This window comes from Manihot esculenta, chromosome 4 (genome assembly GCF_001659605.2).
Source record: "Manihot esculenta cultivar AM560-2 chromosome 4, M.esculenta_v8, whole genome shotgun sequence".
NCBI classification, from domain to species: Eukaryota; Viridiplantae; Streptophyta; class Magnoliopsida; order Malpighiales; family Euphorbiaceae; genus Manihot; species Manihot esculenta.
Genome location: NC_035164.2, coordinates 11,820,161 through 11,892,249, shown reverse-complemented (window position 1 = coordinate 11,892,249; position 72,089 = coordinate 11,820,161). Strand labels below are relative to the sequence as shown.

The following is a 72,089-nucleotide window of genomic DNA, read 5'->3' as shown; positions in this document are numbered from 1 at the left end:
ATGCTCAGAATGTGTGTGCTGGATTTTGGCGGTTCTTGGAGGCAGCATCTACCTTTAGTGGAGTTTGCCTACAATAACAGCCATCATGCCAGCATAGGGATGGCCCCATATGAAGCTTTGTATGGAAGGAAGTGCAGGTCGCCTGTCTGTTGGGAAGAAGTTGGAGAAAGGGCCTTGGCAGGGCCTGAACTAGTAGAGATCACCAGCAGAGTGGTGCCCATAATCAGAGAAAGAATCAAGACTACTACAAGCAGGCAAAAGAGTTATGCAGATGTCCGCAGAAGGCAAGTAGAGTTTCGGGAGGGGGATTTGGTATTGCTCAAGGTGTCTCCAATGAAAGGGGTGATTCGGTTCGGAAAGAAAGGTAAGCTGGCTCCACGGTACATTGGGCCCTTTGAGATCTTGCAAAAGATTGGGAATGTATCGTATAAGCTAGATTTACCTGCTTCCATGGAGAGAATCCATCCGGTTTTCCATGTTTCTATGCTACGAAAGTTTGTGTCAGATCCGGGTAAGGTTCTTAGTGAGCCTGATATGGAGATCCAAGAGGATCTCACCTATGTTGAACAGCCAGTACGAATCCTAGACACCCAGATCAGAAAGCTAAGGAACAAGGAAATCTCGATGGTGAAAGTCCTTTGGAATCACCACAACATCGAAGAGTGCACCTGGGAGACACGGGAGTCCATGCTCCGGCAATATCCTCATCTCTTCTAAGGTGAGTTTTTATGTGCTTTGTATGAATGTTTATGTTCTATCCTATGCCATGTGTTTGTTTGGTGAACATTCGGGGATGAATGTTCTTAAGGGGGGAAGAATGTAATACCCGACTAGACTCCGGTATCGGAATTCCTACTGCCTGGTGGAATTTCGATGTCGGAAACCTCTAGAAGGGTAAAATCATATTTTTATAAAATGTTTTAAAGCATCTTAAGGTTTTAAGCAAAAAGGAAATTGAGTTTTAAAAGAAAAAGACCAAGGAGACATTTCCAGGTTCGGCCGCCGAACCTCAAGTTCGGCCGCCAAACGTGGGATAGTTTAGGGGGGCAAGTTAGGCTTCTGAAAGTTTCAAAGGTTCGGCCGCCGAACCTCATGTTCGGCCGCCGAACTTGCATGAGTTTTGGAGGCACTTTAGGCTGCCGAAAGGTGGTCTACCAGCCCCTATATAAGAGCTCCATGGCCGAAACGGGTGAGTTTTCTCCCCATTTTCAGCCACGGTGAGTTCTTGCTCTCCTATGGTTCATTTTAGATATTTTTCCTTCGATCTCTCGTGTTTTAACAAGCTTTATGTTGATTTGAAGATATTTGAACAAAAGAACGAGTTTTGGAAGCTTGGAGACCAAAGAGTTGAGATCTCTCCCATCTCCAAGTTAGATCGTCTCTCCTCTCGTTCTTCAAGAGGTAAGAGTAGATCCATAGTTCCTTTAATGTTTTAAATAAGTTTTATGAAGTTTCTTGGGGTAGAAATGCATGTGTAGGTTTATGTTGAGTTTATGGTTAAATGTGTGTTTATGAGCAATGTATGTTTGATATGCATGTTTGATGTGTTGTAGATGGGGTTTAGGATAGTTTGAAGCCCCTAGGAGCTTGTATGCTTGAGTATGCATGTTGTAGAATAGGAAAATGCATGATTGAGTGAGTTGCGAGGCGTTTATGCATGGAGAGGCTGAGTTTCTGCCCTTTGGGAAGAACTCAGGTTCGGCAGTCGAAGATTCTTTCGGCCGCCGAACCTGCCTTTGTTAGCATGTATCGGCTGCCGAACCCTGCCCCCGAAAGTGGACTTTCGGCTCTGGAAGGGAGTTTCGGCCGCCGAAGATGCCGCCGAACATGCATGAGTTTCGTCTCTGGAGGGAACCTTCGGCCGCCGAAAGTGCCGCCGAAGGTGCATGACTTTCGGCTCTGGAGGGCCTTTCGACCGCCGAACCTGCCGTCGAAAGTGCCCTGTTCAGCCCTCCTTTGCATGATTTATGTGATTATTGTAAGGTGTATTAGGGGGTTTTTGGGTAGTATTTTAGAGTCATGTTTATGTATGTTAGGTTCCTTATTTGAGTCCACCTGTGTAGGTTCGGATCCGAGGAACCGAAGACCCCAGCAGTGAGTCAGCTGTTTCAGTGTCTGTCAGAGCTAGCCAAGGTGAGTGGAACTAAACTTAATGTTTTAAATTGAGAAATTAAATGAAAGTTTTAGCATGATTCACGCATCATGAATGCCATGAGATATATTAGGGTGTTTGCACTAGAATTCACGAATATGTTGCATTGCATAATATGTTGTTGATGTGGATGAATGTTGAATGATCCATTAGCCCTCATATGTTATGACATGATGATATGATATGGAAGTCCAGGCGTGCCTGCACTACGCCCCTGGCACTATGTAAGAGAATGACCGGGTGTGGCCTGCACTACGCCCCCGGCACAATTGGTTATGTATGATATGTTACGTATAAGAGAAAGACCAGGTGTGGCCTGCACTATGCCCCTGGCATGATTGGAATATGTAAAGGGCTAAATGGTGACAAGTTCATCCTTGATGTGATTTGTTTGTGTTGTGACGCATTCCATGTTATCATATGTTTTAAATACTATGTTTTATTATTCTGCTCACTGGGCTCTAGAAGCTCACCCCTCTCCCTTAACCCCCAGGTTTGCAGGTACAGGGTAGACCAGGAGGTCAGCAGGAGTAGAGTCTTGTGTTATGTAATAGCTAGATGTGGACATGGATATGATGTAATGTAAAAGTATGATATTGAAATGTTATGTAATGATGCTTATGAAGGTTTAGAGTTGTGCTTGACCATAGTATTATGTTAATCTCTTTCTAGTACATGATCTTAATGTTTAATGATGATTATGGTAAATCAAACTTAATTTATGTTATGTCACCCCATTGGAGCATTGATGAGGACTCCAAAGTGGGGTTAATGTTTATGTTTATGAATAGTGCATGCACAAGTTGAGTTTGGTGATTGAATGGAAAGAAAAGTTCAAAATTTTTATGTATGTTGTTGATCATGTATGGGATTAAACAGGTTCACAGGATAAATGTTTAGCTTGCTACGGGTCCCGGCGGCCTTAAGCCGATATGGATCCTAGCGTCGGTAGCGGTTCGATTTTCGGATCGTTACATTAACACCAAGGATATATGCAGCCTCAGCTAAGTCCTTCATTGAAAAAGAATTCCCTAACCAAGTCTTAACTTTTTGCAAGGTAGAGATATCATTTCCAATGAGCAATATGTTATCCACATATAGGACTAGAAACACAACTGCACTCCCACTAACCATCTTGTAAACACAAGGTTCATTTTCATTTTTGATGAATCCAAAGTCCCTGACTGTCTCATCAAAATGAAGATTTCAGCTCCGAGAAGCTTGCTTCAACCCATAAATGGATCTTTGAAGCTTGCAAATCTTTCCAGAATTCTCAGGGATTACAAAACCCTCAGGTTGTGTCATGTACACATCCTCGAGCAAGTTTTCATTAAGGAAAGCTGTTTTGACATCCATTTGCCACATCATAATCATAGTACGCAGCAATGGCAATGAGAATTCTAACCGACTTAAGCATTGCAACTGGCGAAAAGGTCTTATCATAGTCTATACCATGAGTTTGTTTGAAACCTTTCGCGACAAGCCTTGCTTTGTAGGTATGCACATTTCCATCCATGTCAGTTTTCTTCTTAAAAACCCATTTGCAACCAATGGTCTTAACACCCTCAAGGAGATCAATTAATGACCAAAATCGATTGTCATACATGGATTGCATTTTAGATTTCATGGCACAAAGCCATTTCTCCGAATCTGGACCTGACACAGCCTCTTGATAGGTAGTAGGCTCATCTTGATCAATGAGCAAAAGTTCACGACTATCAGTCATGAGAAATCCATATCTCTCAGGCTGATGACGTGTCCTATCAGATTTGCATGGGACTTGTGTCACTCTTTTAGTTTCCACAACTGTTTGTGGTTCTGGAAGCGGTTCTACTGGCGGTTCAATGCTCTCTTGTGGTGCTTGAGTTTCCTCAAGTCGTACTGTACTCCTACTGAATCTCTGAGAGATAAATTCCTTTTCTAAAAAGGTACCATTTCGAGCAACAAACACTTTGTTCTCTGAGGGAATATAGAAATAGTATCCTTTGGTTTCCTTAGGGTACCCACAAAATTGCACTTGATAGACTTTAGAGCTAGCTTATCTGAAATTGGGCGTTTCACATAAGCCTCACAACCCCAAATCTTAAGGAAAGACATACTGGGCATTTTACCAGTCCATAACTCATATGGTGTCTTTTCAACCACTTTTGATGGTACTCGGTTTAAAATGAATGCAGCTGTTTCTAAGGCATAACCCCAAAATGATAAAGGGAGATTTGTTTGACTCATCATAGATCGAACCATATCTAATAAAGTTCGATTTCTCCTTTCAGAAATACCATTCCATTGTGGAGTTCCTTGAGGAGTTAATTGTGAAACAATTCCACAATTTCTAAGATGTTCATCAAACTCTTGGCTCAAATATTCACCACCTCGATCAGATCGAAGCACTTTAATAGTTCTACCAAGTTGATTTTGTACTTCATTTTGAAAAGTTCTAAACATTTCAAAAGATTCATGCTTATGTTTCATTAGGTAGACATAGCCATACCTACTGAAATCATCAGTTAATGTAATGAAGTACTGATAACCTCCCCTGGCACTAATGTTTAGTGGGCCACATACATCTGTATGTATTAAGCCTAATAAGTCTGAAACCCTTTGACCTTGTCCAGTAAAAGGGTCCTTTGTCATCTTACCAAGCAAACAAGATTCACAATTTTCAAATGATTCAAAATCAAATGAATCTAATAAACCATCTTTATGGAGCTTAGATATGCGATTCTCATTTATATAGCTAAGACGACAATGCCATAAATATGTTGGGTTTAACTCATTTGGCTTAATTTTCTTAGAAGTTATGTTATAGATATTATTGTCTCTAGAATCATCTAGATTAAGGACATAAAGGCCATCATATGAATTTGCAATACAATAAAGAAAACCATCTTTTTTAATGGAGCATTTCTTAATCTTAATAAGAAATGAAAAACCTTCATCATCCAAAACAGAAACTAAAATAATATTCCAACTCAAAGTAGGAACATAAAAGCAATTATTCAAAACTAACAAAAGCCCATTGGGCAACACAAGTTCATATGTCCCTACAGCTAAGGCAACAACTCTTACTCCATTGCCTACACGTAGGTCCACATCTGTAACGACCCGAAAATCCGGACCACTACCGGCGCTAGGATCCAGATCGGCATAAGGCCGCCGGGACCCGTAGCAAGCCTAACATTCATCCTGTAAACCTGTTTAATCTCATACATGATCAACACATACATAATAATTTTTGAACTTTTGCTTACATTCAGTCATTCTTTCATTCATTCACCAACACAACCTGTGCATGCACTATACATAAACATAGTCATAAACATTAACTCCTCTTTGGAGTCTCATCATTGCCCCACTGGGGTGACATAACATGTATTGAGTTTGGTTTACAATAATCATCATTAAACATTAAGATCATGTACTAGAAGGAATTAACATAATACTATGGTCAAGCACAACTCTAAACTTTCATAAGCATTATTACATAACATTTCTATATCATACTTTTACATGACTGTACTCAACATAACATAACAATATTTATTATGTCCACACTAGCTATTACATGACCATGACTTCATTACTCTTGCTGACCTCCTGGTCTACCCTGTACCTGCAAACCTGGGAGTTAAGGGAGAGGGGTGAGCTACTAGAGCCCAGTGAGCAGAATAATAAAACATAGCATTTAAAACATATGATATCATGGAATGCATCACAACACAAACATTTCACATCAAGGATGAACTTGTCACCACTTAGCCCTCCATACAGTCTAATCATGCCAGGGGCGTAGTGCAGGCACACCTGGACTTCCATAGCATAACATACATATCCATTCATGCTGGGGGCGTAGTGCAGGCTCACCCGAACTTCCATAGTCTATCATGTCTTACCATATAAGGGCTAATGGATCATTCAACATTCATCCACATCAACAACATAAAGTGCAATGCGACATATTCGTGAATTCTAATGCAAGCACCCTAATATATCTCATGGCATTCATGATGCGTGAATCATGCTAAAACGTTCATTATTTACTTTGAAAACATGGAGAGTTATTCCACTCACCTCTGGCTAGCTCTGACAAGACTCGAAAGCAGCTATCTCACTGCTGGAGTCCTCGGTTCCTCGGGTTCGAACCTACACAGGTGGACTCAAATGAGGGACCTAACATACATAAACATGACTCTAAAATACTCCCCAAAAAACCCCTAAAATACTTTAAAACATCCATAGAAAACATGCAAAGGAAAGCTGAACAGGGCACTTTCGGCGACAGGTTCGGCGGCCGAAAGTGCCCTCCAGAGGCGAAAGTCTATTTTCGGGGGCAGGCTTCGGCAGCCGAAAGGCTTGACTCACAGACAGGTTCGGCAGCCGAAAATCCTTTCGTCTGCCAAACCTGGTTTCTCCTAAAGGGCAGAAACTCAGCTCTTCTCTGCACACTTTCCTCCCAAACCTTCCAATCAAGCATCCAACTCTCTCAAAACATGCATACACACATACATCAACACCTAGGGGTCTCAAACTATCCTAAACCCCAACTACAGCACATCAAACATGCATAACTAACACACATTGTCCATATAATCACATAAAACCTAACAAAGCTCAACTAACCTAAACATGCATTTCTACCCCATAGATCAACTTAAAGCTTGCTTAAAACATAAAATGAGTTCAAGATCGGCTCTTACCTCTTAAAGATCGAGAGAGAGACGACCTAAACTTGGAGAACCAAGAAAAAGAGCTCGTGAGTCTTCCAAGCCTCAAAACTTGCTTTAATGCTCAAAATCTTCAAAACAAAGTGAAAACTCATGAAAATCATGAAAGATTTGAAGAAAAGGACTCAAAATCGGTGAGGGACGGAGGAGAACTCACCTTGGCCGAAAATGGGGAGAAAAGCTCGCCCATTCGGACAAGGGGACCCTTTTATAGGTGGCTGGCCAGGCCACTTTCGGGGGCCTAACGTGCCTCCGCATACATGCCATGTTCGGCGGCCGAACCTGGACTTCCCTCACTTATGCCTTCGAGGGCCTAAAGTACTCCCAAAGTGCATGCATGTTCGGCGGCCGAACTTGAGGTTCGGTGGCCGAACCTGAGTCTTCCTCTCAAGACCATTTTCATTCAAAACTTAATTTCTTTCTTGCTTAAAACCATAAAATACATTAAAACATTTTATGAAAACATGGTTTTGCCCTTCTAGAGGTTTCCGACATCCGAGATTCCACCGGACGGTAGGAATTCCGATACCGGAGTCTAGCCGGGTATTACAACATCGCCCTTTTTTAGTTTTCTACTCCTTTTGAGACCCTGCACATTTGTACAAATGTGAGAACCTCATCCGGTATCTAATACGCATGAAGTAGAAATAGATAAATTAATATCTATAACATAAATACCCGAAGTCGTAGTTTCACTATTCTTCTTCTTCTTGCACTCATCCAAATAGAGTTTGCAATTTCTCTTCCAATGCCCTGTTTCCTTGCAACGGAAGCAGATTCCTTCCTTAGGAACTTTTGCCTTGGATTGCCATTTAGGCTTACCTCGTCCCTTAGGCCCATTACCACCTTTAGACTTGGGCTTCCCCTTATTTTTCATGGACTTACCCTTATTGACATTCAAAATTTGGGTAGGCCTTTTTTTGACATTTACCTCAGCTGTCTTTAGCATCCCATGCGGACTTACCCTTATTGACATTCAAAATTTGGGTAGGCCTTTTTTTGACATTTACCTCAGCTGTCTTTAGCATCCCATGCAGCTCAGGAATGGATTTCTCCATATTGTTCATGTTATAGTTCATGACAAACTGAGAAAAACTGCCAGGTAAAGAATGTAGGATCAGATCCGTAGAGAGTTCTAAACTCAGAGGATAGCCAAGCCTAGCAAGGTGATCAATGTAGCCTTTCATCTTCAAAACATGAGCACTAACTGATTCACCTTCAGCCATTTTGCAATCATGCAATCAATGGTGGTTTCATACCTATCCTGCCTAGCTTGCTGTTGGAAAGCTTGTTTGAGATGGACACTCATCTCATAAGCCTCAAGGTGCTCCAGATCCTTTTGAAGTTCTGGGCACATAGTTGCCAACATAAGACATCCAATGTCATTAGAATCATCCATATGCTTCTTATGCTTGTTCTTAACAGCATTAGTAGCATCAGCAGGAGGTGGTTCTGGGATAGCTTCATCAAGCACATAGGACTTTTTCTCTTACTTGAGAACAATTCTCAAGTTTCTAAACCAGTCAACAAAATTAGTCCCATTTTCTTTCAGTTTATCCTTCTCAAGGATGGATCACAGTGATAAGGTGGAATTGTTATTAGCAGCCATAATTATCTACAAAATATGCAAATATAATCAATTTAGTAAATTAATATTGAGGTGATAATAATCTCCCACTAAAATATAACCCTCAAAAATAATAATATTTTAGTGGGCTAAGATCCATATTTCACCTAAATCTAAGTCAGCTTTGGCATGACGATTAGAACTAAGTTATTTAGGTAAGTAACTCCTTACCAATTACATCTAATGTAACTCTTAGATTATGAGGCATTGACATCATATGTCAAATGCATGTTATACCCCATCTAATGCCTTAGGCCCAAAACCGTTTTGATAGCTTAATTAAGCTCAACCAGAATTAAATAAATAACTATTACTCATCCTATCTTACTAGGATAACCTAAGCACTTTGTTTTGGTAAAACCTGCATATTGGTGATCTTAGTCTTGATAGGTATTTAATATATGGGTGGTATTAAAACTTAAAATTTAGAGTGATGGTTCAACTTTTAATTTTAATTATTTTGTCTTGCATATATATATTATAGCATCGTATATGCATACATATATATATATATAGACAATAATGCATAGTATCTCATACTAATATAAAATAATAAAATATAGTCATTTAAATTTGATTTAAAGACTAAAAGAAAATAATTTAAAATTTATTTTCTTATTAATTTTTTTTATTTTTTATTTTTTTATTTCCAGGGGTAGAAATTGTAATTTAAGGCTTCTTCTTCCTCATGAAGAAGCCCTAGCTCCTGCCCAACATTCAACCAGCAGCCCGTCGATCATCCCGCTCCACCGTCATCCCATCGCTCAGAAGATCGCGCAACCATTGCACGTTTTCCGAGCGATCAAACAGCACTAGCGAGCTTGCAATTTCTATAAATCGCGAGGAGCCAAGATCTATCTTCGCCTTGAAGCCCCTGTCCATCACACGCAAAACGTCCGGCGATGACCATCAGGCCGACTCCCGAGAGGGTGATGCCGATGATGGGACGTGACTGTGGGCTACCACCCTACATTGCCGGCTGTCGCACGCCTCTCTCCGGGCATGAGAGATGCTGGATTCACGATCAACACAGTGATTGTGAACCCAACTAGCAAATCACCAAATTTCAAATTTTGGGTTCACGATGACTGTTCATCGTGAATTCTTTTTTTTTTTTTTAATTTTATCAATTTAATTTTTCTAACAAAAATTAAAATTATCAAAATGATCCAATCATTCATCCATAATTATCATGCCATTCTAATAAACATATATCACATATATCATATTAATCATGGCGTAATTAATTTAAACGAAAAAGCACAGGTTGGTTCTGTTACCGCTGTTGGAAAATTTCGAGATTATTGCAACCCAAAGGCGCAACGAAAAAATAAAAATCTCTGATTTCCTTTCCCAGAATCCGAGTGCTTCATTTAATTCATAAGAAGGATATGAGACTAACCTGTTAATCTCGTCGAGAAGATACAATGTTGGACTGATGGTGCTGCTTTTTCAAACGAACACCCTCTATGGTATCCACACGAACGTCTTCTATCCTTCTAGAGTGCTAGCTCTCTCAAAGATAGATAGATTATATGCTCCACAATCTGCAGCTTTTAGACTGAGTTTTCTAAAAAATTATTCTTTCCACAATTTGTAGAAGGGATATTTATATGTTTCAGTCTTTTGTTTTTCCCACAACTCTTTTTCCTACAAGGAGTTGTGTTTTTCCTACAACTCCTTTTCCTAAAAGGAGTTGTGTTCATAACCCACTATCACAATCTCACAGATACTCAAATATCTTATGTGATAGAGTCCTTTATCTGTAACAGTTACAGATAGACTGCAGATGTAATACCCGGCTAGATTCCGACATCGGAATCCCTACCTTCCGGCGGAATCTCCGTTGGAATCTGGAATTCTGATGATGCCAGAGTCTTCTAGAGGGGTATAATGTGTTTCTAAAATGTTTTCACATGATTTTATGGTTTTAACTGGAAAAGAAATTGAGTTTTGAAAAGAAAAGGCCAAAGAGGAGGAACCCAGGTTCGGCCGCCGAACCTAAAGTTCGGCCGCCGAACATAGGGCTGTTTCGGGAGTGCTTTAGGCCTCCGAAAGCTTTGAGAGCAGAAACCAGGTTCGGCCGCAGAAACCAGGTTCGGCCGCCGAACCTCAAGTTCGGCCGCCGAACATGGGATAGTTTAGGAGGCACGTTAGGCTGCCGAAGGTGGTGAAGCTGCGGAGGCAGCTTAGGCCGCCGAAGGTGGTTGACCGGCCACCTATAAAAAGGCCCTCAGATCGAAAATGGGTGAGTTTTCTCCCCATTCTCGAGCTTAGGTGTGTTCATGCCCTCCTTTAGTTGATTTCATGTCTTTTCTTCGATCTCCCAAGGTTTTTATAAGTTTTATGGTTGTCTTGAAGAGTTTTAAAGCTTAGATCGAAGTTTTGGAGCTTGGAGATCTTTGGAGCTTGGGTTCTCCATATCTTCAAGTTAGGATCGTACCAACCCTCGATCTTCAAGAGGTAAGTGTAGATCCTTGCTTTCCTTTATGTTTCATGGAGTTTTAAAGTAAGTTTAAAGAAGTTTTAATACTTGAGTATGGGTAGATATGCATGTTAGGGTTTATGTGGGTTTTATACCCAATGTATGTTTATGTGATGTTATGTTGGGGTTTTAAGTTAGTTTATGCCCCTATATGCATGTGGGAGTGTGTTTGCATGTTTGGGAGAGAGCATGTGAGGTTTTGGGTGGGCTGAAGGTTGGTTTTGCTTGTGACAGATTCGGACCTGCTATTCAGAGGGGAACAGGTTCGGCCGCCGAAGGTATGTTCGGCCGCCGAACTTGCATGGAAGGCAGCTTAGGCCGCCTAACGTGCCCCTGAAGGCCAGGACTTTTGGATCTGTGAGAGGCTTCGGCCGTCGAACCTGCCGCCGAAGGTACCAGACTTTCGGCTCTGGAAAGACTTTTGGCCGCCGAAAGTACCCCCGAACCTGCATGGCTTTCGGCTTTGGAAGAGACTTTCGGCCGCCGAAGGTGCCGCCGAAAGTGCTCTGTCCAGCCCTTTCATGGTTGTTTTCTATGTATCTTTTGAGGATGTTTTAGGGGGTTTTTGGGGAGTTGTTTATGAGTTCTTTAGAGTGTGTTTGGCACCTCATTCGAGTCCACCTGTGTAGGATCGGACCCGAGGGACCGAGGAGGCCAGCAGTGTTAGCTGTTGCAGAGTCAGTCCAGCGTCTGCCAGAGGTGAGTAGAACTAACTCAAATGTTTTTAGCATGTTTCACGCATCATGAATACCATATATATGTAGTAGGTTGCTTGCATTAGAGATCACGAATATGCTGCATTGCATAATTTATTGTTGATGTGGATGGACCAAGGCGACCCCAATAGCCCTAGCTATGATATGTTACAGAAGTCCTGAGGAGCCCCTTTGAGGGCCGGGCATAATGAAGTCCTGAAGAGTCCGAAGGACCGGGCATAATGAAGTCCTGAGGAGCCCGAAGGGCCGGGCATAATGAAGTCCTGAGGAGCCCGAAGGGCCGGGCACCATGTTATGTTACAGACAGAGGGAGTTTTGGTGGTCATGTCCATCCGTGATGTGAAATGTTTGTGCTGTGACGCATTCCATGAAGGCATTATTTATTATTGTTTTTCCTGTTTTGCTCACTGGGCTTTTTAGCTCACCCCTTTCCCCTAACCCCCAGGTTTGCAGGTCAGAGGTAGTTCAGGAAGACGTCAAGTGTAATGTCATGCTTATGTAATAGTAATAGATTAGCGTTTTAGTGTGGACATGTAATGTAAATTGATATAATGTATTGTAAGATAATGTGATGTAATGTAATGTAAAGTAGAGTAATGGATTAGTATTGTGCTTGGCCCTAAGGCTTGGTTAGTCCCTTTTTAGTACATGATGTATGTAATGTTTTAAATGTTGAGTTGAGTTTGAATCAAACTTGTGGCATGTGATGTTAACCACGCTAGAGTATTTGATGAGGACTCTCGTGGAGGTTTTATGTTTATGGTTTCGATGCATGCACATGTTAGGTTTTGGTCCATTAGATGTGATCCAAGCTTGATGTATGTAATGTTGACCCAGCTAGAGCATTTGATGAGGGCTCTAGTATGGGGTTCTTTTATGTTTACAGTGATGTAGCATACAGGTCAAGCTCGGTATACACATCAGATGTTTAAGTTTTATGTTAATGTTTTGATCATGTATGGGATTATACCAGCTGTTCAGGATGCTTAGTAGGCTTGATACGGGTCCCGGCGGCCTTAAACCGATCTGGATCCTAGCGCCGGTGGCGGTCCGGTTTTCAGGTCGTTACAGCAGATCTTTTAAATATTATTATCTCATAATAATAAATGATTAATAATAATAACACTTTATTATTATTAATTATATTAATAATTAATATTAATAATAATAACACTTTATTATTATTAATTATATTAATGATTAATAATAATAACACTTTATTATTATTAATTATATTAATGGGCTTTGGGCGTTTAGCCCATTAATATGACATAGCATATCAACAACGTTCTTTTGTATGTGACCCAATAGGCTCACATTAATTGGCAATAGGCCCAGTCCCACAAGGCTCATAAGTCATAAGTGGCCTCTAGTAAGACATTATGACTGCCCAACTAATATTAGGATCAATAGTCCGATAAAGTCTAATAAATAGAACATGAATTAATCCCTTTGTCATACGATATTTAGTTTGAACATAAGTCATGGTCAATGTTAAACTTATAATGTTTAAACTTATGATTTCTGGATCTCTAAGTAGACTGATAAAAATCAAATGATATTGATCACACTATCAATTCATTTGAGCACGGCCATGCATTTTTCAGTCTCACTTATCGAGGAGCCCAGAAGATATCTCTCTCTCGGAGAGAGGGACAAATACTATATTGATTGTTCATTATCTTCTACATAATTTCTATTATGCTCAATCATAACCTTTATGATTATCCGATTAAAGACAATATTTGGTTATGTCAAAACATAATAGTCCTCATGTTGGAAACTATGACAATCTCAAGTCAAAGGATTAAGACATAACTACTTTGAGATTCACTTATGACAATAACCCATGTAGTGATCTCAGTGCGGGTCCATCCAATACTTTGTTATCTAACAAGTATTTATGATTATTGAATTATATCAACATATACATAATCATCTCATGATTATCAATCAATAATCATACTAGGTATATTTTATTATTATCAACATAATAATAAGTAACCAGGGATGATAATCATTATTATATAACATGCAAACAAATAATAATGATAAAAACCTCTTTTATTAATAACCAAAACGACATACAAAAAGATCCAAGATAATGGCCTAGGGCATATACACTAACACTTAGGCATCAAAACAACTGTTAATTGTATAAAGAGATAGAGAGATCCAATCCTAGCTACTCAAATGCATGAGATGTTGCTAGATCATACAATTTCCTTAGTTTTTACACCAAGTGTTCTTATGTTTGAATAATCCAAGCAATTACGGACTTAAAATTATCTAAACTAACAATATATTACCTTGCAATCAAGAATCAAGTGGCCAATTTGATCAAAACAACAAAGTAATAATAGAATCAAGCATGAAACTATATGAATATTGAACAAACCAAAGACAAACAGTTTATGTTCACATCTCACAATCCATAAAACAACTTAAGTTTCAATCAATCTTCTACTAGATTACAAGGTTTCAGCCACTCATGGCTGAAATAAAACCAAAAATAAAGAAAGAGATGAAGAAGAGATGTGGTCACTTGCAATCCCGTAGGTGTGTCTAAGGGGGTGTAGAAAAAGCATGGGGGGCTCCTTATGTGTCTTTTTATAGTTGAAAGTGTTGCCCTAGGTCTCCTTATTGCCCAAGTTGCTGCCCAAGTTGTGTCTAAAAAGGAAAGAATCGCATTGCAAGGTCTTCAGAAGGAAGGAGGCGCGCGGATGGCTCTTCAGAAGGAAGGCGGCGCGCGGATGGGTTGTGCAAAGGGAAAGATACGTTGTCCAATCTTTCCTTTTTAGGTGGAGCCTTCGTTTGAATTTCAAATCTTGAATGCTGAATGCAAGAGAGGCAAGTGCGTCTTCTTGAAATCTTATTGCCTAAATAGGAAGATCTAACTGCTGAGGTGTCTGCACGTCTTTAAGTAAGAAAAGAAAGATCTGCAATTTGAATTTCAAATAATCTTCTGACTGCGCTTTCCTTATCTATTTTTGCTTCTGCACTTTCCTTATTTGGCACTTTCCATATTTGGCACTTTTTGGCAGTTTTAAGAGCATTTTCGCTAGATTGTCTCTTTACACTTAATATCTGCAAAACAAGATTAAAACCACAAAATTAGGCAGAAATGGTGTAAATAAACATCAATAACATTAGGATAAAATGGTCTAAATTATGCTCTATCAATAAACATGCAAAGCTACACGAGATTCTAAAGAATTATATGAATATTGGAAGAGATTCAAGCAACTATGCACAAGCTGCCCTCAACATGATATTTCAGACAAATCACTCATAGAATACTTCTATGGAAGTTTGTTACTTTCGGAAAGAAAATTTATTAATGCAGCATGTGGAGGATCAATTGAGGACAAAACACCTCAAGCCATAAGAGACCTAATTTCCACAATGACAGCAGCCTCAAAGCAATATTGAGATCAAAGACAACTGCCAAGGAGAGTAAACGAGGTAAGTACTTCTTCCTTAGCTTCCTAAATTTCTGATCTAACCTCTGCTGTAACGATCCGAAAACCGGACCGCTACCGGCGCTAGGATCCAGATCGACTTAAGGTCGCCGGGACCCGTAGCAAGCCTACTATACATCCTGTACATCTGATAAAATCCCATACATGATCAACATTTCATAAAAAATTTAAACTTTTTATACACCAAGCTTAACCTGTGCATGCACCATAATTGTAAACATAAAACCCCACACTAGAGCCTTCATCAAATGCTCTAGCGGGGTAACATATCATATGTCTAGCCTGGTTCAACATAACTCATCATTAAAACATTTCATATAGATCATGTACAAAAAGGGATTAACTATACATTAGGGCCAAGCACAACACTAATCCTCATTACAACTCTGTACAATACCTTACATTACATTACATTATTTTATATATCATGTCCACTACTAATCTATTACAAAGACATAGCTTTTACCCTTGACGACCTCCCGGTCTATCCTGAACCTGCAAACCTGGGGGTTAGGGGAAAAGGATGAGCTACTAGAGTCCAGTGAGCATAACAATAAAATAGTTTATAAATATATGCTATCATGAAATGCATCACATCACAAACAATTCACATCACGGATGGACTTGTCACCAATAACCCTCTACATAGTCCAACTGTGCCAGGGGCGTAGACTGGGCCTCGCTGGTCTTTCTCTTAACATCACATAACATAACATATCCAATGTGCCAGGGGCGTAGAATGGGCCTCACTGGTCTTTCTCTCACATCGTGCCAGGGGCGTAGAATGGGCCTCACTGGACTTCCATACCGTATCATAACATGTCATATCGAGGGCTAGTGGGTCATCCAATATCCATCTATATCAACATCATATTATGCAATGTATCATATTCGTGAATTTCTAATGCAAACAACCTAGTACATATCATGGCATTCATGATGCATGAACATGCTAAAAATTCCATTTACTTTAAAACATAGTTCAGTTCTACTCACCTCTGGCTGACTCTGAAACAGCTAGTACTGCTGGCCTCCTCGGTTCCTCGGGTCCGAACCTACACAGGTGGACTCAAATGAGGGCCCAACAAACTCTAACAAGACTCTAAACATCTCCCCAAAAACCCCCTAAAACATCATAAAACATTCATAGAAAACATGCAAAGGAAGGCTGAACAAGAGACTTTCGGCGGCAGGTTCGGCGGTTTAAGGTCCCTCCAGAGCTGAAAGTCAAGCACTTTCAGGGGCAGGGTTCGGTGGCCGAAAGTCCTTCCAGAGCCGAAAGTCACAACCTTCGGGGGCGAGTTTAGGCGGCCAAACTTCCTCCACAGGCAGGTTCGGCGGCTGAAACTGGCTTCGGCAGCTGAACTTGGGCTCTCCCAAAGGCCAGAACCCGATTCTGCCTTGCATATCCAGCCACCCACAACAACCCAACATGCATCAAACTTTACCAAAATATGCATAAACACATATTCAAGCATATAGAGGCATAAAACTAACCTATACCCCAACAAACATCACATTTAGCATACATTTAACATTTAACTAACATAAACCCTAACATTTTACCCCTAGCCTAAACATGCATCAAAACCCTTAACCCCTTCTTAAAACTTACTTAAAACATCATAAAAGGCGTGGATCGATACTTACCTCTCGAAGATCGAGAGGAGATGCGATCCCAAACTCAGAGATATGGAGGAACAAGCTCCGGGGGTCTCCAAGCTTCAAAACTCTGCTCTTTAGCTCAAAAACTTCAAAACAAGATGAAAGCTTGTCAAAAACTTGAAAGATATGAAGGAAAACATAAAATCAACCCAAGGAAAGCGAAATATCACCTATGCCCGAAAATTGAGAGAGAAAACTCGCCCATTTTCGGACAAGGGGCCTTTTATAGGTGGCTGGCCAGACCACCTTCGGGGGCCAAAGGTGCTTCCGTAAGAGGACCATGTTCGGCGGCCGAACCTGGACTTTTCCTCCTTGGTCTTTTCTTTCAAAAACTCATTTTCTTCCTTCATTAAAACTTTAAAAACATTTTATAAAAACATATTTTACCCTTTTAGAGGGTTCCGACATCCGAGATTCCGCCGGAAAGTAGGAATTCCTTTGCCGGGGTCTGTATTACATTCTTCCCCCCTTAAGAACATTCGTCCCTGAATGTTCAACACACAAGCATAGCAACAAGGAAGCACACAAAAACATAAAACACTAACCTTAGAAGAGATAAGGGTATTGCTGGAGCATGGACTCCTATGTCTCCCAGGTACATTCTTTTACATTATGGTGATTCCAAAGGACTTTCACCATTGGGATTTCCTTGTTCCTCAGCTTTCTGATCTGTGTGTCTATGATCCGCACCGGCTGCTCAACATAGGTGAGATCTCCTAGGATCTCCACATCTGGCTCACTAAGAACCTTGCCCGGATCTCACATGAACTTCCGTAACATGGAAACATGGAAAACCGGATGGATTCTCTCCATTGAAGTAGGCAAATCCAGCTTGTACGATACATTCCTAATCTTCTGCAAGATTTCAAAGGGTCTGATATACCGTGGAGCTAGTTTACCTTTCTTCCCAAAACGAATCACCCCTTTCATAGGAGACACCTTGAGCAACACCATATCTCCCTTCTGAAACTCTATAAGCTTCCTGCGGACATCTGCATAGCTTTTCTGCCGACTCATAGCAATTTTGATCCTTTCTCTGATAATGGGCACTACTCTGCTGGTGATCTCTACTAGCTTAGGCCCTGCCAAGGCCCTTTCTCCAACTTCTTCCCAGCAGACAGGTGACCTGCACTTCCTTCCATACAAAACTTCATATGGAGCCATCTCTATGCTAGCATGATGTTGTAGGCAAACTCCACCACGGGTAGATGCTGCCTCCAAGAACCGCCAAAATCTAGCACACACATTCTGAGCATATCTTCAATTGTCTGGATGGTCCTCTCTGACTGTCCATCAGTCTGTGGATGGAAAGCAATGCTAAAATCTAGCCTAGTACCCATAGCGTTCTACAGACTCCGCCAAAACCTGGAGGTAAACTGGGGTCCTCTATCTGACACTATTGAAACGGGAGCCCCATGCAACCTGACCACTTCTTCAACATACACCTACGCCAACTTGTCCACAGAATAGCCACTCCTGACAGGGATGAAGTGAGCAGATTTGGTCAATCTGTCCACAATTACCTATATGGAGTCCAATCTGTTGGACGTTACCGGGAACCCCACCACAAAATCCATAGCTATATTCTCCCATTTCCACTCTGAAATCGGTAGTGGGTTGAGCATTCTAGCCAACTTCTGATGTTCCAGCTTCACCCTCTGACATACCTCGCAGGCGGACACAAACTATGCCACTTCTCTTTTCATAGCTGGCCACCAATAGACTCTTTTCATATCCTGGTACATTTTGGTGGCTCCAGGTTGAACGTTGTATCTGGCATTATGAGCTTCTCTCATAATGTCCTCCTTCAGATTCACGTCATCTGGTACACATAACCTGCTCCCATAGCGGAGGATCCCCTTGTTGTCAAATCTGAACTCTTCATTCTTGCCTGACTGAACAGTCCTGGCAATTTTCACTTACTCTGGGTCCTCATGCTGTTTCTGAGCCACCTGCTCCAGAAACTCGGGTGTCACTCTCATCTGAGCTATCAAAGTACCTGTACCAGACAACTCCAACTGCAGCCCTTCATTAATGAGCTTATAGAATTCCCTCACCACCGGTCTCCTCTCTGCTGTAATATGGGATAGACTGCCAAGTGATTTCTGGCTTAGGGCATCAGCCATAAAATTTGCCTTACCTGGATGGTACTGAATTTTGCAATCATAATCACTAAGCAGTTCTACCCATCTCCTCTGCCTCAGATTCAACTCCCTCTGACTCAAGATGTATTGCAAGCTCTTATGATCTGTGAAGATCTCACATTTAACCCCATAAAGGTAATGCCTCCACATCTTGAGTGCGAAGATCACAGCTGCCATCTCTAGATCGTGTGTAGGATAATTCAACTCATGCTTCTTTAGCTGCCTAGAAGCATAAGCAATTACCCTCTCATTTTGCATCAACACACAACCTAGTCCCAAACAGGATGCATCACAAAACACTGTGAAGTCTTCATTATTGGTAGGCAGAGCTAACACCGGTGCTGACTTCAACCTTTTCTTCAGCTCTTCAAAGCTTTCCTCACACTGCTCAGACCACGCAAACCTCTGGTTCTTCTTGGTCAATCTGGTCATAGGAGCGGCAATTTTGGAGAAATCCTGAATGAACCTCCTGTAGTAACCTGCCAAACCCAGAAAGCTCTTAATCTCTGTAACTGTAGTGGGTCTAGGGCAGTTAGCTACAACTTTCACCTTCTTAGGGTCTACTTCAATTCCCTGTTCTGACACAACATGCCCCAAGAATGAGATGCTCCTTAACTAGAACTCACACTTGGAGAACTTGGCATACAAGCCATGCTCCCTCAGGGTCTGCAAAACTATCCTCAGATGATGGGTATGCTCCTCTGCATTTCTGGGATACACTAAGATATCATCAATGAAGACAATAACAAAGTGATCCAGATACTGGCTAAAAATTCTGTTCATGAGGTCCATGAATGCTGCAGGGGCATTGGTTAGCCCAAACGGCATCACTAGGAACTCATAATGCCTATATCTGGTCCTGAATGCCGTCTTCGGCACATCTTCTTCTTTGATTCTCAACTGGTGGTACCCGGATCTTAGATCTATCTTGGAAAAGCAACCTGCTCCTGCTAGCTGGTCAAATAGATCGTCGATTCTAGGTAACGGATACTTATTCTTGGTAGTGACTTTATTCAACTGCCTGTAGTCGATACAAAGTCTCAAGGATCCATCCTTCTTCTTTACAAACAGCACTGGAGCACCCCAATGTAAGGTACTCGGTCAGATGAAACCCTTATCTACCAATTCTTGCAACTGCTCGTTCGGCTCCTTCAACTCTGTTGGTGCCATCCTGTAGGGAGGGATAGAGATTGGTCTGGTTCCAGGCATCAATTCTATTTCAAACTCTATCTCCCTAGCAGGTGGTAGTCCTGGAAGCTCGTCTGGGAAGACGTCTGGAAACTCTTTGACTACGGGCATTGAGACGAGCTCCCTAACCTGACTATCCACCTCTCTCACATGAGCTAGAAACCCCTGACAACCCCTCCTGAGCAACCTATGAGCTTGCAGGGCTGATATCAGACCTCTAAGCATACCCCTCCTATCTCTTCTGAAGATAACCTCTGACCCATCCTGATCTCTGAACCTGACTACCTTATCTCTGCAGTCCAAGATAGCACCATGAGCAGATAGCCAATCCATCCCTAGAATGACATCAAAATCCGTCAAATCTAGAACCACAAGGTCGGCTGGAAGGCATCTACCCTCAACAAATGCTGGACTGAACCGGCATACTGACTCTGCCACTGATGGGTCACACTTGGGTCCACTGACCCAGAGGGGACACTCTAACATAGAGACTATCAAATCCAACCTCTCTACGGCTCTCGGAGCAATAAAAGAATGAGATGCACCAGGGTCCATTAAAGCATACACATCTGAACAACCAATGATGAGATTACCTGACACCACTGTGTTGGACGTGTTTGCCTCCTGCTGTGTTATAGTGAAGATCCGAGCTGGAGCTGATGGACCTTCACCCCGGGAACCTGCTGAAGAATAGGCTGCCCCTCTCCCTCTGCCTCTGCCACTGCCCTGTGTCATGGCTAGAGCCACTGGCTGAGCCACACTACCCGAAGCCGTCTGCTGGGACGGTGCCATAAAAGCTGCCTTAGGACACTCCTGAGCCATGTGACCCTCCTACCCACACCTGAAGCAGGCTGTCGTCCCAAACCGACATACTCTGTTGTGTGGCTTACCACACCTCAAGCATTCTGAACCATCTGAGCCTGAGCTCGAGCCACCACCTAAACCCAGACCGGACTTCAAAAGGTTCCAGAACTTATTATTCTTTGGCTTTTTAGTGGTACTGCTCCACTTTTTACTGCATGAAGTTTCTGTACTCAGAGAAGAGGGACCTAACTTTCCCCTGCCTGGGGTCATGGAACCCGAGGGCTGTGCCACTTGCTGCTTAACTGTCCCTTGAATAATGGCACTAGCCTCCATCTTCCATGCTGCATCCACTATGGTGTGGAAGTCCTCTCTCTCCGCTGCTAGGATCAGGGAGGAATACCTAGGGTGGAGCCTCATGGTATACCTCCTGGCCTTCTTCTGATCTGTGTCATATGCCTGGCCCACAGATTGCAGCAACTCCAGAAACTTATCGGTATGCTCATCTATACTCATCTCTTCTGTCTGCCTTAGCTGCTTAAACTCAACAACTTTCAACTCCCTGAAACTATCTGGAAATGCCCATGCAGCAAACTCATTTGCAAACTGCTCCCAGGATAAGCTCTCCAACCTCGGGTCCACATAATTTTTAAACCATTCTCTTGCTTTCTTGCATTTCAGCGTGAACCCTGCCATCTGAATGGCTCTACTATCATTTGCTCCCAACTCATCTGTAATCATCTTTACCATTTTGAGATACTCAAACATATCATCACCAGTTTTAAACTTGGGAGCATTCAACTTTAGGTAATCTGTCATCTTTACCTTGCTCCCCACAGATGAGCTAGGTTTAGGTGTTTGGATTTCAGGGGCTACTGGTTCTGCTAGTGGAGGAGGAGGTGCAGCATTCCCTGGGTTAGGGTTTGCTGGATTTGGATAGAAGGGTGAGGGTGGATACATAGGGTACTGGGGATATGGTGGATAAAAGGGAGGGTAAGGCATGTAGAAGGGATATGGGTTAAAACTGGAGTAATCCGATGTACCCCCCATCGGATACCCTGGGCCCTGTGGAAAGGGTTGGTATTGGGGTGGGTAACCAAACCCCGAGGCCTGAGCGCCTCCTTGAGATTCTCCCATGCCCAAGCTACCATCTCTTCTCTGTTTATCCTCCTCTGATCCCCTTACATCAGTTGACATACCACCCTGAACTGTTCCCCTTCTGCTTACATCAAAAGACCTTCTAGAGTCCCTTGACGTTCCCTCTCTACTTGATCTGCATGATATTGCCCTTGGCAAAGTAGGGGAATAGGCATCCATGCCCTCATTCTCTCGTGGGACTCCAGTCAATTGTGCAAATCGACGAGTGCCTCGCATCTTACTTCTGAAAAACAACATACAACACATAACATTAGCATCATATGGTTCATGTGGAAACACATGAACCCGCACCACATACATCACACATCATTAATGCACATGTATATTATCATGGCATTTCACATCATCATTAAGACAGGACTCTACATCCTATCCTAGTGGACATGATTTTTCCTATTGTGCTTGCCCTTTCTATAACATCTATGAGCCCAACACTCTCTAGGTCCGACCATATGAACCTAGGGCTCTGATACCACTCTGTAACGACCCAGAAACTGGACCGCTACCGGCGCTAGGATCCAGATCGACTTAAGGTCGCCGGGACCCGTAGCAAGCCTACTATACATCCTGTACATCTGATAAAATCCCATACATAATCAATATTTCATAAAAACTTTAAACTTTTTATACACCAAGCTTGACCTGTGCATGCACCATAACTGTAAACATAAAACCCCACACTAGAGCCCTCATCAAATGCTCTAGCGGGGTAACATATCATATGTCTAGCCTGGTTCAACATAACACATCATTAAAACATTTCATATAGATCATGTACAAAAAGGGATTAACCATACATTAGGGCCAAGCACAACACTAATCCTCATTACAACTCTGTACAATACCTTACATTACATTACATTATTTTACATATCATGTCCACTACTAATCTATTATAAAGACATAGCTTTTACCCTTAACGACCTCCCGGTCTATCCTGAACCTGCAAATATGGGGGTTAGGGGAAAAGGGTGAGCTACTAGAGCCCAGTGAGCAGAACAATAAAACAGTTTATAAATATATGCTATCATGAAATGCATCACATCACAAACAATTCACATCATGGATGGACTTGTCACCAATAACCCTCTACATAGTCCAACTGTGCCAGGGGAGTAGAATGGGCCTCACTGGACTTCCATACCGTATCATAAAATGTCATATCGAGGGCTAGTGGATCATCCAATATCCATCCACATCAACATCATATTATGCAATGCACCATATTTATGAATTTCTAATGCAAACAACCTAGTACATATCATGGCATTCATGATGCATGAACATGCTAAAAATTCCATTTACTTTAAAACATAGTTCAGTTCTACTCACCTCTGGCTGACTCTGAAACAGCTAGTACTGCTGGCCTCCTCGGTTCCTCGGGTCCGAACCTACACAGGTGGACTCAAATGAGGGACCAACAAACTCTAACAAGACTCTAAACATCTCCCCAAAAACCCCCTAAAACATCATAAAATATTCATAGAAAACATGCAAAGGAAGGCTGAATAGTGGACTTTCGGCGGCAGGTTCGGCGGTCGAAGGTCCCTCCAGAGCCGAAAGTCAAGCACTTTCGAGGGCAGGGTTCAGCGGCCGAAAGTCCTTCCAGAGCCGAAAGTCACAACCTTTGGGGGCGAGTTTAAGCAGCCAAACTGCCTCCACAGGCAGGTTCGGCGGCCAAAACTAGCTTCGGCGGCCGAACCTGGGCTCTCCCAAAGGGCAGAACCTGATTCTGCCTTGCATATCCAGCCACCCACAACAATCCAACATGCATCAAACTATACCAAAACATGCATAAACACATATTCAAGCATATAGGGGCTTAAAACTGACCTATACCCCAACAAACATCACATTTAGCATACATTTAACATTTAACTAACATAAACCCTAACATTTTACCCCTAGCCTAAACATGCATCAAAACCCTTAACCCCTTCTTAAAACTTACTTAAAACATCATAAAAGGCGTGGATCGACACTTACCTCTTGAAGATCGAGAGGAGATACGATCCCAAACTCAGAGATATGGAGGAACAAGCTCCGGGGGTCTCCAAGCTTCAAAACTTTGCTCTTTAGCTCAAAAACTTCAAAACAAGATGAAAGCTTGTCAAAAACTTGAAAGATTTGAAGGAAAACATAAAATCAACCCAAGGAGAGTGAAATCTCACCTATGCCCGAAAATTGAGAGATAAAACTCGCCCATTTTTGGACAAGGAGCCTTTTATAGGTGGCTGGCCAGACCACCTTCGGGGGCCAAAGGTACTTCCGCAAGAGCACCATGTTCGGCGGCCGCCTTTTATAGGTGGCTGGCCATATCCTATATTTGCATTTGGGCCAAAGGTGCAAATATAGGATATGAAACCCACCTATGTCCTTCCCTTCAAGAAGAGGACTATCAAGTTAATGCGGTTTGAGGATTTAATGTCCAAAGAAGATATGATCTCTACTCTAACACCTACAACCCAGGTTGGAGGGAGCACCCGAACTTCAGTTATGCTAGAGCAAATCAATATCAAAATTATCAACAAAGAAATCCAGCCTAAGCAGCATCTTAGAAATTGAATGTGCCCCTTGAAGAGATAGTAAAGTCTTTGGCAAACACGGTGCAAAACCTTGAACAACAAATGAGTCAAATGGCCATCTTTGTGAGTAAGTTAGAATCACAAAGGAAATTATCTTCCCAAACAGAGATTAACTCAAAGCAAAATGCTAGTGTCATCATATTGAGAAGTGGAAAAGAGCTTCAAAGTGACAGATATGAGCATCAATTTGCCCAAATGCAAGAACAAGCTGCTGAGGAGAAACTGCCGAGTGATGACCCAGGGTGTAACGACCTGAAAACCGGACTGCTACCGACGCTAGGATCCAGATCGACTTAAGGTCGCCAGGACCCGTAGCAAGCCTAAAATACATCCTGTACACCTGATAAAATCCCATACATGATCATACATTTTCATAAAAACTTAAACTTTTCATATACCAAGCTTGACCTGCAGATGCACCATAACTCTATATATACAAACCCCATACTAGAGCCCTCATCAAATGCTCTAGTTGGGTCAACATTACATACATCAAGCTTGGTTCAACATATCTCATTATTAAAAATATTTCATAAAGATCAAGTACCAAAGGGATTAACCATACATTAGGGCCAAGCACAATACTAATCCTCATTACATCACTGTACAATACCTTACATTACATTACATTATTTTACATTACATGTCCACAACTAATCTATTACATATACATAGCCTTTATCCTTACTGACTTCCTGAGCTATCTCTGGCCCTGCAACCTAGGGGTTAGGGGAAAAGGGTGAGCTACTAAAGCCCAGTGAGCAGAACAGTAAAAACGGTTCATTAAACATATGCAATCATGAAATGCATCACATCACAAATAATTCACATCACGGATGGACTTATCACCAATAACCCTCTACAAATCCAACCATGTTAGGGGCGTAGCATGGGCCTCGACCTGGACTTTCTCTTGACATAACATAACATAACTAATCATGCCAGGGGCGTAGCATGGGCCTCGACCTGGACTTACATATCATATCATATCACATCATATCGAGGGCTAGTGGGTCATTCAATGTCCACCCACATCAACAGCAAATTATGCAATGCGTCATATTTTTGAATTCTAATGCAAGCAACCTATTACATATCATGATGCAAGAACATGCTTAAAAGTTTGATTGCTTTGAAAATAAAAGAAGTTATGTTCTACTCACCTCTGGCTAACTCTGAAACATCTAACACTGCTGGCCTTCTCGGTTCTTCGGGTCCGATTTTACACAGGTGGACTCAAGTGAGGGACCAAACAAACTCTAACATGACTCTAAACAACTCCCCAAAAACCCCCTAAAACATCATCAAAACGTGCATAGAAAACTAACAAAGGAAGGCTGGACAGGGGACTTTCGGCGGCAGGTTCGGCGGCTGAAGGTCCCTCCAGATCCGAAAGTCAGGCACTTTCGGGGGCAGATTCGGCTGCCGAAACTCCCCTCCAGAGCCGAAAGTCTAAACCTTTGGGGGCGAGCTTAGGCGGCCAAAACTGCCTCCACAGGCAGGTTCGGCGGCCGAAACTGGCTTCGGCGGTCGAAACTGGGCTCTCCCAAAGGGCATAGCTCGATTTCGCCTCGCACATCCAGCCACCCACAACTTTCCAAACACACATCCATCTATTCTAAAACATACATACACACTTATTCAAGCATATAGGGGTATAAAACTAGCCTAAACCCCAACAAACATCAACATAGCATCACTTTAAGCATAAAGGGTACATAAACCCTAACATTTTACATCTACTCTATACATGCATTAAACATCCTTAAAACCCCTTAAAACTTACTTAAAACATAAAAGAAGGTGAGGATCTATGCTTACCTCTTGAAGATCGAGAGGAGAGGTGATCCAAACTTGGAGATTGGGAGAAATCGAGCTCCGGGAGTCTCCAAGCTTCAAAACTTTAATCTCAGCTCAAAAATCTTCAAAACAAAGTAAAACTCATCAAAAACTTGAAGGGATTTGAAGGAAAACATAAAATCAACCAAAGGAGGGTGAAACCTCACCTATGCCCTAAAATAGAGAGAGAAAACTCGCCCATTTTCGAACAAGGGGCCTTTTATAGGTGGCTGGCCAGACCACCTTCGGGGGCCAAAAGAGCTTCCGTAAGCTCCTCATGTTCGGCGGCCGAACCTGGGTTTTTCCTCCATGGCTTTTTCTTTCAAAACTCAATTTTCTTTCTTCATTAAAACTATAAAAACATGTAAAAACATTTTGTAAAAGCATATTATACCCTTCTAGAGGGTTTCGACATCCGAGAAATTCCGGATTCCAACGGAGATTCCACCGAAAGGTAAGATTTTTGAAGTCGGGGTCTAGCGAGTATTACATTCTTCCCCCCTTAAGAACATTCATCCCCGAATGTTCAACACACAAGCATAGCATGGCATAACACACATACCAACAAGGATGTTAGTGTATATGCCCTAGACCATTATCTTGGACCTTTTTATATGTTGTTTTGGTTATTAATAAAAGAGGTTTTTATCATTATTATTTGTTTGCATGTTACATAATAATGAGTATCATCCCTGATTACTTATTATTATGTTGATAATAATAAAATATAACTGGTATGATTATTGATTGATAATCATGAGATGATTATGTATATGTTGATATAATTCAATAATCATAAATACTTGTTAGAGAACAAAGTATTGGATGGACCCGCATTGAGATCACTACATGGGTCATTGTCATAAGTGAATCTCAAAGTAGTTATGTCTTAATCCTTTGACTTGAGATTGTCATAGTTTCCAACATAAGGACTATTATGTTTTGACATAACCAAACGTTGTCTTTAATCGGACAATCATAAAGGTTATGATTGAGCATAATAGAAATTATGTAGAGGATAATGAACAATCAAGATAGGATTTGTCCCTCTCTATAAGAGAGATATCTTCTGGGCCCCTCGATAAGTGAGACTGAGAAATGCATGGCCATGCTCAAATGAATTGATAGTGTGATCAATATCATTTGAATTTATCAGTCTACTTAGAGATCGAGAAATCATAAGTTTGAACATTATAAGTTTGACATTGACCATGACTTATGTTCAAACTAGATATTGTGTGACAAAGGGATTAATTCATGTTCTATTAGGCTTTATCGGGCTATTGATCCTCATAATTAGTTGGGTAGTCATAATGTCTTGCTAGAGGCCACTTATGACTTATGGGCCTTGTGGGACTTGGCCTATTGCCAATTAATGTGAGCCTATTGGGTCACACACAAAAGAACGTTGTTGATGTGCTATGTTATATTAATGGGCTAAAAGCCCAAAGCCCAAAGCCCAAAGCCCATTAATATAATTAATAATAATAAGTGTTATTATTATTAATCGTTAATATATTTAATAATAATAAAGTGTTATTATTATTATTATTTAATAATAATAAAGTGTTATTATTATTATTAATTATTAATAGAATTAATAATAATAAGTGTTATTATTATGAATATTAATTATTAATATAATTAATAATAATAAAGTGTTATTATTATTAATCATTTATTATTATGAGATAATAATATTTAAAAGATCTGCAGTCTATCTGTAACTGTTATAGATAAAGGATTCTATCACATAAGATATTTGAGTATCTGCAAGATTGTGATAGTGGGTTATGAACACAACTCCTTTTAGGAAAAGGAGTTGTGGGATAAACACAACTCTTTTTAGGAAAAGGAGTTGTGGGAAAAATACAACTCCTTTTAGGAAAAGGATTTATGTGAAAACAAAAGACTGAAACATATAAATACCCGTTCTACGAATTGTGGAAGATATGTGTTTTTGAGAAAACTCACTCTAAAAGATTGCAGATTGTGGAGCACATAATCTATCCATCCTTGAGAGAGCTAGCACTCTAGAAGGATAGAAGACGTTCGTGTGGATACCATAGAGGGTGTTCGTTTGAAAAGGCAGCACCATCAGTCCGGCATTGTATCTTCTTGACGAGATTAACAGGTTAGTCTCATATCCATCTTTTGAATTAAACGAAGCACTTGGATTCTGGGAAAGGAAATCAACAGAGATTTTATTTTTCTACTGCGCAACTGGGTTGCAATAATCTCGGAATTTCCCAACAGTAGTATCAGAGCCAACCTGTGCTTTTCGTTTATGTTAATTATGCCATTATTGATATTATATATGCAATATATGTTTATTAGAATGGCATGATAATTATGGATGAATGATTTGATCATTTAGATAATTTTAATTTTTGTTAGAAAAATTAAAAATTAAAAAAAATAATAATAATAAATAAATTTGAGAAAATAAATTATTTTCTTTTAGTCTTTAAATCAAATTTAAATGACTATATTTTATTATTTTCTTTTAGTCTTTAAATTAGATTTAAATGACTATATTTTATTGTCATATGTTAGTATGAGATACTATGCATTATTGTCTATATATATATGTATGCATATAAGATGCTATAATATATATATGCAAGACAAAATAATTATAAGAAAATAAATTATTTTATTTTAGTCTTTAAATCAGATTTAAATGACTATGTAAAATAATTTTATTTTAATTTTTATTATTTTGTTATACATTAGTATGAGATACTATGCATGATAGTCCATATATATATATATGTATGCATATTGGATGCTATAATATATATATATATATGCAAGACAAAATAGTTAAAATTAAAATTGAACCCTCACTCTAAAATTTTAAGTTTTAATGCCACCCATATATTAAACACCTATCAAAACTAAGATCACCAAAATGCAGGTTTTGCCAAAGCAAAATGCATTAGGTTATCCTAGTAAGATAGGATGAGTAATGGTTACTCATTTATTTAACTTTGGTTGAACTTAATTAGGCTATCAAAACGGTTTTGGGCCTAAGGCATTAGATGGGTATAACATGCATTTGACATACGATGTTAACACCTCATAATCTAAGAGTTACATTAGATGTAATTGGTAAGGGGTTACCTACCTAAATAACTTAATTCTAAGCGTCATGCCAAAGCTGACTTAGAATTAGGTGATATATGGATCTTAGCCCACTAAAATATTATTATTATTTTGAGGGTTATATTTTAGTGGGAGATTATTATCACCTCAATATTATATTACTAAATTAATTATGTTTGCATATTTTTGTAGATAATTATGGCTGCTAATAACAATTCCACCTTATCACTGCGATCCATCCTTGAGAAGGATAAACTGAAAGAAAATGAGACTAATTTTGTTGACTGGTTTAGAAACTTGAGAATTGTTCTCAAGCAAGAGAAAAAGTCCTATGTGCTTGATGAAGCTATCCCAGAACCACCTCCTACTGATGCTACTAATGCTGTTAAGAACAAGCATAAGAAGCATATGGATGATTCTAATGACATTGGATGTCTTATGTTGGTAACTATGTGCCCAGAACTTTAGAAGAATCTGGAGCACCTTGAGGCCTATGAGATGAGTGTCCATCTCAAACAGGCTTTCCAACAACAAGCTAGGCAAGATAGGTATGAAACCACCATTGCATTGCATGATTACAAAATGGCTGAAGGTGAATCAGTTAGTGCTCATGTTTTGAAAATGAAAGGCTACATTAATCACCTTGCTAGACTTGGCTACCCTCTGAGTTTAGAACTCTCTATGGATCTGATCCTACATTCTTTATCCAGTAGTTTTTCTCATGAACTATAACATGAACAATATGGAGAAATCCATTCCTGAGTTGCATGTGATGCTAAAGACAGCTGAGGTAAATATCAAGAAAAGGCCTACCCAAATTTTGAATGTCAATAAGGGTAAGCCCATGAAAATTAAGGGGAAGCCCAAGCCCAAAGGTGGTAATGGGCCTAAGGGACGAGGCAAGCCTAAATGGCAATCCAAGGCAAAAGTTCCTAAGGAAATAGTTCCTAAGAAAGGAATCTGCTTCCATTGCAAGAAACGAGAGCATTGGAAGAGAAATTGCAAACTCTATTTGGATGAGTGCAAGAAGAAGAAGAGTAGTGAGACTACGACTTCAGGTATTTATGTTATAGATATTAATTTATCTATTTCTACTTCATGGGTATTAGATACCAGATGTGGCTTTCACATTTATACAAATGTGAAGGGTCTCAAAAGGAGTAGAAAACTGAAAAAAGACAATGTGGATCTACGTACGTGTAGGCAATGGAGCAAGAGTTGCTGACATAGCTGTAGGGACTTATGAACTTATTTTGCCCGATGGGCTTTTGTTAGTTTTGAACAATTGCTTTTATGTTCCTACTTTGAGTAGGAATATTATTTCAGTTTCTGTTTTGGACGATGAAGGTTTTTCATTTCTTATTAAGAATAAGAAATGCTCCATTAATAAAGATGATTTGCTTTATTGTATTGCAAATTCATATGATGGCCTTTATGTCCTTAATCTAGATGATTCTAGAGACAACAATATCTATAACATAACTTCTAAGAAAACTAATCCAAATGAGTTGAACCCAACATATTTATGGCACTGTCGTCTTAGCTATATAAATGAGAATCGCATATCTAAGCTCCATAAAGATGGTTTATTAGATTCATTTGATTTTGAATCATTTGAAAATTGTGAATCTTGTTTGCTAGGTAAGATGACAAAGGACCCTTTTACTGGACAAGGTTAAAGGGCTTCAGACTTATTGGGCTTAATACGTACAGATGTATGTGGCCCACTAAGCATTAGTGCCAGGGGAGGTTATCAGTACTTCATTACATTCACTGATGATTTCAGTAGGTATGACTATGTCTACCTAATGAAGCATAAGCATGAATTTTTTGAAATGTTTAGAACTTATCAAAATGAAGTACAAAATCAACTTGGTAGAACTATTAAGATGCTTCGATCTGATCGAGGTGGTGAATATTTGAGCCAAGAGTTTGATGAACATCTTAGAAACTGTGGAATTGTTTCACAATTGACTCCTCCAGGAACTCCACAAAGGAATGGTGTTTCTGAAAGGAGAAATCGAACTTTATTAGATATGGTTCGATCTATGATGAGTCAAACAAATCTCCCTTTATCATTTTGGGGTTATGCCTTGGAAACAACTGCATTTATTTTAAACCGAGTACCATCAAAAGCGGTTGAAAAGACACCATATGAGTTATGGACTGGAAAAATACCCAGTTTGTCTTTCCTTAAGATTTGGGGTTGTGAGACTTATGTGGAACGCCCAATTTCAAATAAGCTAGCTCCAAAATCTATCAAGTGCAATTTTGTGGGGTATCCTAAGGAAACCAAAGGATATTATTTATATATTCCCTCAGAGAACAAAGTGTTTGTTGCTCGAAATGGTACCTTTTTAGAAAAGGAATTTATCTCTCAGAGATTCAGTGGGAGTACAGTGCGATTTGAGGAAACTCAAGAACCACAAGAGAGTATTGAACCGCTGGTAGAACCACTTCCAGAACCACAAACAGTTGTGAAAACTGAAAGGGTGACACAAGTCCCATGCAGATCTGATAGGACACGTCATCAGCCTGAGAGATATGGATTTCTCATGACTGACAGTCGTGAACTTTTGCTCGAGGATGTGTACATGACACAACCTAAGGGTTTTGTAATCCCTGAGAATTCTAGAAAGATTTGCAAGCTTCAGAGATCCATTTATGGATTGAAGCAAGCTTCTCGGAGCTAGAATCTTCGTTTTGATGAAACAGTCAGTGACTTTGGATTCATCAAAAATGAAGATGAATCTTGTGTTTACAAGATGGTTAGTGGGAGTGCAGTTGTGTTTCTAGTCCTATATGTGGATGAAATATTACTCATTGGAAATGATATCCCTACCTTGCAAAAGGTTAAGACTTGGTTAGGGAATTCTTTTTCAATGAAGGACTTAGGTGAGGCCGCATATATCCTTGGTATTAAGATCTATAAGGATAAATCCAAGAGGATAATCGGTCTGAGTCAAAGTACTTATATTGACAAGGTGTTGAAAAGGTTCAGCATGCAAGATTCCAAAAGAGGATTCTTGCCCATGTCTCATGGTATTCATCTTAGCAAAAATCAATGTCCTATGACATCTGATGAGAGTGAACGGATGAATAAGATCCCTTATACTTCTGCTATTGGACCTATCATGTATGTCATGTTATGTACTAGACCAGACGTCTCATATGCATTGAGCACAATAAGCAGATATCAGGCAGATCTCGATGAAAGTCATTGGACAACTGTTAAGAATATCCTAAAGTACCTTGGAAGGACTAAGGATGCATTCCTGGTTTATAGAGGTTTGGAAGACGAGTTGGTTGTAAGTGGTTACACAGATGCTAGTTTCCAAATCGACATAGATGACTTAAGATCGCAGCCAGGATTCGTATTCACTTTAAATGGTGGAGTTGTTAGTCGGAAGAGTTCCAAGCAGAGCATTATAGCAGATTCTACAATAGAAGCTAAGTATATAGCAACATCAGATGCAGCTAAAAAGGCAGTCTGGTTGAAGGATTTCATCTCAGAGTTGGAAATGGTTCCCAGCATTGCAAAACATATGGACCTTTATTGTGGTAATAACGGTGTCATAGCACAGGCAAAGGAGCCCAGATCCCACCAGAGATCTAAAACATATACTCAGGTGATATCACCTTATTCAGAAGAGATATCAAAATATGCAAAGTAGACACAAATGACAACATTACAGATCCACTGACCAAGCCTCTTTCACAGGTTAAGCATGATCAGCACACTAGGTCTATGGGTATTAGATACTTGTATGATTATGCCTAGTGCAAGTGGGAGATTGTTAGTGTATATGCCCTAAGCCAAAAGGAATACCCTTGATTGATCTTTCCCCTCTAAGCTCTCCTGATGCCTCCCTGGAGGATCTTGTAGAGAAGGTGGGCAGTGCTTGCAGGTATTGTGGATTCTTCCAGGTGATTAACCCTGGAAAAGAGAGAAGATTTTCAATGCATCAAGAAAGTTTTTTGCTCAGCCTCTGGAGGAGAAAAGTAAGGTTAGGAGAGATGAGAAGATTGTTGGGTTATTATGACACAGAGCATACCCAGAATGTGAGGGATTGGAAAGAGGTGTTTGATATCACTGTGCAGAATCCAACTGTTGTTCCTGCTTCATATAAGCCTGATGATCATCAACTTACCGAGTGACACAATCAATGGCCTGACTACCCCCTGAACTAAGGTATCCTCAATATTCCTTTTACCTTTTTTTTTTTTTTTTTTTTTAAATTTTGTTTCCAATTACTTGTTAGGTAAATTACTACGATGTATTTGCATTTTCACAAAATTTAACTACTTAATTTTTATTATTTAGAGATGGCAACAAGTAGAAATCCGTGAAGATCATTTCATCCCAACATGAACATAGTTATTATTTATCTGTAGTTTTATATATTTTAATTAAGAATTAATATATATATATATATTTCATTAATGATTTCACTTTAATAAAAAAATTATAAATATTATTATAAAATTTATATTTTATATTTAATTAATTATTTATATAATAAATTTTGATAATGAAAATTCAATATATAAAATTCAAACTCGATCTAAATACATTAGAAGTATTAATTTTTGTATATAAATCTATTTCAAATCTAATTATATTCAATTATATTTATAAATTTTCAATTCATTTTAAACTAATTAAAAGATGTGTATATTTTGTGAAATTAAACTCTTTATATTTTCTATAAAACAAAATAATAATCAACTTATTTAACCATTATTCAAAACAATTATATTGTATTAATTTTATTTTAAGAAATAAAAACTAAATAGTTAATTTTATCAAAATACAGAGCTTTCATACTTAGTTTGCCCTATTTCTTCATATGGTACTTTAGTTCTAATAATTAATATAAGTTGGGATGTTTAAAACGGGGAAGTCAGTGAAGAATATGCTAAAGAAATGGAAAAACTAGCTTTGAAGTTGCTGGAACTGATTGCCCTGAATCTAGGCCTGAAGGCAGACAGGTTCCGTGGATATTTTAAGGATCAAACCACCTTTTTTAGACTCAATCACTACCTGTTCCTGACCTAGCCCTTGGCGTTGGAAGACACAAGGATGCTCTTGGGTTGACCATCCTTGCCCAAGATGATGTGGGAGGACTTGAAGTGAAACTCAAATCTGAAGGACAGTGGACTTGGGTCAACCCAACCCCAAATTCTTACATTATTAATGTTGGGGATATTATTGAGGTACCCATTTCACTCTCTTAAATGATTGTTTCAACTGTTTAAATAGATATAAAATAAATAACGTTAGATTTCATATCAAATAAATTTTATTTGACATTATTATTGGAGCTATTGTTATATATAAGTTAAAAAAGTTTTTTATTTAAAAATAAATTTAATATTTTATTATAAAAATATTGAAATAACAAAATAAATTAATTAAGCGAATGCAAATGCAAATGTTATTGTTTGTGCAGGTATGGAGCAATGATACTTATGAGAGTGTGGAGCATAGAGTGAAGGTGAATTCTGAGAAAGAAAGATTTTCTATTCAGTACTTCTTGAGCCCCGCACACTACACCATGGTGAAGCCCTTAGAAGAAATAGTAAATATGATGCATCTTGGGGAAATTTTCAGAAGCTTGAATTAACATCCAAATCTCTCTCTTGAGGATTTCAGATTTAGCTAGATAGAACATTGGCCATCAATAATTAGCAATAAATTAATTGCTCTCTGAAACTATCATTGGAAATATGATGCATCTTTTCCAAGAGATCCTCTCAGTAGTAGTAGTATGTATGAATAAATGGAATTTGCTTCTCATACTAATATTTTGTATAAAAATATTTATATTTTATTATAATTAAATAAAAATAACGTTGTTAACTTTATTTTTAGTTAGACTATGTTTTACTCCCCATCTCTCATAAAAACTCATTTTGTCTCTCAATTTTCTAATTTATTTTAGACAACATATTCAATGAATTTGCATGGTCTAGCAAAGTGTTCAACTACATTTTTAACTAATTTAGATTTTTTAAGGAAAATGTTTTCTAAATTTTTTAATGTTTTAGACATTTAAGAATATCGATAAATAAAAAATATTTTTTGATAATTTTTAATACTTTGAGAATCTTTTTAATACTTTTTATATAAATTTACTTAATATCAGTTATTTTTTAAATAAAAATTAAATAATAAAAAATAAGTTATTTTGTGAAATATATTTTTCATGTTATATAAAATATTTTTTAAATACAAATTACTTTTTCATAAATAAATGTTATTGTATAAATTATAAGTTTTGGAGATAAAGTCGTTATAAAATTTGAAGGTAAAATGACTTTGTCAAAGAGTTCAAAGTGCAAATAGTGTATCAATTCAGGCTTAATTTACCACTTCTCTACATTAATGTCTTTTTTAATATGAAAGTTTTGAATAATTTAAAATTACTTACAAAAAATTTCAAACGGTTGCTTTGTAGGTTTCATGTGTTTTTTAATCTATGCGTTTGTCAATTTAGGAAATAAAATAAAATATCTATGGGAGATGTAATTTCAATCCTAAACTTATTATCATCTGCTGAGAAGTTTTTCAAATAAATTGAATTGTTACTTTGAAGATACTAAAATCTTATCCCAGTCGTCTCACAACTTAATTTAGAGATATCACATTCCATAACTTGGCTTATATTTTATTTACAGTAATTTCCAGTACTCCATGCCTCACTCTTTTTTCTTTCTTTTTTGAAAATACATATAACGAAAATTCTTAGGTAGATTGTTGTACTCCTGCTGCAAAAGGAGGTCTTTCCCTACTACAAGCATGTAGATTAGCTTGCTAATTAAATAAAATGTAAATCGAGATAATATTACTGAAAACACATCATGAGAGTTTAATGGAACTATATGATAAGTTAGTATCAAACACCCATGAAAGAAAATTTTACAATTAACTTCATTAAATTCTACTTCAATAATTCATACACCAATGAATTATCTATTCTTTTTTATCATATATTTTATAATTCAAAAATAATAAAATTTAGTATTTCACTATAGCTAGTACAAGACTTGTATCATAACACTTATTTAAGTGAAACTTTTTTCCCGACCTGTTTAACCAATGAAAGCATGTTACATATAACAAGCTTTACTAAGACAAAAATTCTATAGAGTAAAAAGTGTCAAATAGTAAAATAAGATTTTATGTCCATAAGGTTTGTAGTCGATATGGTAGGATCTAAAAATCAAGCATATAGGTCATTTAAGCCAATACTGCAAAGTCCAAAGTCTGTAAGGCATTTAATGCCAAATTTCAACCACGTCGATAGGGCTTAATAGGTAAGCCATTGGAGTGTCATAATTTTTTTTTTCAAATCTCATTTCAACATTTTTTAATAATGCCCTTAAATAACATGTGGTTATTATCTAAAATATGAATCAAGAATCATTTTCAAACTTTAATCTATAATATATAATATATATAAATGTGGGAAGAGAGGAGAGAATAATGGGATTTTCTATATTGCCCTTTCCTTTTTATATTATTTACCACTCTTATTTGTTGGGTTTCAATTGGATTGAACGCAACGGAAAAAATAGAAAAATAAAATTTTTCTCCAACATAGATCACGTTGTGAAGAAAGCAATAATAATCAAAGAGAAAATAAATACATTTTATTTTTCTTACAGCAAAATACGAGATCAATCGCTTTGATTAGGTTGTTGCAAATCACTAACTGTCCAAGTATCCAGTCTCTAACTATATCCACATAGAATAGCAATCAAAAAAACCTTATAACAGTTCTAAAGGATTGAGAATGGAAGAGGTTTTAAGTGTTAACTCTCTGTCTTTCCTACAAATTTTGCAGGCTCTCAAAAGTTTTCTCACAAGCGTTGGCACAGATTATCATAACATGCCCTTTTATACTTAAATCAATATAATAGTATTTATTTATTTAACTAATTAAATAAATAAATTACAACTATAATCTAGAATCTTAATAAATAAGCCACATAAATCTTAAACACTTTTAATTAAGTACCCTACTTAATTAATTAGATCAAAATCGTAATTTTTTTAAATTACAATTTTATCCCAATGTCAATTTATTTGCAATTAAGTCCTACTTGATTTAACTTCTTATTTTATTTTCTCATGCAATTCTTTATGTGTGTGATCCATTAGGTTTCAAATATATTAGCAACAAATATAATTAACTAATTAATTAATTTGAAAATCAAGAACATTGTTTAGTAACATGTCAAGACTACTCAAATATTCAGAATGTTAAAAGTAGTTTGACTTAACCTTTCAGTACATGGTTTTTCAGTATAATTAATATCCCTTCATTACAAATGTCCCGATTTAACATTTAATGCATAGAACGTCTCTATAATATTAAATCATATTAGTTCTCATTAATTAGTCATTGACCTATTGAATGAAATTTCAAATCTTATTTGCTAATTTTATTCCAAATCTCATTTGCTAATTTTATTCTACCTTGCACAAGGATTTTATGATCAATGCTAGCAGAGAATAAATGTGACATTCCCTAATTTAATCTGGGGTGATAAATCCTATCTTAATTATATAAATACCTTTCATATAGTTCCTAATATATCAAATTTATCCTCATTTGTTACTCATGAATCAAACAACATGTAAGATGAATCAAAAACAAAAGTTCCTATATAAGATTATTTATTGATTTCAAGTTAAATGATCACTTACACAACCATCACTTGACTAATCCACAAACACAGGTTATTTTCCATATAGATTTTCTAGGTGGGTCAGTTGAGTGCACTTATTCATAAAATAAGCACCTACATATTAGTTCTAAATATCTTACATATCTTAACCTATGAGATCAGTTGCTTTCTCTAAAAGAAAAGAATATAATATGTACTAGTCTCTACAGCTCTAATTATTGTCTAATCATGATAAGAATATCAACTAGGAATATTTAGAGACATTACTTAAATGCAATTGGAATCTCACAATTGTAACCATATTATAATTTTCTTTACATAGTAATATAGTCTCATGGACTTTATTTTTACTCGGGGTTCAATTAAATTAACACTAAAGATAAACAACTACCTTAAGAAAATTATATTTAAATACTTAAAATACACAAACAATAATATTCAACTACAACTAACAGATCAGCTGTAGGGCATATTACTAATAATCTCTCACTTGCACTAAAGCCAATCACCCATATGACTTAGCACATAAGTATATATGTGGTAATTATGTTTCTACTGGAACAATGTCTTAGTAAGAGAATCTTTAAGATTCTTATTAGTGGAACTCACTTTATCTCCATATATTTCCTTTCAATGATTTCTCTAATTATTTGGAATCGCTTAAGTACATACTTGGATCTTTAATGAGACTTGGGTTCTCTTGCTTATGCAATGATTCCATTGTTATCACAGTTCATTGTAACTGGATCAATAATGCTAGGAACCACACTAAGTTCAAAAATGAACTTCTTGATCCAAAACTGTCTCCTTTGTTGCCTAGGACACAGAAGTGTACTTAGCTTTTGTTATAGAATCTGCAGTGGTCTCTAGTTTGGAACCTTTTCAACTCACTGCTCCACCATTTAGAGTAATATTATAACTAGATTGAAATTTGTTATCATCAAAATCTTATTGAAAATTTTCTTCAAGTGACATAGTCAGGAATCCTTTCTAGATTCCTCCATGCTAAACTATTTTAGCACTTTTATCAATGTAAGTGAAATAATCTTTTAGATCTATCTCTATAGATCTTAGTGGCTTCTCCCAAATCCTTCACGGAGAAATACTTGGACAACTAAATCTTTACAGATTTGTAGTAATGGAATATTATTCCCTATTATTAATATGTTATCTACATATAAAATAGGGAATACAACTCCACTCCCACTAACTGTAACGACCCGAAAATCGGACCGTTACCGGCGCTAGGATCCAGATCGGCTTAAGGCCGCCGGGACCCGTAGCAAGCCTGACATGAAACCTGTAAACTTGTTTAATCCCATACATGATCAACAATCATACATAACCATTAAAACTTTTCTTTCATTCATTCTATCATATATACACCAATCTCAACCTGTGCATGTACCATACATACATAAACATAAACTTGACCCCGCTGTGGGATCTCATCAATGCCCCAATGGGCGATATACATGTGTTGAGTTGGCTAGCATCTATATCATAAAACATCTAAGATCATGTATTTAAAAGGGATAACAACATCCATAGGGTCAAGCACACTTCTAAACCTCAATATCATTATACATGACATAACTATTCAACTTTACATCATTTTTACAATTTATCATGTCCACTATCTATCTAATACAAACACATGTCTTTACTCTTCTTGACTTCTCTATCTAGCCCGTACCTGCAATCTTGGGGAATTTGGGAGAGGGGTGAGCTACTAGAGCCCAGTGAGCAGAATAATAAAACATTTGAAACATATGATAACATGAAATGCATCACATCACAGCTAATCACATCAAGGATGAATTTGTCACCAATAGTCCTCTACATGGTCCAACTGTGCCAGGGGCATAGAATGGGCCTCACTGGTCTTTCTCTCACATAATCATAACATAGCATGACATAACATTCCATAATGCCAGGGGCGTAGAATGGGCCTCACTGGTCTTTCTCTTACATAGTGCCAGGGGCGTAGAATGGGCCTCACTGGTCTTTCGTACCGTATCATCATCATATCATAACATACGAGGACTAAAGGATCATTCAACATTCATCCACATCATCATCATATTATGCAATGCAACATATTCGTGATTTCTAATGCAAACAACCTAAAATATCTCATGGCATTCATGATGCGTGAATCATGCTAAAACGGGTTTATTTATTTAAAAGCATAAGAGCTATTCCACTCACCTATAGCTGAAGCTCTACTGACTCAGAAGCAGCTGAACTCACTGCTGGGGTCCTCAGTTCCTCGGGTCCGAACCTACACAGGTGGACTCAAATGAGGGACCAAACAAACATGAACATAACTCTAAACTACTCCCCAAAAACCCCCTAAAACATCATGAAACAATCATGCAAAACATGTAAAAGAAGGCTGGACAGGGCACTTTCGGCGGCAGGTTCGGCGGCCGAAAGTCCCTCCAGAGCCGAAAGTAAGGCAGGTTCGGCGGCACCTTCGGCGGCCGAAACTCCCAGACAGAGGCGAAACTCATGCATGTTCGGCGGCACTTTCGGTGGCCGAAACTCCCAGACAGAGACGAAAGTCTCCTTTCGGGGGCAAGCTTCGGCAGCCGAAGGCTGCCTCCACAAGAGGGTTCGGCGGCTGAAAGTCCCTTCGGCTGCCGAACCTGGTTTCTCCCAAAGGGCAGAAACTTGGTTCAAACATGCACAAATGCCTCCAAACTCAATCCATCATGCATTTAGCTCAACCAAAACATGCACACAAGCTCCTAGGGGTCTCAAACTACCTTAAACCCCAACTACAACACATCAAACATACATTTACAAGCCACATTGCTTAAAAACTCATCAAAAACCCATAAACTCAACATAAGCTTACTCATGCATTTTCTACCCCATGAACTTGCATTAAACTTGTTTAAAACATAATGTAAGCTAGAGATCGGCTCTTACCTCTTGAAGATCGAGAGAGAGACGACCTAAAACTTGGAGGTGGGAGAGATTGGGTTCTTGAACCTCCAAGCTCCAAAGCTTTGCTCAAAAGCTCAAATCTTCAAAACAAAGTTAAAACAAATGAAAAACTTGAAAGATCTAGAGGAAAAACATCAAAGATCGTTGAGGGACGGCGGAGAGCTCACCTTGGCCGACAATGGGGAGAAAAGCTCGCCCGTTTTCGGCTAAGGGACCCTTTTATAGTGGCTGGCCAGGCCACGTTCGGGGGCCGAATGTGCCTCCGCATGCATGCCATGTTCGGCGGCTGAACTTTGAGGTTCGGCGGCCGAACTTTGAGGTTCGGCGGCCGAACTTTGAGGTTCGGCGGCCGAACCTGGACTTCCCTCACTTATGCCTTCGGGGGCCTAAAGCTCACCCGAAAAGCATGCATGTTCGGCGGCCGAACTTTGAGTTTCGGCGGCCGAACCTGAGCTTTCCTCCAAGGTTGTTTTTATTCAAAAACTCATTTCCTCTTTACTTAAAATCATGAAAAACATTAAAACATTTCATGAAAACGTGGTTTTTACCCTTCTAGAGGTCTCCGACATCCGAGATTCCACCGGACGGTAGGACTTCCGATACCGGAGTCTAGCCGGGTATTACATTCTCCCCCCCTTAAGAACATTCATCCCCGAATGTTCCTCAACTAACACATAGCATGGCATACACATAACATACATGCAAAGCACATGAAACTCACAGGGAATTAACCTTAGAAAAGATAAGGGTATTGCTGGAGCATGGACTCCCGTGTCTCCCAGGTGCACTCTTCCATATTGTGGTGGTTCCACAAGACTTTCACCATTGGGATTTCCTTGTTTCTTAGCTTTCTGATCTGGGTGTCTATGATCCGCACTGGCTGCTCAACATAGGTGAGATCCTCTTGGATCTCCACATCAGGCTCACTAAGAACCTTGCCCGGATCTGACACAAATTTTCTCAACATCGAAACATGGAAAACCGGATGGATTCTTTCCATTGAAGCAGGTAAATCTAGCTTGTACGACACATTCCCAATCTTCTGCAAGATTTCAAAGGGTCCGATGTACCGTGGGGCTAGTTTACCTTTCTTCCCAAAATGAACCACTCCTTTCATTGGAGACACCTTGAGCAATACCAGATCCCCCTCCTGAAACTCTACTTGTCACCTGCGGATGTCTGCATAACTCTTCTGTCTGCTTGCAGCAGTCTTGATTCTCTCTCTGATTATGGGTACCACCCTGCTGGTGATCTCTACTAGCTCAGGCCCTGCCAAGGCCTTCTCTCCAACTTCCTCCCAGCAAACAGGTGACCTGCATTTCCTTCCGTACAAAGCTTCATATGGAGCCATCCCGATGCAAGCATGATGGCTGTTATTGTAGGCAAACTCCACCAAAGGTAGATGCTGCCTCCAAGAACCGCCAAAGTCCAGCACACACATTCTAAGCATATCCTCGATAGTTTGGATGGTCCTTTCGGACTGTCCATCCGTCTGGGGGTGGAAGGCAGTACTAAAATCCAATCTAGTACCCATGGCATTCTGCAGACTCCGCCAAAACCTGGAGGTGAACTGGGGCCCTCTATCCGACACTATTGAAACAGGAACCCCATGCAGCCTGACGATCTCATCCACATATACCTGCGCCAACTTGTCCACAGAGTAGCCACTCCTAACAGGGATGAAGTGAGCAGATTTGGTGAGTCTGTCCACAATCACCCATATGGAGTCCAATCTGTTGGACGTTGCCGGTAACCCCACTACGAAGTCCATAGCTATATTCTCCCATTTCCACTCTGGAATAGGTAGCGGGTTAAGCATTCCAGCCGGCTTCTGATGTTCCAGCTTCACCCTCTGACACACTTCGCAGGCTGACACAAACTGTGCCACTTCTTTCTTCATTGTTGGCCACCAATAAACCTTCCTTAGATCTTGATACATCTTGGTGGCTCCGGGGTGAACGCTGTATCTTGCATTATGAGCCTCCCTCATAATGTCTCCTTTTAGCCCTATGTCATCTGGTACACACAATCGACTCCCATAGCGGAGGATCCCTTTGCTGTCGAATCTGAACTCACTATCTTTGCCTGACTGAACAGTCCTGGAAATCTTCACTAACTCTGGGTCCTCATGCTGTTTCTGAGCCACCTGCTCCAGAAACACGGGCGCCACTATCATCTGGGCCACTAAAGCACCTGTACCAGACAACTCCAACTGTAGACCTTCCTCAATGAGCTTGTAAAACTCCTTCACCACTGGCCTCCTTTCTGCCGTGATGTGGGATAGACTGCCTAGTGACTTCCGGCTTAGGGCGTCTGCCACGACATTCGCCTTACCCGGATGATACTGAATCTTGCAATCATAGTCGCTCAGCAGCTCTACCCATCTCCTCTGTCTCAAATTCCAATCTCTTTGACTCAGGATGTACTGCAGGCTTTTATGATCTGTGAAGATCTCACATTTTACCCCATAGAGGTAGTGCCTCCACATCTTGAGTGCAAAGATCACTGCTGCCATCTCTAGGTCATGTGTGGGGTAATTCAACTCATGCTTTTTCAGCTGTCTAGAAGCATAAGCAATCACCCTCTCATTCTGCATCAGTACACAACCCAGTCCCACACGGGACGCATCACAAAAGACTGTAAAGTCCTCATCACTAGATGGCAGAGCTAAAACTGGTGCTGAAGTCAACCTCTTCTTGAGCTCTTCAAAACTCTCTTCGCACTGGTCGATCCACACAAACTTCTGATTCTTCCTGGTCAACCTGGTCAGAGGAGCTGCTATTTTTGAGAAGTCCTGAATGAACCTCCTGTAGTAACCTGCTAAACCCAAGAAACTTCTGATCTCCGTCACTGAAGTGGGTCTAGGCCAGTTAGCCACAGTTTCTGTCTTCTTGTGGTCTACCTCTATCCCATTCTCTGACACTACATGCCCCAAAAACGAAATGCTCCTCAGCCAGAACTCACACTTAGAGAACTTGGCATACAAGCCATGTTCCCTCAAGGTCTGCAAAACCAACCGCAGATGATGGGCATGCTCCTCTGCATTCTTGGAATACACCAAGATATCATATATGAAGACAATAACAAAGTGATCCAGGTACTGGCTAAACACTCTATTCATGAGATCCATGAATGTTGCAGGGGTGTTAGTTAACCCGAACGGCATTACAAGGAACTCAAAATGCCCATATCTGGTCCTGAAGGCTGTCTTCGGCACATCCTCTTCCCTTATCCTTAGCTGATGGTACCCCGATCTCAGATCTATTTTGGAGAAACAACCTGCTCCGGCTAGCTGGTCAAATAGATCGTCGATCCTTGGCAATGGGTACTTGTTCTTGGTAGTGACTTTGTTCAACTGCCTGTAGTCGATACAAAGTCTAAGGGATCCATCCTTCTTTCTGACAAACAAGACTGGAGCACCCCAGGGCGAGGTACTCGGTTGGATGAAGCCCTTGTCTACCAGCTCTTGCAACTGTTCTTTCAATTCCTTCAACTCCGCTGGAGCCATCCTGTAGGGAGGGATAGAGATCGGTCGGGTTCCAGGCATCAATTCTATCTCGAACTCTATCTCCCTAGCAGGTGGTAAACCTGGCAGCTCGTCTGGGAAAACGTCTAGAAACTCTCTAACCACTGGCACCGAGGCGGGTTCTCTAACCTGACTACTAAGCTCTCTCACATGAGCCAAATACCCCTGACATCCCTTCCTAAGCAACCTACGAGCCTGAAGAGCTGATATCAGACCTCTAGGTGTACTCCTCCTGTCTCCCCTGAAGACAACCTCTGACCCATCCTGACCTTTGAACCTGACTACCTTGTCCCTGCAGTCCAAGGTAGCACCTTGGGTAGATAACCAGTCCATCCCTAGAATGACGTCAAAATCTGTCAAGTCTAGAACCACAAGGTCGGCGGAAAGGCATCTTCCCTCAATAAAGACTGGACTGCACTGGCAGACTGACTTTGCCACTGATGGGTCACACTTGGGTCCACTGACCCAGAGAGGACACTCTAACTCAGAGATCATCAACCCTAACCTCTGAACGGCTCTCGGAGCAATAAAAGAATGAGATGCACCAGGGTCCAACAAGGCATACACATCTGAACAACCAATGACTAAGTTACCTGCCACCACGGTGTTAGATGCATCTGCCTCCTGCTGAGTCATTGTAAAGATCCGTGCTGGAGCTGATGGACCTTCACCTCTGAAACCCGCTGAAGAAGAGGCTGCTCCTCTCCCTCTACCTCTGCCACTGGCCTGAGTCGTGGCTGGAGCTGCTGGCTGAGCCACACTACTAGAAGCTGTCTGCTGAGACTGTGCTCCAAAAACTGCCCTAGGACACTCCCGAGCCATGTGTCCCTCCTGCCCACATCTGAAGCAGGCTGTCGTCCCAACCAGACATACTCCCTTGTGCGGTCTCCCACACTTCTTGCATACTGCATTATCCGCACCAGAGCTCGCGCCACTCCCTAGTCCCAGACTGGACTTGACCTTGTTCCAAAACTTGTTCTTCTTTTCCTTCTTGGTGGTACTGCTCCACCTCTTGCTTCCTGAAGCTGCTGCACTAAAAGAAGAAGAGCCTGGGGTCTTAGAACCAGAAGGCTGTGCCATTGACTGCTTAACTGTCCCCTGAACGATGGCACTGGCCTCCATTTTTCGGGCCATATCCACTATGGCATGGAAGCTCTCCCTAACTGCTGACTGGATCAAGGAGGAATATCTGGAGTGAAGTTTCATGATATACCTCCTTGACCTTTTCTGATCCGAGTCAAGATTTTGCCCTGCAAAAGGCAACAGCTCCAAAAATCTGTCTGTGAACTCCTCTACACTCATCTCATCAGTCTGCCTCAACTGCTCAAACTCTATCATCTTCAGCTCCCTTGAACTATCTGGGAAAGCCCATCCTGCAAACTCGTTTGCAAACTCTTCCCAAGACATGCCGTCCACTCTGGGGTTCACATAATTCTTGAACCACTCCCATGCCTTCTTACACTTAAGAGTGAACCCAGCCATCTAAATGGCTCTACTATCATCAGCCCCAATCTCATCTGTGATCACCTTAACCCTTTCAAGATACACAAATGGGTCATCCCCTTTTTCATACTGGGGAGCACCCAACTTCATGTAGTCGGTCATCTTGACCTTGCTCCCACTGGCTGAGCTAGGTCTAGGAGGTTGAGCAACTGGGGTTGCTGGTTCTGTAGATGGTGGAGGTGGTGCAACATTTTCTGAGGTAGGGTTTGCTGGATTTGGATAGTAAGGTGGGGGTGGATACATTGGGTATTATGAATATGGTGGGTAGTAGGGTGGGTATGGCATCTGTGTGGGATAAGGGGTGAAGCTAGGGTAATCCGATGTACCTCCCATCGAATACCCGGGATTTTGTGAGAAATGTGGGTAGTGGGGTGGCTGAACAAATCCCGAGGCCTGAGTGCCTCCTTGGGACTCCCCCACTCCCTCTTCTGACATGCTAACTCCCAAACTGCCATCCCTCCTCTGCTCTATATCCATATCATCCCCCATGTCCTCTGACGCTCCTCCCTGAACTGTTCCTCTGACTGATCTGCTTCTACCCAGATCCAAAGACCTTCTAGGGTCTCTTACTGCTCTTTCTCTGTTAGACCTACTAGACATTGCCCTAGGCAATGTAGGAGGACGGGCGCTCATGCCCTCATCCTCAGGTGGCACTCCAGTCAATCGTGCAGATCGACGAGTTCCCCTCATCCTGTTTTCTGAAAGACAGCACATAACAAGCAAACATTAGCATCATATGGTTCATGTGGGCACACATGAACCCTCATCACATACATCATATATCATTAATGCACATGCATATAATCATGGCATTTCACATCATCATGCAAGACAGGACTCCACATCCTATCCTAGTGGACATGATCTTCCTATTGTGCTTGACCTTCTATAACCTCTATAAGCCCGACACTCTAGGTCCGACCATATGAACCTAGGGCTCTGATACCATTCTGTAACGACCCGAAAATCGGACCGTTACCGGCGCTAGGATCCAGATCGGCTTAAGGCCGCCGGGACCCGTAGCAAGCCTAACATGAAACCTGTAAACCTATTTAATCCCATACATGATCAACAATCATACAAAACCATTAAAACTTTTCTTTCATTCATTCTATCATACACCAATCTCAACCTGTGCATGTACCATACATACATAAACATAAACTTGACCCCGCTGTGGGATCTCATCAATGCCCCAATGGGCGATATACATGTGTTGAGTTGGCTAGCATCTATATCATAAAACATCTAAGATCATGTATTTAAAAGGGATAACAACATCTATAGGGTCAAGCACACTTCTAAACCTCAATATCATTATACATGACATAACTATTCAACTTTACATCATTTTTACAATTTATCATGTCCACTATCTATCTAATACAAACACATGTCTTTACTCTTCTCGACTTCTCTGTCTAGCCCGTACCTGCAATCCTGGGGAATTTGGGAGAGGGGTGAGCTACTAGAGCCCAGTGAGCAGAATAATAAAACATTTGAAACATATGATAACATGAAATGCATCACATCACAGCTAATCACATCAAGGATGAATTTGTCACCAATAGTCCTCTACATGGTCCAACTGTGCCAGGGGCGTAGAATGGGCCTCACTAGTCTTTCTCTTACATAGTGCTAGGGGCGTAGAATGGGCCTCACTGGTCTTTCGTACCGTATCATCATCATATCATAACATACGAGGACTAAAGGATCATTCAACATTCATCCTCATCATCATCATATTATGCAATGCAACATATTCGTGATTTCTAATGCAAACAACCTAAAATATCTCATGGCATTCATGATGCGTGAATCATGCTAAAATGAGTTTATTTATTTAAAAGCATAAGAGCTATTCCACTCACCTCTAGCTGAAGCTCTACTGACTCAAAAGCAGCTGAACTCACTGCTGGGGTCCTCGGTTCCCCGGGTCCGAACCTACACAGGTGGACTCAAATGAGGGACCAAACAAACATGAACATAACTCTAAACTACTCCCCAAAAACCCCCTAAAACATCATGAAACAATTATGCAAAACATGTAAAAGAAGGCTGGACAGGGCACTTTCGGCGGCAAGTTCGGCGGCCGAAAGTCCCTCCAAAGCCGAAAGTCAGGCAAGTTCGGCGGCACCTTCGGCGGCCGAAACTCCCAGACAGAGGCGAAACTCATGCATGTTCGGCGGCACTTTCGGCGGCCGAAACTCCCAGACAGAGACGAAAGTCTCCTTTCGGGGGCAAGCTTCGGCAGCCGAAGGCTGCCTCCACAAGAGGGTTCGGCGGCCGAAAGTCCCTTCGGCTGCCGAACCTGGTTTCTCTCAAAGGGCAGAAACTTGGTTCAAACATGCACAAATGCCTCCAAACTCAATCCATCATGCATTTAGCTCAACCAAAACATGCACACAAGCTCCTAGGGGTCTCAAACTACCTTAAACCCCAACTACAACACATCAAACATACATTTACAAGCCACATTGCTCAAAAACTCATCAAAAACCCATAAACTCAACATAAGCTTACTCATGCATTTTCTACCCCATGAACTTGCATAAAACTTGTTTAAAACATAATGTAAGCTAGAGATTGGCTCTTACCTCTTGAAGATCGAGAGAGAGACGACCTAAAACTCGGAGGTGGGAGAGATTGGGTTCTTAAACCTCCAAGCTCCAAAACTTTGCTCAAAAGCTCAAATCTTCAAAACAAAGTTAAAACAAATGAAAAACTTGAAAGATCTAGAGGAAAAACATCAAAGATCGGTGAGGGACGGTGGAGAGCTCACCTTGGCCGACAATGGGGAGAAAAACTCGCCCGTTTTCGGCTAATGGACCCTTTTATAGTGGCTGGCCAGGCCACGTTCGGGGGCCGAATGTGCCTCCGCATGCATGCCATGTTCGGCGGCCGAACCTGGACTTCCCTCACTTATGCCTTCGGGGGCCTAAAGCTCACCCGAAAAGCATGCATGTTCGGCGGCCGAACTTTGAGTTTCGGCGGCCGAACCTGAGCTTTCCTCCAAGGTTGTTTTTATTCAAAAACTCATTTCCTCTTTACTTAAAATCATAAAAAACATTAAAACATTTCATGAAAATGTGGTTTTTACCCTTCTAGAGGTCTCCGACATCCGAGATTCCACCGGACGGTAGGAATTCCAATACCGGAGTCTAGCCGGGTATTACACTAACCTTCTTGTATACACAAGGTTTATCCATACTTTTGATAAAATCAAACTATTTGAGTGTTTCATCAAAACGAATGTTCCAACTCTGCGAAATTTGCTTAAGTCCATAAATGGGCATTTGCAATTTGTATATCTCATTAGAAAATTTCTTGGATTCAAAACCTTCAGGTTGTGTCATGTACACATCCTCAAGAAGATTTCCATTCAGGAATGCTATTTTGACATCCATTTTCTAAATTTCATAATCATGGTATGCTGCTTTTGCAAGTAAAATCTTTATGGATTTAAGCATAGCTACTGGTGAAAAGGTTTCATCAAAGTCAACACATTGTCTTTGTCTGTAGCCTTTAGCAACTAGCCTAACTTTGTATGTTTGTACATTGCCTTCCATGTCAATTTTTCTCTTAAAATCTCACTTGCACCCAATGGGTTTTATTCCTTCAGGTGCATCAACCAAAGTCTATACTTGATTAGTGTACATGGAATCCATTTCAGATTTCATTGCTTCAAGCTACTTTAAAGAATCAACGTCAGATATTGCTTCTTCATAGCTGTTAGGCTCATCAGGTATGAGTGAAATATTATTATATATCTCCATAAGAAGGTCCAACCTTATCAGAGCATGAATTGTCCTAACAGATCTTCACGATAGTGCTTCAACTTGTGTTTTCACAATAGATGTTACAGTCTCTAGTTCTGGTTTCGGTTCCATTTGGATGTCAGTTTATAGCTCTTGAACTTCTTCAAGTTCTATCTGACTCCCACTATTTTCTTTGAGAAAAAACTCTTTTTTTAGAAAGTTAACATGTTTTGAGACAAACATTTTTCTCTCAATGGGATAATAGATATAATATCCAATAGTCTCTTTTGAATATCCCATAAACTTATATTTATCTAATTTAGCTCCCAGCTTATTAGATACTAGATGCTTTACATAAGGATCACATCTCCAAATCTTAATGTGTGATAAGACTAATCTTTTATTAGTCCACATCTCATATGGAGTTTTATCAACAGATTTGGATGGAATTCTATTAAGAAGCTATATCGCAGTTTGTAAGGCATATCCCCAAAGGGATATAAGTAAGTCTGCAAGACTCATCATAGATTGTACCATATCTAATAAAGTACGGTTTCTTCTTTCTGAAACTCCATTGTGTTGTGGTGTTCCAAGTGGATTCCATTGTGAGAGAATTTAATTCTTTGTTAGATAATCATGAAACCCTTGACTCAAATATTTACCACCTCGATCAAATCTAAGTGATTTAATACTTTTGTCAGTCTGTTTTTCAACTTCAGATTTGAATTCTTTAAACTTTTCAAATAATTCAGATTTGTATTTCATTAAATAGATATAATCATATCTAGTATAGTCATCAGTGAATGTAATAAAATACATGTATCCACCTGAAACTCCATTGTGTTGTGGTGTTCCTAGTGGATTCCATTATGATAGAATCTCATTCTTTGTTAGATAATCATGAAACTCTTGACTCAAATATTTACCACCTTGATCAAATTTAAGTGATTTAATATTTTTGCTAGTCTGTTTTTCAACTTCAGATTTGAATTCTTTAAACTTTTCAAATGATTCAGATTTATATTTCATTAAATACACATAATCATATCTAGTATAGTCTTCAATGAATGTAATGAAATACATGTATCCACCTATGGCTTGGATAGTCATTAGTCTATATATATCTATATGTATAAGGCCCAATGATTATTGTGACTGTTCGCCTTTGTATTTAAAAGGTGTTTTGGTCATTTTACCCATTAAACAAGTTTTACAAGTTTCATATGATTCATAATCAAATGGATTATGATATAAATCTTTATGTAACTTAGTGATTCTTGTTTCATTTATGTGATTAAGTTTATAATGCTAAAATAGATATGGAAGTTGATTATCTAATTTGAGTCTCTTTTATATTGAAAGTAGACTTTCAGAAGAAATATTATATAGACTATTTATATAAATTTCAATTTCATAATAAACTCCTTTATTATAAAAGAACAAGTGTTGTTCTCAATAATAAATTTGAATTCAATATTCAAGGCTAAAATGAAATTAAAATAATGTTTCTACAAAGTGTTAGAACATAATAACAATTATTCAGTTCTAATACTAAGCCAGAAGATAAAGGCAGATAATAAATTCCTACAGCTAATGTAGCAATTTTTACTTCACTTGCCACTCGTAGGTCAATCTCTCCTTCCCTCAACTTTCTACTACCTTTTAGTTCGTATGTATTATTGCAGGTATGAAAAGCACATCCGGTATCTAATACCCAAGTACAGGAACTAAACGTAGAAAGATTAATCTCAATTATAAATATATCTGAAGTTCAGGACTCATACTAGCTAATATCACACATGTAGCTTGCACATTCATTATTAATATGATGACCGTATTTCTCCTTAACATCATCACTAGTATTCTCATATGGAACATCAGGTATGTCATGATCGAGAACATAAAACCTCTTTTCTTGCTTGAGAGCAATTCTTAAATTGCGATACCAGTTAAAAAAGTTCAATCCAGTTAATTTGTTAGTATCAAGTATGCTATGCAGGGATAGATTATTACTCATAGTAGAAAAAGATCTATAAATGCAGAAATGATAATTATTAGTCTCATGTATTTTTCTAATTATTAGATAAGGTTTTAATCTTTTAATTAGTCTTCTACTATTTTATTTAAATTAATAACCCTTATCTGTTAATTCAAGAAATCCAGTGGTAGATCTCCTAGTAGGCTAGGATCCCATTTAATTTAAATAATCTTTATTTGCCCAACAAATTATTATAAATTAGGTAAATAACATAATTTATCAATCACATTTGTATGTGACTCCTAGATCAGTTAGGTAACAACTCTTTGTCTTTATTATATCTTATACGTTATGCCTAACTCTTACTCTAAACTTACATAATCATGGGTTTGCCCATCCAAATCAATTAATTTAGTTAAGTAGAATAATTGTTCAGAAATATCAAATATTTCGTAGCATTAAACATATTCAGGTGAAATTAACCTTGGGTTTGCCTAACAAATTAATAAAAACCGAACTCTAATTTTATGTTATAACAATGGGTGGTAAGTCATCATATTCTTAGCATGTACTTAAAATTTTAATTAGAAATTTTAATCCTAAGATTTCTATTAAGATCTCATGCATAGACATTGTTGTTGTATATCATACCTATCACATAAATAAATATACATCCCTAACATACCATTCTATTTGGATGATTATGGACATTTTTAAAAACAATTCTCTTTGAGTCATAAAGGGAACTTGATGGTTTAAAAATATAGGTGGCAGCTTCTTTAATCTTCAGAAGTCAAAAGGACTCCTCCAATGCACTATGTCCAATGCTCCTCGTAAATTTTTTAACGTCTTTTTTTCTTCTTAGGTATACAAAAAATTTCTATCTATGTATCCTAATTACATAACAATTATATAACTGAAAAAGAAATCTTGAGTTACATTCAAGTGGAAGGTAGATGAGAGAAGAATTTTACAATCTAGAATAATAAGGAAAGACAGAACACACGTGTCCTATTTAAAAATTATAAAAAATGAATCAATCATTCATTTAAACACATTGGACTTTTCAAATTTTATCAATGACCATCTATTATGCAAATAAATCATATTAAATGCCTATAAATTAACCATTAATTTATTTTATATTTATTATTGATTTTGTGTGCTAAAATTAAAAATTAAATAACTTAATATTTTAATTTTGATTTCAACAAAAAATAATTCATGAATAAAAAAAATTTATTCAGATTTCTAGTCATATTAAAATTATTTTTAATAGTAAATTATAAAATTAAATTTAATGTCTTTTTAAAAATTAATTTAATGAATAAAACAATTTTATTCATGTTTCTAATTAAATTATAAAACACAATAAAATCAATTTTAATTACAGTCAAAATATTTAAATGGTCCAAATTAATAAAAATATTTTAAGTTAAATAGCCATTTAATTTATAGACTGAAATAATTTTTAAAATTTATTTTATCCCCAAAATGGACCACTTTAAAAATTTTCAAAACTTGCAGAACGATTTCTCCTCTCGGTTCCACCGGCGACGACAACCACCAGCGCCAGTTCCAGCTTTGCGCGGCACGCGTGCGTCGCTGGTCGCATGAATGCAACGCTCGTAATCGGACCATCGGGCTATCACCGGGCGTTCCAGCAGCTGCAGATCATTTTTCAGGATTTCCATAAATTCTATTTTTTTTTATTTTAATAAAAAATTAAAACTATTTTAATTTTTAACAAAATTTATACTTGATTAAACAACTCAAAACAATTTTTGATTCCTGATCAAATCATTTTTGAGACAATAAATCTGAAAAAATATTTTGAAGACTGTCAAAAATTAAATCACACAAAATTTAATTCAATTAATCCAATAATAAATATAATCAACTGATAGCTCTAAATCTCCTTGGACTCCATATCCGATAGGTCTGGTTCTCCCTCGTCTCCTGTTATATGGATCTGATTCCTTTTTGGACTCTCTGATGGGTCTGTCAAATGGGTCTCTTCATGTTCTTTTTGAGGAAAGGACCTGCAAAATAAGGGAAAAGGGGGTCAGGGGTCCACCGGGGATGCCCCGGCGGAGACTCTCCGACGCTCAAGTCAGATTTACGAGCTAGAGTAGTGTGGATAAGCAAGAGTTGCAGAGAGAGAATAAGAAAAATGGAGTTAAGGAAGAAGGAGCCGGAGAGAGAGAGAGAGAGAGAGTCCCTTGAAGGAGAAGACCCTCCAGTATATAGTGCTTTCTGTTCTTTTCACTCAGGCCCGTACGTACGGTTGTGTTAGACACCTGCTCCATGCGTAACGACCATTTAATGCTCTCCAGAGCGCATGCGGGTAGGGCTGGTGAGTGATTGGGCCTACTCCCTTATGGGGCTTGTGCTCATATCTGATCCGGATCACCCTGGGTTGCCAGCCCAGGCTCGTGAAGTCGAGCCACCTCTTGAGCGTATGATCTGATGGGCTTTGGACCTGTGGCCTTCTTTTGGACCCAACCTTATTCCTGGGCTAGGAAAGATCTGGAGGTTATCAATTGCCCCTTTACCTCCTCAGCAGTTATTCCATGACTGGTGAGGGGGTAAATACTTAGGCTCCACTAATGACCGTGCAGCTCGAGAACGGTTCTTGTCAAAACGTCATTTACTTGCCTTATTTCTTTATCCCTTTGCCTTGGTGTTTAAATGTATGGCGATCTGGAGATGTGTATTTGATGATGAATGATATTTCACCTCGGCCTATGCCTCGTCATTATTTTCTACTCACACTGTCTTCTGGTTTTGTCAACTTTACTTATTTGATGGACTAGGCCGGCTCTACTAGGTCTTTGCTGGTCGAACCGACCCGGGCTAAGAGCTCAGAGTCTGGTTAAGTTTCTGACTTGCGAGTTTTTCTTATTCTCATGAGGGCATTTCTGTTTTTGGCTCACGATCTCGTCATTGTTGCGAGCTCAGGAATATAATACCTTGTTCCTCTTGAGATAACCTTCTGGTAGTCGGTGTGGTTTGAGCTGTGAGCTCCACTGGGATAGAGTACTCGTTCTTTTGTTGTTTTCCTCTTCCTGGGTTATTCTTGATGAACGTCTGTTTATTGTGAGTTAATCCGAGCTGTGAGCATGGTCCTTCGCCTTCGTTTATCTTTTTATGCGTTCCTGCATTTTGGGGGCCTTTTCGTAGAGGGAGCTCGGTTCTCTGTTATTTCTTCTGTATTTAGCTTTATTCTACTTGAGTGTTTTTTTGTTGTGAGTTCATCCGAGCTGGGAGCTCGGTTCTTTGCTTTTCGCTTAGGCTTTTGTGCCTATAGCCTGTGATGGTGTCTATATCGCGAGCTCCGAAGTTCGGAATTTCACTTTCTTCACTTTGGTGCCCCGAGCTCTTTTGTGAAGTCGGACTTAATTTCTTACTCTCTTGTTGAGCCTTATTCGGGCTGCCTATTGTGTTTACCAGTACCGAGCTCATTTTCTTGAGATCGTCATGGTGTTTTGACACTTTTGGCTGTTGTGTGAGATTAAAGTCTCTCTACCTGATGACTCGAGCTCCTTTGGGAGGTCAGAGTTTAGCTTTTCATTTATGGTCCCGTGCCCCAATCTTTTATGTGAGATCAAAACTATGTTCTTATTAGTTGTTTTTGCTTGTAGCACCGGATGATCTTGGGGATTCCGACCATTTTTGCTCCGGGAGATCTTTGAGATCTTCGCCGGTCTTCTACCTCAGTGAGGTCTTCTACCTCTTAGTGAGGTCTTCTACCTCAGTGAGGTCCTCTACCTCTCAGTGAGGTCTTCTGCCTCAGTGAGGTCTTCTGCCCCAGTGAGGTCTTCTTTTGCTAGGACCTCAGTGAGGTCTTCTTTTGCCAGGACCTCAGTGAGGTCTTCTACCTCTCTGAGATCTCTATATCTCAGTGAGGTCTTCTGGTGCCAGGAGATCTTGGGGATCCTGGTCTTTTACCTCCCTGAGATCTCTATATCTCAGTGAGGTCTCCAGGAGATCTTGGGGATCGTGGTCTTCATCCGGGAGATAGGTCTCCAGGAGACCTTGGGGATCCCGGTCTTCATCCGGGAGATCTTGGGGATCCCGGTCTTCTTCCGGGAGATCTTGAGGATCCCGGTCTTCATCCGGGAGATCTTGGGGATCCCGGTCTTCATCCGGGAGATCTTGGGGATCCCGGTCTTCTTCCGGGAGATCTTGGGGATCCTGGTCTTTATCCGGGAGATCTTGGGGATCCCGGTCTTCTACCTCCCTGAGATCTCTATATCTCAGTGAGGTCTCCAGGAGATCTTGGGGATCCTGGTCTTCATCCGGGAGATCTTGGGGATCCCGGTCTTCATCCGGGAGATCTTGGGGATCCCGGTCTTTATCTGGGAGATCTTGGGGATCTCGGTCTTCATCCGGGAGATCTTGGGGATCCCGGTCTTCTTCCGGGAGATCTTGGGGATCCCGGTCTTCATCCGGGAGATCTTGGGGATCCCGGTCTTCTTCCGGGAGATCTTGGGGATCCCGGTCTTCATCCGGGAGATCTTGGGGATCCCGGTCTTCATCCGGGAGATCTTGGGGATCCCGGTCTTCTTCTGGGAGATCTTGGGGATCCTGGTCTTCTACCTCCAGGAGGTCTCTATGTCTCAAGGAGGTCTTCTGAAAGATTCAGGATTTTTCTGCAAAGTAAGAGCTTACACAGAACGTATATAACGAGAATGCTCGTTGTTAATTAAATAATGTTCACCAATAATATGTCGCACGTGTCATTTAACTTTATGTTTCAATAAAATACTATGCTGGAACATGTAAAACATTGTAAAAGGTTTAAGTATTATTTACACTCTATAATTTTATAATCAATAATGACTGCAAAGCGATAAATATAGTCAAAGCAGTGCAAAAAGCTCTCGATTTTGATTCAGTTGTAATGATTGATAGTAATTAATTGCTTGCAGTAGGAGTGAATTGTGGGTAAGCTAATTTTAGAAAATCATTTATAATGGCATTGTTGTAATATTTATAAAGGATTTGAGTACTTACCTCCAGTGATCAAGAGCCACGTCGACCACTTTTGCATGAATTGTGTGGGCGTGTCCCTTTGCTCCAATCCCATCAAATTCAATCTTGAAAAATTGATAATTTTGGTATTTGGCCGACCTGCTCAATTGATCGCCGTGCTCCGCTAAACCCAAGTTCGAGACTTGCACCTGTCTTCAAACTGGCCAACAGGGCCGAGCTCCTTTCAGTCCTGCTGCTTCGATCGGCTGACCGACCCGTTTTCCCCAACTCATTTAATGAAGGGACAGAAAAAATAAACGCAACCGGAAAGAAGGAGACTTGTATCATCCACTTGAACTTTCATATTCACATACAGACAAAATGTCAAATCATACTTCTTATTGGAATTCTCAGCAATTTGTGGACAGAGTGAAGAAAACGTTTGAAAAGAATGATGTATTAAGATTTTCATCCCCCTTGTTAGTTCTTCTTCTTCTTCTGGCCAATCACATACTTATAAAGCAAGCAATTGCCCTTAATAAAATCATTTAGGAAACAATTTGGGCAGGTCAGTGGAGGTTTGTGAAACGGAGGTCCCACGAACTCTTTCACTTTCTCGGGATTCTGAGGCATCAAAATATTAATGGCATCATCCACACTCAGCTGAAACAACCCTTTCTCTGTGTCCCTCTTCCCCGAGCACACTCCTGCGCATCCCAACACCACTCGCCCCACGCGTTCCTTGAACTGTGCCGCAATGCTGTAGGCTACGAAACCATCGTAACTCATCCCCATAAGATCCATATTGGTAACATTAAGCGCATCCATAAGAGCCCTAACGCACTGGGCCTGAAACGCCTTGGTCCTCTCAGGTCGGGTCGCGTAGGAGTTGCCGAAGAATTGGAGGTCTGGGACGTAGACATTGAACTTGGACTTCAATTGAGGGACGAAGTAATTGAATTGCCACATTTCATTGGCTCCGAAGCCGTGTATTAAAAGCAGCGTAGGCTTGGATCGGACGTGAGTTTTGGGAACCCAGCAGTGCATGACGATGCCATCGCCGAGCTCGGAGCCATCGCCAAGCTCGAAGCCATCGCCGAGCTCGGAGCCATCGCCGAGCTCGATGCCATCGCCGAGCTCGATGCTATCGCCGAGCTCGATGCCATCGCCGAGCTCGATGCCATCGTCGAGATCGGAGCCATCGCCGAGCTTGATGCCATCACCGAGCTCGATTTCTTCATTCTTGGGAGGTGCACGTTATTGGAATATTCAAAAAGCAATTGTGACCCACAACCAACTTTTGTACAGAAGAAAGAAAGTCAATGTCATGGCAAAACTCAATTGCAGCTCTGATTTTCATCTCTGTTTCTTTAAGGTAATTATCTTTCCCCTCTTCCATAAGTAAGTCCCTGTCATTCTTGGAGTCCATATATACGACTAGGTGCCGCGAACAAGAAGTTTCGCCGAGCTCGGAGCCATCGCCGAGCTCGGAGCCACCAAAACGAACATAAGAAAGTTCTTCAAAACGCTTTCCCGTGACCAACTGAATCAACTCGAGCTGATGAGAAGTGAAACCATTCAGACAAAGAGCCGACCTCAACTTGTAGAATATAGTCTGGACCTGAAGTATTTTGAACGGGCTGTGATTTCGATAGGTTCATTGATTGCTGGCGCGCATCAAATATAATCCTACATCGTGATTCGCAAAACAATTCCTCGGATGTCAAATTTTAATCAGTTGACCTTTCTCGCATTCCCATAACCATAAGGCCACTGTACAATCAAATAGAAACCCAAATCAATAACGCAAATCTTAGGCCACGTGATCATCCCAGAAGACGTGTCCGCTCAAAGCCCAAACCAGAAACCAATGCTTTTACAAGTGGACCTTAGCTTAGCTAAGAAATCCCTGGACGTCGTCTGGCGCAGAAGCTCATTGGAGGGGCCACCTGCTAGTTCTTGGCAAGGAGTTATGAAGAAAATGTGCGGAGAGCAATGAAGGAGTGGCGGTGGTCATCACAGGACAGACACTGAACTGAGTGATGGCAAACTTCTCGGCTTTGAGGTACCGAACACCGAATAGGTCGAATTCGAAGTACTTCGCCTCATGGAGCGCTGGTGACGCCGGCCACCTCAAAATCGATGGCGACGACATCGGCAGCACCGACCTCGTTCAGTTTCGCACCGGCCTACATGGTCGCGTTGCTGCATGGTCGCACCGACCTCACTGGTTGGAGCTCGACCAGACCAGCAACTTCCTCCTCAGATCGGCGCGTCTTTGGCAGCTCGAGCTCCTTCCACTCTTGCTATTCCATCCATCCGACCTCTCGATGCTCCGGATAACAAGCTCTACAGAAATCCTCAATCAAAATTTGTGTTTGGTATAGTTTGAGCTTCTTTCTCAGCCTTCTATATTCCACCTCTCTGACCATCTGAGTCTTTCCTCTGATTTTGTTAAGGGCGACCCATCGGTGCTTCCTTTCCACTGACTTGTTAAACGCTTAAACAGTAGGAGTCTTTTCGCCTGAGTTCTTCCATCGACCTATTTTTCGACATTCGTTAAGCAGTTCGACCTCGCTTATTTGGAGTCCAGAGCTGCCCTTTCTGTTCTGCTACTTCGACCGGCGAAACCATTGACGGTCTTCCTAGTGGTGTTTGATCAGTCGTTCTTTCGACAGTCAGACGGACTAATGCTGACCATGCCGACCTGGGTATCTCAGTTCACCTTGTCTTCGAGCTGGATGACATACTGCGTCCGAACTTATCCACCTCGACCTGCCCTTAATATTTGATTATTTCCTATTGTCGCCAGGTTGCTCTGATACTTGAGGGGCGTTGCTCTGCAACCGAGTTGGCTGGCTATGAATCGTGTCTCTTCCGACCTTGCGCCTTATCCGACCTGAAATGTTAGTCCGACCTCGCCTATTTTTCATTTATTAATTTTCTCTCTAACTTGCTAACCTGGGATTTTACAGCCAACCTCACAACTTCAACAAATATATATATACTTTTCATTTTTTTCCTTTTACAGAAAAGATTAAAATCTACACTCAGAGACAAGCATTTCGATATGAAGTTTCACCTCGTCAGATCTCAAAGAAAAAGTTAGTAATAAAATTCAATAAATGTTAAAATAAACAACGAGGGTAGGAAAATGAAGATTAAAAGACTGTCAAGATATTCTTAAACCAGCTGGGTCTTTCTTTTCAGCTGGGTTACTGTAAATCTCCAGCTTTCTTTTTCGCATAAGCTTTTATACCTCCATGTGGATCTCAATGGGTGGATTTAGGAACTCCGGTGACGAAAAGGTCCCCTTCGTCCCCACAGACGGCGCCATTTGGTAGCTCTAAATCTCCTTGGGCTCCATATCCGATAGGTCTGGTTCTCCCTCGTCTCCTGTTATATGGATCTGATTCCTTTTTGGGCTCTCTGATGGGTCTTTTAAATGGGTCTCTCCATGTTCTTTTTGAGGAAAGGACCTGCAAAATAAGGGAAAAGGGGGTCAGGGGTCCACCGGGGATGCCCCGGCGGAGACCCTCCGACGCTCAAGTCAGATTTACGAGCTAGAGTAGTGTGGATAAGCAAGAGTTGCAGAGAGAGAATAAGAAAAATGGAGTTAAGGAAGAAGGAGCCGGAGAGAGAGAGAGAGAGAGAGTCCCTTGAAGGAGAAGACCCTCCAGTATATAGTGCTTCCTGTTCTTTTCAATCAGGCCCGTACGTACGGTTGTGTCAGACACCTGCTCCATGCGTAACGGCCATTTAATGCTCTCCAGAGCGCATGCGGGTAGGGCTGGTGAGTGATTGGGCCTACTCCCTTATGGGGCTTGTGCTCATATCTGATCCGGATCACCCTGGGTTGCCGGCCCAGGCTCGTGAAGTCGAGCCGCCTCTTGAGCGTATGATCTGATGGGCTTTGGACCTGTGGCCTTCTTTTGGACCCAACCTTATTCCTGGGCTAGGAAAGATCTGGAGGTTATCATCAACCATTACACTTTAATCATTTAAATGTAACTATGATATTACTGATATGTTTCAATTGAATTAAACGTAGCAGAAAAAATAAAAAAAATAAAGTTTTTTTTTTCAATATGGATCATATTTAAACGAAGAAAGTAATAATAATCAAAGAGAAAATAAATACATTTTATTTTTGTTGCAGCAAATTAAATATGAGATCGGTCACTTTGATTGGGTTGTCTCAAATCACTAATCGCCCAAATGTCCGGTCTATAACAATATCCATACAGAATAACAATCGAAAAATTTTAGAACGATTCTAAGGGATTGAGAAGATGAGAAGTTCCTTTCCTATAAATGTTGGAGACTCTCAAAAGATTTCTCACAAGATTGGCACAGATTCTCATAGCATGCCCTTTTATACTTAAATCCTAAAATTTCAGTATAATTGTATTTATTTATTTAACTAATTAAATAAATAAATTACAACTATAATCCAAAACTTTAATAAATAAGCTATATAAATTTTAGACAATTTTAATTAAGACTACTTAATTAATTAGATCAAAATCATAATTCTTTTAAATTACAATTTTATCTCAATGTTAATTTATATGCAATCAAGTCCTATTTGATTTAACTTCTCGTTTTATTTTCTCATGCAATTTTTTATGTGTGTGACCCATTAGATTTTAAATATGTTGGCAACAAATATAATTAACTAATTAATTATTTGAATGTTAAGAACATTGTCTAGTAACATGTCAAGATAATCCAAATATTTGAATTGTCAAAATTTGTTTGATTTAACCTTTTAGTACATGGATTGTGAGTGTAATTAATATTTTTTCATCACAAATGTCCCGATTAAACATTTGATGCATGAAACGTGTTTGTAATATTAACTCATATTAGTTCTCATTTATTAGTCATTGACCTATTGAATGAAATTCCAAATATTATTTGCTAATTTCATTCCACTTTGCACAAAGTTTTCATGATCAATGCTAGCAGAGAACAAATGGGACATTTCCTAATTTAACATAGAGTGATGAATCTTATCTCAATCACATAAATACCTTTCATATAGTTCCTGTAACGACCCGGTAACGGGACCGCTACCGGCGCTAGGATCCAGGTCGACTTAAGGTCGCCGGGACCCATAGTAAGCCTGCTAAACTCTCTGCGTACCTGTAAAATCCCATACATGATCATACATTTTCTGTAAAAACATAAAACTTTACTCTGAACCAAGGCTCAACCTGTGCATGCACTATCTCTGTACTACAGAACCCCTTACTAGAGCTTGCTCTAGACGGGTTAAAACTCATACTATGTTAAGCCTGGTTCTCATTCTCATCAAGAAATCACATTTACATAAACCAACCATGTATACAAAAAGGGATTTACTATACAAGTGGGTCAAGCACACTACCAAACCCTATACAATGCTAAAACATCTCTTTACTCTTTCTGTACTCTGCTGAACTCCCCCTGACCTCTGAACCTGCAAGACTGGGGTTAAGGGAGTGGGGTGAGCTACTATAGCCCAGTGAGTAGAATAGTAAAAACATGGTATTAAACATGCTCACATGGAATGCATCATATCACAGACAATTCACATCAAGGATGAACATGTCACCAATAGTCCCGACATCCTGTACTCGTGCCAGGGCGTAGAATAGGCACTTGGTCTTTCTCATATACCGTGCCAGGGCGTAGAATGGGCACCTGGTCTTTCTCAGGGACTAATGGATCATCCACTATCATCCACATCAACAACATAGAATGCAATGCAACATATTTGTGAATTCTAATACAATCAACCTATTGCATAATCATGGTGCATGAAACATGCTAAAAGCATTTAGTTTCTCATATTAACAGATTAAGTTTAGTTCCACTCACCTCTGGCTGACTCTGAACTGACTCTGAAGCAGTGCTCACTGCTGATCTCTTTGGTTCCTCTGGTCCGTTCCTACACAGATGGACTCAAATGAGGGACCAAACTAACTCAAGAACAACTTTGCAAACCTCTCCAAAAACCCCCTAAAACATCCTAAAACAATCAAGGAAAACATGCAAAAGAAGGCTGGACAGGGCACTTTCGGCGGTAGGTTCGGCGGCCGAAAGTCCCTTCCAGAGCCGAAACTCAGGCACTTTCGGCGGCACTTCGGCTGCCAAAAGTCCTTTCCAGAGACGAAAGTCCCCAACCTTCGGCGGTCGAAACTCCCTCCAGAGCCGAAAGTCCAAACTTTCGGGGGCGAGCTTAGGCAGCCGAAACCACCTCCTTAGCATGTTCGGCGGCCGAACCTTTTTTTGGCGGCCGAAATTGGGTTCCTCCGTAAGGCAGAACCCTGCTCTGCTTCATGCAAAAAATTTCCCAACTTCACTCAAACATGCAAACCACAACTCCACAACACACATATACTCAAGTATATGCACAAAGGGGTCCAAAACTACCTTAAAACCCCAACAAACATCACAACTCAACACATAAATGTGCTTTGACCACAAATCAACCAAAAACTCAACTTAACCTAAACATGCATCTCTACCCATAAAAACTCCATAAAACCTTCATAAACAAGAAAAGAAGTCAAGGATCTACACTTATCTCTTGAAGATCTAGAGGATAGGTGATCCTAACGTGGAGATATGGAGCAACTCTCTCCCAAAGTCTCCACACTTCAAAACCTTGGTTTTTAGCTCAAAAGCTTCAAACAATCATGAAAACGTATCAAAACTTTGCAAGATTTGAAGAAAACATGAAAATCACCCAAGGAAGATCATGGTCTCACCTCTGTCTGTGAAAATGGAAGGACATCCTTATCCATTCACCGACCTATGGCCTTTTATAGGTGGCTGGCCAGACCACCTTCGGCGGCCAAACGTGATGCCTAAAACCATGCATGTTCGGCGGCCGAACCTCACTTTCGGCGGCCGAACCTCACTTTCGGCGGCCGAACCTCACTTTCGGCGGCCGAACCTCACTTTCGACGGCCGAACCTGGCTTTTCTTCCTTGGTGCATTTCTTTCAAAACTCATTTTCTTTTACACTTAAAACATTAAAACATACCAAAACTCTATAGTAAAACATCATTCTTACCCTTTTAGAGGGTTCCGACATCCTGGATTTCACAGGAAAGTAGAATTCCGATGCCGGACTCTAGCCGGGTATTACATTCTGCCCCCCTTAAGAACATTCGCCCTCGAATGTTCCTCAAACAATTAAACACATAAAAAGAAGGAAAACTCACCTCAAAACAGATATGGATATTGCTGGAATATAGACTCCCATGTCTCCCAGGTGCACTCCTCTATTTTGTGGTGGTTCCAAAGGACTTTCACCATCGGAATAACCTTGTTCCTCAGTTTTCTGATCTGCGTGTCTAGGATCTGCACTGGCTACTCTACATAGGTGAGATCTCCAAGGATCTCTACATCTGGCTCACTAAGAGCCTTACTTGGATCTGACACGAACTTCCGTAGCATAGAAATATGGAACACCGGGTGAATTCGTTCCATAGAAGCAGGTAAATCCAGCTTATACGACACACTCCCGATCTTCTGTAAGATCTCAAAGGGTCCAATGTACCGTGGAGCTAGCTTACCCTTCTTCCCAAAACGAACCACTCCCTTCATTGGAGACACCTTCAGCAATACCATATCCCCCTCCTGAAACTCTATCTGCTTTCTGCGGACATCTGCATAACTTTTTTGTCTGCTCACAGCAGTTCTGATTCTCTCTTTGATAATGGGCACCACTCTGCTGGTGATCTCTATTAACTCTGGCCCTGCAAGAGCCTTCTCTCCCACTTCTTCCCAGCAAACAGGTGATTTGCACTTCCTCCCATACAAAGCTTCATAAGGAGCCATCCTTATGCTAGCATGATGGTTGTTATTGTAGGCAAACTCCACCAAAGGTAGATGCTGCCTCCAAGAACCGCCAAAATCTAACACACACATTCTGAGCATATCCTCTATGGTCTGGATGGTCCTCTCTGACTGTCCGTCAGTCTGTGGATGGAAAGCAGTGCTGAAATCCAACCTTGTGCCCATAGCACTCTGCAGACTCCGCCAAAACCTAGAGGTGAACTGAGGTCCTCTATCTGAGACTATAGACACTGGAATCCCATGCAACCGTACTATCTCTTCCACATAAACCTGTGCCAACTTATCCACAGAGTAAGTACTCCTAACAGGGATGAAATGAGCAGACTTAGTCAGTCTGTCCACAATCACCCATATGGAGTCTAACCTGTTGGACGCTGCCGGTAAGCCCACTACAAAATCCATAGCTATGTTCTCCCATTTCCACTCTGGAATCGGTAGTGGGTTAAGCATTCCAGCCGGCTTCTGATGTTCCACTTTCACCCTCTGACAAATCTCACAGGTGGACACAAACTGTGCCACTTCTTTCTTCATAGCTGGCCACCAATACACTCTTTTCAGATCCTGATACATCTTGGTGGCTCCAGGGTGAACACTGTACCTGGCATTATGAGCTTCCCTCATAATGTCTCCCTTCAGATTAATGTCATCTGGTACACATAGTCGATTCCCATAGCGGAGGATACCTTGGTTGTCAAATCTGAACTCTGCACTATTGCCCGACTGAACAGTCCTGGCAATTTTCACTAACTCAGGGTCCTCATGCTGTTTCTGAGCCACCTGCTCCAGAAACACTGGTGTCACTCGCATCTGTGCTATCAACACACCCGTACCAAACAACTCGAGCTGTAACCCTTCGTCGATGAGCTTGTAAAACTCCATCACCACTAGTCTTCTCTCTGCTGCTATATGGTACAAACTGCCAAGTGATTTTCGGCTTAGGGCGTTTGCCACAACATTCGCCTTACCCGGATGGTACTGGATCTTACAATCATAGTCACTGAGCAGTTCCACCCATCTTCTCTGCCTCAAATTCAGCTCTCTCTGACTCAAGATGTACTGTAAACTCTTATGATCGGTGAAGATCTCGCATTTAACCCCATACAGGTAATGCCTCCACATCTTGAGTGCAAAGATAACTGCTGCCATCTCTAGGTCATATGTGGGGTAATTCAACTCGTGCTTCTTCAGCTGTCTAGAAGCATAAGCAATCACCCTCTCATTCTGCATTAACACACAACCCTGTCCCACTCGGGACGCATCACAGAACACTGTGAAATCCTCATTACTGACGGGTAGAGCTAACACCGGTGCTGATGTTAATCTTCTCTTTAGCTCTTCGAAGCTCTCTTCACACTGGTCCGACCACGCGAACCTCTGATTCTTCTTAGTCAGTTTGGTCATAGGAGCAGCAATCTTTGAGAAGTCCTGAACGAACTTCCTGTAGTAACCTGCTAAACCCAAAAAGCTCTTGATCTTTGTCACTGTAGTGGGTCTAGGCTAGTTAGCTACAGCCTCTATCTTCTTGGGGTCTACCTCAATACCCTCTGCTGATACCACATGCCCCAAGAATGCAATGCTCCTCAACCAGAACTCACACTTGGAGAACTTGGCATACAAGCCATGCTCTCTTAAAGTCTGCAGAACTATCCTCAGATGATGGGCATGCTCCTCTGCATCTCTGGAATACACTAAGATATCATCGATGAAGACAATAACAAAGTGATCCAGATACTGGCTAAAAACTCTGTTCATGAGGTCCATGAATGCTGCAGGGGCATTAGTCAACCCGAACGACATTACTAAGAACTCATAATGCCTATATCTGGTCCTGAAAGCTGTCTTTGGCACATCTGCCTACCTCAGATCTATTTTAGAAAAATAACCTGCTCCAGCTAGTTGGTCAAATAGATCATCGATCCTAGGCAGGGGATACTTATTCTTGGTAGTGACCTTGTTCAACTCCCTATAGTCGATACAAAGTCTGATGGATCCATCCTTCTTTCTGACAAATAACACTGAAGCACACCAAGGTGAGGTACTAGGGCGGATGAAACCCTTATCTACCAACTCTTGCAACTGCTCTTTCAGCTCTTTTAACTCCGCTGGTGCCATCCTGTAGGGAGGAATAGAGATAGGTCTAGTACCAGGCAGCAATTCTATTTCAAACTCTATCTCCCTATCAGGTGGTACTCCTGGAAGCTCGTCTGGGAAAACGTCTGGAAATTCTCGGACTACTGGTACTGAGGCTGGTTCCCTAACCTGACTATCTAGCTCTCTCACATGAGCTAGAAACCCCTGACAACCCCTCCTGAGCAATCTACGAGCCTGAAGGGCTGAGATCAAACCTCTAGGTGTCCCCCTCCTGTCTCCTCTGAAGGCACACTTTGACCCATCCTGATCTCTGAGACTAACTACCTTGTCTCTGCAGTCCAAGGTAGCTCCATGTGTAGATAGCCAATCCATCCCTAGAATGACTTCAAAATCCGTCAAATCGAGAACCACAAGGTCAGCTGGAAGGCATCTACCCTCTATGAACACTGGACTAAAACGACAGACTAACTCTGCCACTGATGGGTCACATTTGGGTCCACTGACCCAGAGAGGACACTCTAACTCAAAGACTATCAGACCCAACCTCTCTATGGCTCTAGAAGCAATAAAGGAATGAGAAGCACCGGGGTCCATCAAAGCATACACATCAGAATACCCAATGATGAGATTACCTGACACCACTGTGTTCGACGTGTTTGCCTCCTCCTGTGTCACAGTGAAGATCCGTGCTGGGGCTGTTGGAACTCCACCTCGGGAACCTGCTGCTGAAGAAGAGGTTGACCCTCTCCCTCTACCTCTGCCACTACTCTGAGGCATGGCTGCAGCTGCTGGCTGAGCCACACTGCCAGAAGTCATCTGCTAGGATGGTGCCATGAAGGTCGCCTTAGGACATTCCCAAGCAAAATGCCCCTCCTGCCCACAGTTAAAGCAGGCTGTAGATCCCAACCGACAAGCTCCTCTGTGCGGTCTCCCACATCTCATACATACTGGACTGTCAGTGCTAGAGCTTGAGCCACTACCCATTCCCAGACCAGATTTGATCTTGCTCCAGAACTTGTTCTTTTTAACTTTTGCCTTTCCCCATTTCTTGCTGCCCGAAGCTGCTGCACTGGGGGTCTTAGACCCCGAAGGCTGTGCCACTTGCTGTTTGACTATCCCCTGAATGATGGCACTTGCCTCCATCTTCCAGGCGGCATCCACTATAGAGTAGAAACTCGCTTTCTCTGCTGGAAGAATCAAGGAGGAATACTTGGGATGAAGTCTCATAGTATATCTCCTTGCCTTCTTCTGGTCAGTGTCATAAGCCTGACCCACATACTGTAACAATTCCAGGAACTATCTGTGTATTCATCTACACTCATCTCTTCTGTCTGCCTCAACTGCTCAAATTCTACCACTTTCATCTCCCTGGAACTGTCAGGAAAAGCTCACCCAGCAAATTCATTGGCGAACTCTTCCCATGACATGCTGTCCAACCTGGGGTCCATATAATTCTTGAACCACTCTCGAGCCTTCTTGCATTTCAGTGTGAACCCCGCCATCTCAATGGCTCTGCTATCCTCAGCTCCTAACTCATCGGTTATCATCTTAACCGTTCTGAGGTACTCAAATGGATCATCTCCCGTGTTGAATTTGGGCGCATCCAACTTCAGGTACTCTGTCATTTTCACTTTACTTCCCCCAGATGAGCTAGGTTGAGGTGCTTGGACAATAGGGGCTACTGGTTCTGGTGGTGGAGAAGGAGGTGCTGTGTCTCTTGGCTCTGGATGTGCTGTACTTGGATGGAAAGGTGAGGGTGGATACATGGGATATGGTGGGTAAGAAGGAGGATAAGGCATGTATGGCATGTAGGTAGGATATGGGGTAAAACTAGAGTAATCCGATGTACCCCCCATCGGATACCCTGAGCCAAGTGGAAAGGTTGGATAATGGGGTGGATAACCAACCCCCAAGGCCTGAGCGCCTCCTTGAAACTCTCCCATACCCTCTTCAGACCTGTCCATAACCATGCTTTCGTCTCTTGGCTGATCAATATCCATAGCCTCCCTCACTTCATCTGACCTTCCTCCTCTATCTGTACCTCTTCTGCTCTCGTCAAAAGACCTTCTAGGGTCCCTTGACGTACCCTCCCTGCTTGATCTCTGAGACATTGCCCTTGGCAACGCAGGAGGACGAGCAGCTGTACCCTCATTCTTCGGTGGGACTCCAGTCAATCGTGCAGATCGACGAGTTCCTCGCATTTTCACTCTCTGGAAAAAACAACACATAACATAACACATTAACATCCAATGGTCCGTGTGAAAACACATGAACCCTCAAACATACATCACATATCAACAAGGCACATGCATAAATCATGGCATTACACATCATCAGATAGACAGGACTCAACATCCTATCCTAGTGGACATGATTTCCTATTGTGCTTGACCTACTCTAACCACTATGAGCCCGACACTCTCTATAGGTCCGACCATATGAACCTAGGGCTCTGATACCAATCTGTAATGACTCGAAAACCAAACCGCTACCAGCGCTAGGATCCAGGTCGACTTAAGGTCGTCGGGACCCATAGCAAGCCTGCTAAACTCTCTGCATACCTGTAAAATCCCATACATGATCATACATTTTTTGTAAAAACATAAAACTTTGCTCTGAACCAAGGCTCAACCTGTGCATGCACTATCTCTATACTACAGAACCCCTTACTAGAGCTTGCTCTAAACGGGTTCAAACTCATACTATGTTAAGCCTGGTTCTCATTCTCATCAAGAAATCACATTTACATAAACCAACCATGTATACAAATAGGGATTTACTATACAAGTGGGTCAAGCACACTACCGAACTCTATACAATGCTAAAACATCTCTTTACTCTTTCTGTACTCTACTGAACTCCCCCTGACCTCTGAACCTGCAAGACTTGGGTTAAGAAAGTGGGGTTAGCTACTATAGCCCAGTGAGTAGAACAGTAAAAACATGGTATTAAACATGCTCACATGGAATGCATCATATCACAGACAATTCACATCAAGGATGAACATGTCACCAATAGTCCCGACATCCTGTACTCGTGCCAGGGCGTAGAATGGGCACCTGGTCTTTCTCATATACCGTGCCAGGGCGTAGAATGGGCACCTAGTCTTTCTCAGGGACTAATGGATCATCCACTATCATCCACATCAACAACATAGAATGCAATGCAACATATTCGTGAATTCTAATGCAATCAAACTATTGCATAATCATGGTGCATGAAACATGCTAAAAGCATTTAGTTTCTCATATTAACGGATTAAGTTTAGTTCCACTCACCTCTGGCTGACTCTGAACTGACTCTGAAGCAGTGCTCACTACTGATCTCTTTGGTTCCTCTGGTTCGTTCCTACACAGATGGACTCAAATGAGGGACCAAACTAACTCAAGAACAACTTTACAAACCTCCCCAAAAACCCCCTAAAACATCCTAAAACAATCAAGGAAAACATGCAAAAGAAGGCTGGACAGGGCACTTTCGATGGCAGGTTCGGCGGCCGAAAGTCCCTTCCAGAGCCGAAACTCAAGCACTTTCGGCGGCACTTCGGCTGCCGAAAGTCCAAACTTTCGAGGGCGAGCTTAGGCAGCCGAAACCACCTCCTTAGCATGTTCGGTGGCCGAACCTTCTTTCGGCGGCCGAAACTGGGTTCCCCCGTAAGGCAGAACCTTGCTCTGCTTCATGCAAAAAATCACCCAACTTCACTCAAACATGCAAACCACAACTCCACAACACACATATACTCAAGTATATGCACAAAGGGGTCCAAAACTACCTTAAAACCCCAACAAACATCACAACTCAACACATAAACGTGCTTTGACCACAGATCAACCAAAAACTCAACTTAACCTAAGCATGCATCTCTACAAATAAAAACTCCATAAAACCTTCATAAACAAGAAAAGAAGTTAAGGATCTACACTTACCTCTTGAAGATCTAGAGGATAGGTGATCCTAACGTGGAGATATGGAGCAACTCTCTCCTAAAGTCTCCACACTTCAAAACCTTGGTTTTTAGCTCAAAAGCTTCAAACAATCATGAAAACGTATCAAAACTTTGTAAGATTTGAAGAAAACATGAAAATCACCCAAGGAAGATCATGGTCTCACCTCTGTCCGTGAAAATGGAAGGACATCCTTATCCATTCACCGACCTATGGCCTTTTATAGGTGGCTGGCCAGACCACCTTCGGCGGCCAAACGTGATGCCTAAAACCATGCATGTTCGGCGGCCGAACCTGGCTTTTCTTCCTTGGTGTATTTCTTTCAAAACTCATTTTCTTTTACACTTAAAACATTAAAACATACCAAAACTCTGTAGCAAAACATCATTCTTACCCTTCTAAAGGGTTCCGACATCCTGGATTTCACCGGAAAGTAAAATTCCGATGCCGGACTCTAGCCGGGTATTACAGTTCCTAATATATCTAATTCATCCCTATTTAAATGTGTATCTTATTTGTAGAACAAAAATGCTTCACACACTTATTCAATTAGAGTTTCTAAAAGCTAACACTATATGACGCGGAGCAATTAACCTTGGATTTTATGGCACTGTAATACCCGGCTAGACTCCGGTATCGGAATTCCTACCGTCCGGTGGAATCTCGGATGTCGGAAACTTCTAGAAGGGTAAAATCATGTTTTATGAAATGATTTAATGTATTTTATGATTTTAAGTAAAAAGGAAATTGAGTTTTTAATGAAAATAGCCTTGGAGAAAGATTCAGGTTCGGCCGCCGAACGTGCATGCGCTTCGGGAGTGCTTTAGGCCCCCGAAGGCATAAGTGAGGGAAGTCCAGGTTCGGCCGCCGAACCTTATGTTCGGCCGCCGAACATGGCATGCATGCGGAGGCACGTTAGGCCCTCGAAAGTGGCCTGGCCAGCCACCTATAAAGTGGTCCCCATGTCCGAATGGGCGAGCTTTTCTCCCCATTTTCGGCCAAGGTGAGTCTCCGCCGCCCTCATGCCGATCTTGAGTTCTTCCTTCAAATCTTTCATGATTTCTTATGAGTTTTAACTTGGTTTTGAAGATTTCAAGCTTAGATCGAAGTTGTGAAGCTTGGAGACCTCAGG

General features: G+C 40.7%; 1 pseudogene; it reads left to right on the top strand.

Moving 5' to 3' along the window:
• Positions 1–33,219: 33,219 nt before the first annotated feature.
• Positions 33,220–35,301, top strand: LOC110612564 (annotated as a pseudogene).
• Positions 35,302–72,089: the final 36,788 nt, after the last annotated feature.